Here is a 72089-nt window from a genome sequence, read left to right on the forward strand (position 1 = left end):
CCAACCATCATGCCACAAATTGGAGTTGATCTTGCCATAGCCTCGTTGTTGGGGCACCTGTGGCTGCCATCTTACCACTTTGAGACTGATGGTACATGAAATTCGCATGCTAAATAATTAATTCTCCTTTTTTTAGGGTGATGGGCTGAAAAATAGTGTAAATTTTTTTTGGGGTAACCTGCTTCCCCCCCTACATTTCCTTACATATGGCACATAAACTATACACTGGGCTCATGTGTAGGGCAATATAACAACTCTATTTTATTTTATTAAGGTTTCCCGGACTTGTGTAGTGTAATGTATTTGCTGAAACATATACGTCCATTCAACTTTAACTTTCCGCCGTATGCATATTAGCCAACGCTAGCGCAACTTTGCTTGGCGCAGTAATGCTAGCGCAACTTCGCCAGCGTTCAGCCCCCTGGATGCAACTTCGAATTTTAGTGAATTAGCGTTGTCCTGGCAAATCTACGCCTGGTGAAGTGTTGCGCTGTGAGCGAAGCCGTCACTGGCGAATTTTCCGAGGTTAGTAAATTTGCCCCTATGTGTGTCTGCTTTTTATCTTGGGTTAGTTTCCTTTACATGGTTGAGTCTAACCTATTTATTAGTAGCATGGATTAATGTTATGGGCTGAGACAATGAAGGCCACAGCCAGACTAACTTTGGTCATGTCCAACCATAGAGCTGCCCAGGGAATTCTCATGATCCCACTTAGAACTAAAAACTAAACTAGAACTAAAAATCTGGTCTGCCTTTGACCTTCACTGGTGCAGAAACCATTCAGCCATTATGGATGGGACTGTTGGGATAGTGGCCACCCATTGGTCTCCCCATATGACATTCAACATGATTGGCCCATTATAAAACGAAGGAACGCTCATCTGGATTAACAGGGACACCATAGCGTTGGTGTTATTCTTTTCTCTTTATTATCACACGTCAGTGTAAAACAGCAATCTCGGTGCTAAAATAAGCAGGCAAACATTGGATACATTTCATTCTCGGGCAACGAAAACATAGCATTAAATAAAAAGTAAACCCATTTTAGGGTTTCAATCAAACCGTAAACCAAGCTCCAAAATAAGTAAATTTGAGTGTCATGGGCAGATCTTCAAAAAATCTGGTACATCCCATTGTGGACCTCTGGGGAAGGGGGGTCGAACTCAAGGTCAAGTTCAGAGAAATACACAGAACGACCCCTTTAATTCATGATAAAGGCCAAGGCAGTAGTGGAAATATTAAAGAGTTTTACAAGCCAACACAGGAGACGTACAAATATATACACCACATATTGGGCTTCAGAGAGTAAAGCGGCAGGACAATAGGGACGTCCCTAGTCTGTAGCCCACCAGCTTTTCTTATCCAACTCTAAGAGTTTCAAGTCCATCTAAAGTGGCTGAATCCCCCTGTAGGCACAGCATTACCATCAGGGCAATGAGATCAAGCCTTGTAGTCCTTTTGTTTTCAGGTGTCTGTGATCTAAAACTCCCATGATTCTCAGCCCATCATGGAAGACAGAGGAGCTTACAGTGGAGGGGAGGTGAATCATGTGCTGGATTCCCATTGCTGAATCATACACAAAGGGAGGTGCATAGATTCTGTGCCTCACAGCTCCAGTTCCTTTTTGATCTCAGCTATATAATAATGATCGGGGCCATGGGCTATTTCCATTATAGCCAGGGCCTAAAGGAGGGAAAGCAAATACATATTAAACAGCCTTAAACACAGCAAAACAACATTTATAGGTAAGTCTATGTAGGGACATTTTGGTTTAGCCCATTGGTACTAGAAGAGGACGAGAGACTGAGCCATTGGGGCCCACAAGAAGGAACAAGTCACTGGGTCCCACTCAGGGGTTCCTGGATTTAAACATAGGCGCATTCTAAGGCAATCACCATGTACATCAAGCAACAGACATAGATTGTAAGCTCTACGGGTCAGGAACTGGCTGCAATACAAACTATATATTATTACATTATACAGTTGTTGCAATTCTACTTAATTACCAGTTTGATCCATGAGCTCTGTACATTTTATGTTGGCACAGTTGTAAACATAGGAATGGGGAGGCAAAACTGGGGTAGTAAGGAGTCAATATGATGAGGCTTTTTATTCCCTAAAAACTCTGCTCTTGTTTTTGGTCTAAAAAAAACCTCTGCCTTAATGTAATTGGAGTGTTACAGAGGATTATGTACATCTATCATCATGTGTATGCTACATTAAAGAGGGCCCATGATGCACCACCCTTAAAGCAGAACTAAAGCCTAACTAAAGAAGTAGGTTAGAAATGTTGTACATTATGTTTTGTGCTTCTGTACCAGCCCAAGGCAACCACAGCCCTTTAGCAGTAAAGATCTGTGTCTCCAAAGATGCCCCAGTAGCTCCCCATCTTCTTTTCTGCTGATTCACTGCACATGCTCTGTGCTGCTGTCACTTACTGAGCTTAGGGACCCACTCACAATATACAGTACATATAGAATAGAAATGTCACAATATAAGGCTGATTAGTAATTAATACAGATAATTACTACATGGCAGCACAGAAACCAGTGCAATTAGCATCAGAATTTAATAATCAGCAAACCTGTAGCATCATCTTATATTACAGACCAACCTCATTTTCTGCTGGATAATTAATGACGAGCCCTAAGCTTAGCTTCTCAACAGCTGCTCAGAGCCCACTGAGCATGTGAGTGTCACAGACACTTTCCAAGATGGTGACCCCCTGGGACAAGTTTGAAGTCCTGGATCATTGCTGCTATTGACAAGCTCAAACTTTAGCCTCGTGCAATAAATTCAGTAACTAAAATATGGCATTTTTAGCCATATATATTTTTAGGGTTTAGTTCTCCTTTAAACTCTTTAAAAGAAAGTCTTGGATTAACTGCCCAAGAGAAAGGCTATCATATCCCTCCCTAGTCAGACACCCTGGAACAGCACCAGAGATAGAGCCCATAACCCAATCATCCTAGAAAGAATTTATGACACAAGAAAGAAAGGAAAGAAAGATGAATTCAAGCAGAGGGAGTTTTACCTTCTTCAGAGCCTTTGTCCCAATAGTATTCTTTTCCAGACCCATATACAAGCGGCCTAACTTCAGCCACATGGAGGCCACGTTAAGGGAATATGCAGGATAGTGCTTACTGGAAGGAGAGAAAAAAGAAAGAATTACTATATATCATGAGTAAGGTCCACTATATATCCTGTGCTTGAATGGCTGCCACTATGACTACACAGCAGCTTGTTTATATAAACTATGGTAGTACTTATCTGTTATCTACTGTGTATCCTGTGCTTGAATGGCTGCCCCCATGGCTACACAGCAGCTTGTCTATATAAACTATAGTAGTACTTATCTGTTATCTACTGTGTATCCTGTGCTTGAATGGCTGCCCCTATGGCTACACAGCAGCTTGTTTATATAAACTATAGTAGTACTTATCTGTTATCTACTGTGTATCCTGTGCTTGAATGGCTGCCCCCATGGCTACACAGCAGCTTCTTTATATAAACTATAGTAGTACTTATCTGTTATCTACTGTGTATCCTGTGTTTGAATGGCTGCCCCCATGGCCACACAGCAGCTTCTTTATATAAACTATAGTAGTACTTATCTGTTATCTACTGTGTATCCTGTGCTTGAATGGCTGCCCCCATGGCCACACAGCAGCTTGTTTATATAAACTAGAATAGCGTTTCTGAAGCAAATACACCAGTTTTACAAGTGCAGGACAACACTACATTATTTGTCGTTCCTTTAAAAGACTTATTTGTTGGTGTTACTTTTCAGAATCAGAATCTGGTAGTCTATGGAAGGAGACTGCAGATAAGCAAGACCTAGATGCTGTGTTTACAAACAGTCAAGCGAATACCTCACTTGGCCTCAACCTCAAAGTGTAATGGGTTCCCTACATCCATGTTTCAAGTCGTGCGTTACCTGTATGGTTTGATAATCTTCTCTCCATACTTTAAGGCCCCTTCCCAGTCCTGCATGTAAAGGCACACGCCCATTGCTTGGTACATCATATGCAGCATGTACACATTGCTGTCCACAAACACAGAGCCCATCTTATCCAGACTCAGCTCGCAGATCTCCAGCAGCTCACTGGGAGGTGAAATAGTTAAGGAAATAAATATATTAAAGGGCACACAGCAGCTTCATTCTTTATTTTGCCATTAACTGCCCAAAGGTGAATTAATTTAATTTATCCATAGCTTCTAATGAAAGCATTAATCTGCCTATGCCGCCATTGTGACACAGACATGGTGGTCACATGATTTTGTATCACTTCCCATAGCCCTCCTATTGTTCTACAACATGGATGTGGCTTAGTGTAGAGGATGAGATGGTTTGTACAAGATAAAGCTAGAGAAGTACTGGTCCTTAAACCTAACAAATTTAACCTGGGATAGGAAGGGTGCGCTGAAACTATTCACTGTAGTTTACTTATGATGTCACAAGTGCTCCTCTGATGTCAGGCAGCTCGCTGTTATGTTGCCATGTAGAAATCATTGGGAAAAGGATATTCTTATAGTGCTTTGCTCTCCGGAACTCCTCGACCACGTTGCGTGCATATGTGATCATGTCTCGTACAGTCTGGGGGCTCGGAGGGTCGCTTAGTTTTCGGAGTTCCAATTTTGCCGGATCCTGTAAAGAAAAGAATAAGGGGTTCGTGTAGGCAACAAGGGGAATAAAGAGGAGCTTGCTAACTATGGGTCACACAACACCAAAGTGCATTGACTGCCCCCCCCCCCAGGAGGCCTAGACTGAAGGACAATTAAGGTGAAATTTGGAGAAAATGCCGATGTGCTCAGATTTCCAGAACCTCAGCCTGGAAAAGTGAAAGACTCTTTCCCCCCCCATATGTAATTAATAGAGATGCACTGAAACCACATGATTTGGCCGAATGCCGAACCCTACAGGAAGAGAAAACACATTTTTACTTCCTTTTTTTGTGACCAAAAGTTACGCGATTTCCCTTCCAAATGCAAATTAGGGGTTGGATTCCGTTTGGCCAGGCACAAGGATTTGGCTAAATCCGAACCCTGCTGAAAAAGGCAGAATCCTGGATTCGGTGCATCCCTAGTAATAAATGACAAATGCAATAACCCATAGCAACAAATCAGATGTGACCAGTAAATGCTACCTGCTCATTGGCTGTTATTGGTGATCAGACCAATTGCAAACTTTGCACCTGTTATTAAATTTCCTTCTACTCAAGCCCAGCTCCTTGGGAGGCAATGCCCTTCCCATATATACATACATGCATATTCTATATGTTTTGAGTAGGGATGCACCGAATCCATAATTTTGGATTCGGCCGAACCCCCTGAATCCTTCACGAAAGATTCGGCCGAATACCAGACGAATCTGAATTTGCATATGCAAATTAGGTGTGGGAAGGGGAAAACATTTTTTTACTTCCTTGTTTTGTGACAAAAAGTCACGCTATTTCCCTCCCCTCGGATTCGGTTCGGCAAAAAGCCAGGCCGAATCCTGGATTCGGTGCATCCCTAGTTTTGAGGACCCGCCGTACATGCCATTTACCCTACAGGATAGTTCCTTTTATTCCCCGAACTGCCTGAGGAGTGAATGTGGCAATATCAGGATCTCAGGAGTGACCCCCCATACCTTCTGTTTAGTGGAGCACTCTCTGCAGTCACAGCTAAAGAAATAGGAATCCTTCAGTCTGTCGTTTCTATCCTCCGTGGGGTAGAGCAGATCGATGTAACTGGTGAAAACCTGAAATAAAATTAAAAATGGGGGGTTGTACAGAATATTGTTTAAAGTGAAGCTTTAAAGCAGTTGTTCACCTTCGAGTTAACTTTTAATATGGCAGTGATATTGCAATTGGTTTTCATTATTTGGCTTTTTATTCAGCAGGTCTCTTTGCAATTTCAGCAATCTGGTTGCTAGGCTCTAAATTACCCAAGCAACCATGCACTGATTTGACGAGACTGGAACATGAATAGGAGAGGCCTGAATAGAAAAAAAGAGTCATAAAAAGTAACAACAGCATTAAATGTGTAGCCTTAAAGAGCAGTTGTATTTTAGATGGGTTCAGCTGGAAAGAGTCAGGTGGTGGCAGAAAATAAATTAAAAAACAATATAAAAAAAAAAGAAGATAAATCAAAAAGTTGTTTAGAACTGGCCATTCTATAGCATCACTTAAAGGTGAACCATCCCTTTAATCACTAGCTGTTCACCAAACTTCATGGCTATAAACGGAAATCATGTTTATTTGGTGATGCAGAGGGCCATTTGCACACATTTGCATATTATAAGACATTATATATATATACAAAAAAAGGCGAGCACTCACAGGTCTTAGGATACAAAAATGATGTAATTTATTCAAGTGAAAAAATAGCTGACGTTTCGGCTAGCCCTCTAGCCTTTCTCTAGTGGGCTAGCCGAAATGTCAGCTATTTTTTCACTTGAATAAATTACACCATTACACTTTTTTTGGACATCCTACTGTTTTGCTGTTAGCACCCAGGCACCGAATACTCCTTATACGAGTAGTGCCGGCCCCACACATATATATGATGTTGGGTCTGACTGTGATTGGGAGACAGAGGGTGCAGATCAGTTTTCTGACTGTAATTACTGTACAGAACCAGCAGGTGGAAACACAGGACAGTCTAAAACAAAGGGGCAGCTGCTGAATTGGAGAAGGAATATTGGTTTCAAGAGACAGGGATGTTTCCTCAGAAATGACCCTCATGTGACAAACTATAAAACTGGGGGATATTATTACAGCTACACTGCTGCCGAGGGTCGGAGGTTTGTGCCCTTTGTGTAACAGTTATTCAGAAAACATTGACTGGAGATTGAGAGCATTGCTTTGCCGCATTGTGCCCAGACTCTGGGTTACGTTTATCAAAAGGCAACAAAAACCAAACATTACCTTTATAGAGATGAAAGTTCATTCATCCTTTAATAACTACACCATAAAAAACTCCCATACAAGTGTACAGAGAATTGGGGTGCGCTCTATTTCACCCTTGGATAAGGTGCTACTGGGTGACATGCACTCGACTCACTAAACATATATGCACGTGCTAGCGGCTAAACCCTGCCGGTGCAATTGAGGGTCAGGCGATAATAATCAAGTTTATCTTCACTATTCCTCTCTCAGCATCTGTTTCTCTTCATTCTGACTTCATGCAGCAGTTGGGTGTCAGATGAATGATCCAATATATCTTATAGGAGGCTCCCTTTCCTAGCAGATGAATTAGAGCTCATTCAAATCAAAATCTAACAAAATAACTGCCTTTTGCACAAATTCTGCATGTAGAGAGACATGATGTCTGGTGATTTTTAGGGATGCACCGAATCCACTATTTGGGATTCGGCCGAATCCCCGAATCCTTGGTGAAAGCTTCAGCCGATACCGAACCGAAAAAGTGGAAAAATTCTTCTTTTGTGACGAAAAAGCATGTGATTTCCCTACCCGCCCCTCATTTACATATGCAAATTAGGGTTCGGATCAGCCAGGCACAAGGATTTGGCCGAATCCAAATCCTGCTGAAAAAGGCAGAATCCTGGCCGAATCCCAAACCGAATCCTGGATTTGGTGCATCCCTAGTGATTTTAGATATATTGGATCTAACTGTCAACAAATATCGGACAACTGCTGCATGAAGACAGAATGAGGAGAAGCAGATGCTGAAAGAGGAATAGTGCATGAAAACTTGATTTCAGAAACAGTACAGAATTTTTAATTTATTGTATTTAGAAAGTTTCTTATTTCAGTAGGCTGAAGCTTATATTAAATTGTCATTTTCGCCATAGTTCCCCCACCGCTGTTGCACCAGCAGGGTCTTGCCAAATACCATGAAAGTCTATGGAGGGGCAACTCTCTGCTGAAAATCCACAAGCCATTCATGGGATTTTGTAGGAATGTGGCGGCTACTAGCAAGAGGCTCTCATACGGCAGTTTATTTTTACCTCCTCTCCGGCGTGGATCTCTTGCACGGCTCTGACTTCTGCCACCGTCCCCTTGTACGTGACAATGACGTTGGGGCAGCAGCTGTGATTCATTAGTGCAACACTGCAAGAAAGCAAACACCTGTTACTCAACCCACTGCACGTAGATACCAGAGGATCCAGCCCAGTCACCGCAATACAATGACAGCGTCGGGAATGACGGAAGGATGAGGAGGACTTACTCTGGAAATATAGCGGATCCCAAATGGGAGAGTTCTTCATCTTCAATGGTGAAGCCGTTGCAGTTAACCTAAAGGAAGAAAAGTGTACCCTGTTAGCATTCACACTAGTACATCCCCAAGCAAAGCTCTGACTGAGCCCAGGTACTCCCAGCAACTTGCAGGGAGATGTAGTTCAGCTGCAGAGGGAGTGCTTCCCAACTAGGGAAGAGAAACTGTGGAACAAAGAGTATATATATATAACAATGTAATTATCTGACAGACGCCCTCAGTGCATGAGCAAAATGGCATGCACAGCCACAAGGGAAGGGTTAAAACAATAACCCCCGGGATATTCCAAAAGCATTTGTAAAAAAAATATATAAAGGAGGTGGGGGTACTTAAAAGGATCAGTGACATAAATTTTTTTTTTTAGAACGAAAAAAAAAAACCACAAAGACATATTAAACTTTTAAATCGCTTTACCGAAACTCCGCTTGCGTTCCTCTTCAGAAAAGGCGACCCGGCGATGATCCATCATGCGGCGCTCGATTTCTCATCCCTGGCTATCTCCTTTAAGGAAAGCAGGGAGGAGAAATCGAGCACTGCACGATGAATCGCCGGATCTGAAAAGGAGCGCAAGCGGAGTTTCGGTAAGTTATTTCTTACTAAAGACTTAGAGATTTAAAAGTTTAATATGTCTTTGTGGTTTTTTTTTTGTTCTACACTAACGAATTTTTTAATAAAAAAAATTGATGTTACTGGTCCTTTAACACAGGGGTCCCCAACATTTTTGGCAAGGGGACCCAGGGGACCATGGGAGGAGTTTGGGGGCCGGCGTCCAATTCTGGAGCGCCGGCCTCCAATTCGGATACTAAATCATTCAAAGTGTATTGGGCTTTTGTCTTCAGTTGTTTATATTCTATATTAGGTTTTCCTAGTGACATATATATCCGTTATATATTTGGCCCGGGGACCGGTGGAGGGGGTCGGTGGGGACAGGAGGGGTCAGTGTCCAATTCGGGACCCAATTCGGCGCACCGCGTTAATTGTCCCCTAGGCTCGGTGGCCCAGTTCACGACTGTCCGCGGCCCGGTACTGGGTGGCAGCCTGGCGGTTGGGGACCCCTGCTTTAACATAAAAGGGGTGAGGCCACAGCAGTTCAAAGCAGGGTCTAGTATGTCCCACCTAGGAACACTTATGGAAGTGATAAAACCCTAAAATTAAAGGTGGAATTTCCAATAATGGCTGCCGTTACAAGGTTGCGGTTTGCTCAGCCACCTGTGTGCTTTGCTCATAAAAAAAATTGGTATTTTTGTGCCCTTCCTTCTCTGCTTTTACCCCTACCCTGCCTGCCTCGTCCCCACTAGTGTTTTACTCAGACGGGCATGGTGCATGGGAAGAGCTTGCTCCAGAACTAAGCCGAGCGTTCTTTCCTAATACAGTAAAAACTAAAACATAACAAGGAGAGAGACAAGTTTAAATCTAGCAAAATTGGATCCGTTATCTGGAAACCCGTTATCCAGAAAGCTCCGAATTACTGAAAGGCCTTTTTCCATAGACTTCATTTTATCCAAATAATTGAAATTTTTAAAAACGATTTCCTTTTTCTCTGTAATAATAAAACAGTATCTTGTGCTTGATCCCAACTAAGAAATAATTAATCCTTATTGGAGGCAAAACCAGCCTATTGGGTTTATTTAATGTTTACATTATTTTCTAGTAGACTTAAGGTATAAAGATCCAACTTACAGAAAGATCCATTATCTGGAAAGCCCCAGGTCCCAAGCATTCTGGATAACAGATCGCACGCCTGTATACCATGTACTACTGATCAAGTGCCACAAGACAAGAGTGACTTTAAAGACATTAAATATCCTCTGTCAATGATCCCTCTAGTATTGTGGAGGGGAAAGTCCGGCCGGAGGGCCCCTGTTCTGTTCTCTAGATGGAGCCCATGGTTCTTACCAATAAGCAGGCCTGGCACTTACCTGTGCAAAGAGGAACTCTAATGCTGCATTGTCGCAATTGTGCACATTCTTGGAGTAAAACCGGTGAAGGGCAGAAATGTCGTTCTCAATTAACTCTTTCTTCTCATTGTCAAGCTTGCTGAGGTCTGCCAAGAAGCAGCAACAGAAATAAATGAGGGGCATTTACTTTCCACTCTAATACATTGAGTAGCTCAAGCTGAACCCCCCTTACTATCACTGCAATATCATACTTTAGTGAAGGACATCCCACCATACCAGCTGAGCAATCCTTTAGGGTCGGTCCTGTTCCTGATTAGAATATTATCAGGCCACACCCAGTGACAGCAGATAATACACATTTGGCCACACCCCTTCCTGGTTTCTGCTTTGCAACTAAAGGACAGTGGGCCTAGACATCGCTGTAGCTCCATAGACTCAGTAGGAAAGTTCTCCTGCACATGGTCACCTTAATGGAACAGTAACACCAAAAAATAAGTGTTTTAAAGGAATGACAATATAAGGTACTGTTGCCCTGCACTGGTAAAACTGGTGTGTTTGCTCTAGAAACTTTACTGTAATTTATATAAACAAGCTGCTGTGTAGCCATGGGGGCAGCCATTCAAAGCTGAAAAAAGGAGAAAAGGCTGAGGATACACAGCAGATAACAGATAAGCTCTGTAGTATATAATGGGATTCTCCAGAAAGTATCTGTTATCTACGGTGTATCCTGTGCTTCAATGGCTGCTCCCATGGCTACACATCAGCTTGTTTATATAAACTATAGTAGTACTTATCTATTATCTCCTGTGTATCCTGTGCTTGAATGGCTTCCCCCATGGCTACACAGCAGCTTGTTTATATAAACTATAGTAGTACTTATCTATTATCTCCTGTGTATCCTGTGCTTGAATGGCTGCCCCCATGGCTACACAGCAGCTTGTTTATATAAACTATAGTAGTACTTATCTGTTATCTACTGTGTATCCTGTGCTTGAATGGCTGCCCCCATGGCTACACAGCAGCTTGTTTATATAAACTATAGTAGTACTTATCTGTTATCTACTGTGTATCCTGTGCTTGAATGGCTGCCCCCATGGCTACACATCAGCTTGTTTATATAAACTGTAGTAGTACTTATCTATTATCTCCTGTGTATCCTGTGCTTGAATGGCTGCCCCCATGGCTACACAGCAGCTTGTTTATATAAACTATAGTAGAGTTTCTGAAGCAAACACACCAGTTTTACCAGTGCATGGCAACACAACATTATATTTTCATTAATTTATAAAAAGAAAAAAAAATAATAATTTTTTGGCGTTACTGTTCTTTTAAGTTCTTTTAAGTATCAGTCAATAGAACAAATATGAATTGGAAAATACTTACGGGATTCAAACTCTTTAACGGACATGAACCTTTCCGACGCGGTCCTCTCTGTCTGGGTTTTCTAAGGAAAAAAGAAATGGATGTTACAAATATGGCACTCTACATGAGCCTTTTTAGATTGTAAGCTCTGTTGGGCAGGGTCCTGCTTTACTTCTGGTACTATCCTATACTGTATGGCATATCAGTTCCTAATAACTAACCCTTTATATTACAGCCTTGGCATTGCCTGATTTTTATTTCTAACTAGAACAACGCGCCCAAAGACAACAAAACCCCTTGGCTGAATACGACTCCCAGCACCTTAAACTAAAAAACAAAAAAAAATCAAATTAGAAATGGCGATATCAATGGCACTCGCTGCACTTAACTTCTCCCACAGCGACGACCTTGACTGTAATTTGCGGCTGCCTTTTAATTACAGATCTGCAATAAGCTGGGAGAGAGGCTTAATTAATTGGTGTTAGTGTTTGGCTAATTTTTTGGAAGGTGAACGCTGTTTCCTTGCAGCACGTCCGACTCGCGGAGCAGAATCTCATTTCGAGGCTGCCGGGCTGTCGGCCTGTGATTGTTTAGCAAAAGGGAATCTCATAATTTTTTTTCCCTGTATCCAATTAGTTACAAGGGCAAACGAACTGGGGGTGGGGGGGGGGGATTTGGGCCAGTTGGAAATGCCAGATTGTATGAATGAGGTCTAATAAGCACAGCGGGCATGAAGCTGGCACCCACAGCTGGGAAAATGTTAATATTCAGGGGAAGAAATTGTGGGTGTTTCAGTGAATGGATTTAGACAAGAGGTAGTGGGTGCTTCAGATCTGTAATCATCTGACCTACAAGTGCAGGGTCCAGGCAATTACCAAGTCTCTGCAGGGGGCAATTCCCAACCTATCTGCCTGCTGGGTGGCACCACACCCCAGCCTGAGACTTTCCAGTCTCAATCCTCCTGGTTGAGAAGACCACCTTGCCCCTACAGCTGGTGTAGGAAGAGGTCAGCCTCCAGGGAATATCACCCCACCAACAATGAAGGGATGTTGAGTCCGGCCACAACGTCCCAAGACCAGGTTCTGTGTCCTGTGTGGGTAATGGTTACATCTACACCTGACCCAAAGACACCAATTTCTGTCTTAAACCTACTGGACCCACAGGTCCCAGAATTTGACACCAGCCTGTGCATCATGGAAAAGGACCTTGGAGTCCTTGTAGATGATAAACTTGGCTGTAGCAAACAATGCCAGTCAGCAGCATCAAGGGCAAATAAGGTCTTGAGCTGTATTAAAAGGGGCATAGAGTCACGGGAGGAGGGAGTCATTCTTCCATGTTATAGAGCACTTGTAAGGCCCCATCTAGAATATGCCGTACAGTTTTGGTCTCCATCACTCAAACAGGACATTATTGTATTAGAGAGGGTACAGAGAAGGGCAACTAAGCTGGTAAATGGTATTGAAAATCTTAGCTATGAGGAAAGACTGGCCAAATTGGAGATGTTCACGCTGGAGAAGAGGCGCTTAAGGGGTGATATGATAACTATGTATAAATATATAAGGGGATCATATAATAATCTCTCTAATGCTTTATTTACCAGTAAGTCTTTCCAGCTGACACAAGGTCACCCATTCCGATTAGAAGAAAAGAGGTTCCGTCTAAATATTCGTAAGGGGTTTGTTACAGTGAGAGCTGTGAAGATGTGGAATTGTCTCCCTGAATCAGTGGTACAGGCTGATACACTAGATTTAAGAAGGGGTTGGATGGTGTTTAGCAAGTGAGGGAATACAGGGTTATGGGAGATAGCTCATAGTACAAGTTGATCCAGGGACTAGTCCGATTGCCATCTTGGAGTCAGGCAGAAATTTTCCCCCTCAAATTGGCAAATTGGAGAGGCTTCAGATGTTTTTTTTTTTGCCTTCCTCTGAATCAAATGGCAGAGAGACAGGTTAAAAAAAATAAAAAGGTTGAACTTGATGGACGTGTGTCTTTTTTCAACCTAACTTACTATTTTACTATGTCTCACTAACAGTGGTGGCAAGTCTACCATTACTACCATAAGGACCCACCACCCACTAGATCCTTAAAGGCACTGTTACTAAGGTAGCCGGTCTAGCATTAACAGCACCACCCTCCAAAACCATAAGCCTTTCTGATCTGAACCAGCCAACTGGGTTTTAGAAGCAACCTTGCATTCCTACCATCTACTACTACACTGCGCACCGTTGTGCAAGCAACTAAAATACATTTTATTCCAATGCATCTCAATTCATAGAAAAATGAGCTGAAAAGTCATTTTTAAAAGTCCTTCTAGGCCTCCCATTATTTACAGATAAAGGCTGCCATGTTGCTTGTTCCACCTATAGCATTCAGAAGATCAAGTCAACTGAGGACAACAGTGACTTAGTTCATGGATGTCCTCCTGCTTTGCCTCCATCAAGCCCTACTTATACATGGGGTATAGTCCCCCTTTAAACCGTGAAGAGCAAGCAGATATATATATTTATCTCCACATATGACGCAGCTGCATTATTTGTCCTTGCTTTTCCTTCCAGCCATGCACACGTGCAGGGGGCCCACCTGTTTGGCCAGTATCCTCGCCGTGAGCCTGACGGTTTCCGAGGGACACCAGTTCTGTCCATAAGAACACATTGACGAACATTCCAACTTGTGCATGGGCCAGTCTCCTTTCTGGTTGGGTAGAGAAGAGGAAAAACATGAGCTCAGCCATGGGAAGGAGGATGCACTAGGCTTGCATGGATACAAAGGTCAACTAAAATGTGTTTCCTTTCAAACAAATGAGATAAAAATGGCCCTCGCATAACAAACACAAGCTGCATATTATGCTCACGTCTCCCAGAGAGATTTACTAGATATTGCAGTGAAATTGGAGAATTTTTCTATCAATCAAGAAAATACACATGTGATATATGAGCGACAAACAGGATCCATCATATCCCTTAAAGGAACATTGTATGTGACAGTTATAGGCTAATACATGCTCTGCAGGACCCCTCCAAAACATGTCTGAGAGACACAGAAAGTCCACTAGGGGTCATGGTTTCATTTCATTGGTTGCTGTGCAGGATTTTAAGGCAAACTTTCCATTCACGCACTAAACCCATTGTGTATACCTTAGCATTCACAGGGTTAAAGGAACAGTAACATTAAAGAGTTTTAAAAGGAAAGACAATATAATTTACCGCTTTGCTGCACTGGTGTGTTTGCTGCCATGGATTCAGCCATTCAAGCACAGATAACAGATAAGTACTACTATAGTTTATATAAACAAGCTGCTGTGTAGCCATGGGGGGCAGCAATTCAAGCACAGGATACACAGTAGATAACAGATAAGTACTACTATAGTTTATATAAACAAGCTGCTGTGTAGCCATGGGGGCAGCCATTCAAGCACAGGATACACAGTAGATAACAGATAAGTACTACTATAGTTTATATAAACAAGCTGCTGTGTAGCCATGGGGGTAGCCATTCAAGCACAGGATACAGAGTAGATAACAGATAAGTACTACTATAGTTTATATAAACAAGCTTCTGTGTAGCCATGGGGGCAGCCATTCAAGCACAGGATAAACAGTAGATAACAGATAAGTACTACTATAGTTTATATAAACAAGCTGCTGTGTAGCCATGGGGGCAGCCATTCAAACACAGGATACACAGTAGATAACAGATAAGTACTACTATAGTTTATATAAACAAGCTGCTGGGCAGCCATTCAAGCACAGGATACACAGTAAATAACAGATAAGTGCTACTATAGTTTATATAAACAAGCTGCTGTGTAGCCATGGGGGGCAGCCAATCAAGCACAGGATACACAGTAGATAACAGATAAGTACTACTGTAGTTTATATAAACAAGCTGCTGTGTAGCCATGGGGGCAGCCATTAAAGCACAGGATACACAGTAGATAACAGATAAGTACTACTATAGTTTATATAAACAAGCTGCTGTGTAGCCATGGGGGGCAGCCATTCAAGCACAGGATACACAGTAGATAACAAATAAGTACTACTATAGTTTATATCAACAAGCTGCTATGTAGCCATGGGCGCAGCCATTCAAGCACAGGATACACAGTAGATAACAGATAAGCGCTGTAGTATACAATGGAATTCTACAGAGCAGTTGAGTGCAGGTAGGTTCATAGATTAAGAGCACAATATTCTATCACTGATAATTAAACCTTATTCAAAGAAGTTCTATGCGCCTCCCCTACAGATGCAGTGTGGAGACTCTATTTAAAGGACATGTTGAGTTTTATACGCAGCCGCCCCTTGAAGAACAGAACTTTGGAGAAAGCTTTAATAGTGACGTGGAAGATAAAAACGAACACGATGCAGGATGAACATGATATTCCCCCCGAAGGCACGGCTAATTAATTTCTATCCTGCGGCAGGATCATCCAGAGAGGCGTAATGACCGGCATTTCTAATCAGATATGGATAGAGGCGCATCTGTGTATGAGAAGGTCTGGAGCAATCTAAAATATTGCCCTCCAGCTGCTCAGAACTACAATTCCTTCCCAACACAAATCACTATATTGTCCCCTTAAAGTGACAGGACGCTCGTGCAAGCATTTGTCTCAGGATTTCAAATACACCTTCACTGCACAGTACTTTCCAACTTTACGTTAACTTGAGGTTGAGGCAAGGCATTGATTGGCAGACGTATTTATGTAAACAACACGTGTAGCCTATCACAGCCTTGCACCCCTTCAGCTAGCGGAAAAAAGAAAGGTGCATAAAGCAGCGGCTGACAGGCCTGGGATGGGACGGAGAAGCCAAAAATACCTCATAAATCTGAATAATAAATTAAAGACAACACTGTTTTTTAATTCTTTTTCATACGGTCAGTGTTCCTTTAAGAGATGCAGCCGTACCTGGCAGTCCACGTTGCAGTAAAAGGCTTGCTTGCACTTGCCGCATTTCGACAAACCTTCCTTCCTAAAATGAGAAAGAACAAATGAGCAAAAACACAAGAAATGTGTTTAAACCTTACAGATATGTATCTAAGCAAGAGATGCCAGACCTTTCACATTCCAAATGTAGGCATCCCTTAAAGGAGGTCTAAACCTTAAAAATGAATATGGCTAAAAATGCCATGTTTTATATACTGAACTTATTGCACCAGCCTAAAGTTTCAGCTTGTCAATAGCAGCAATGATCCAGGACTTCAAACTTGTCACAGGGGGTCACCATCTTGGAAAGTGTCTGTGACACTCACATGCTCAGTGGGCTCTGAGCAGCTGTTGAGAAGCTAAGCTTAGGGCTCGTCACTAATTATCCAGCAGAAAATGAGGTTGGTCTGTAATATAAGCTGATGCTACAGGTTTGCTGATTATTAAATTCTGATGCTAATTGCACTGGTTTCTGTGCTGCCATGTAGTAATTATCTGTATTAATTACTAATCAGCCTTATATTGTGACATTTCTATTCTATGTGTACTGTATATTGTGAGTGGGACCCTAAGCTCAGTAAGTGACAGCAGCACATAGAATCAGCAGAAAAGAAGATGGGGAGTTACTGGGGCATCTTTGGAGACACAGTTACCTTGGGCTGGTACAGAAGCCCAAAACATAATGTATAACATTTCTAGTCTATTTATTTAGTTAAGCTTCAGTTCTCCTTTAAAGGCAAAATATGCCTGACCCCTTTCCATATTCAGTTGGACTTACATTAAAAAACAAGTGTATCAACACAAGAAGATAGCAGGCACACTATTCCTCAGGCTGAAAGGAAACCTTAAAGTGGTGGTTCACCTTTAAAAGAATACTGCCATGGGAAACAGGTTTTCAGACTTCTGCACTGACACCTGCTTTTCAAAAGAGCAGATTTTTTTATATTTATTTTTGAAATCTGACATGGGGCTGGACATAAGGTCTGTTTCCCACGTGCCCTCAGTCATGTGACTTGTGCTCTGATAAACTTCAGGCACTCTTTACTGTTGCACTGCAGCAGCCTAACAACAGAACAATGGGTGGTATTAGCAACTATTGTATCAATTCTAAAGCCGCCTTTAATGAAGCTCAGTGATTCAGCTCAGCAGGGACAAAGATAACAAATGTATCAACTAAATGTATCAATTTAGAACAGTTAAAGAATTGGTGAATCCCCCACCTTCCCCAAAGTTGTTTCATGGCAGAGACACACAAGGAGATTCGGGGGGGGGGGGGGTTTGGTCGCCCGGCAGCAAATTGCCTCTTCTTCAGGTGACTAATCTCCCCGAACTGCCTTCCCGCCGGCTATAATCAAAATCACCGGCTGGATGGCACCGAGTGTTTTGTTTTCTGAAGTCGCCCGAAGTTTCCTCGTGAGGGAAGGCAGTTTAAAAAACAACTAAAATGATGTAGACATTGATATTCCAAGATAATTTGCTACTGGTTTTCACGGTTTTTCAGTTTTTGTTTGGCAACTCCTTATTTGGTATTTCAGCAGCTATCTGGTTGCTCGTGTCTTAGTTACCCTAGCAACGAGGGGGTGGTTTGAACGAGAGACAGGAATATGAATAGTTGAGGACCTATGTATAAAGAGAAGTAATTAAAACAATAAAATTGTAGCCTCACAGAGCATTCGTTTTTAGCTGCTGGGGGTCAGCGACCCGCCTATGAAAGCAAAAAAGAAAGATAAGAGAAAGGCAAATAATTCAAAAGCTTTAAAAAAAAAAAAAGAACCAATTGCAAAGAATAGGGCATCCTATAATTTTACTTAAAGATGAACCAGCCGTTTAAAGGGGAAATAAAGTCTAAAACAGAATAAGGCTAGAAATGCTGTATTTTGTATACTAAACATAAACATGAACTTATGCTTTCAAAGTTGGGGGTCACCATCTTGTAACTTTGTTATACATCTTTGCAAGACCAAGACTGTGCACATGCTCAGTGTGGTCTGGGCTGCTTAGGGATCGTCATAAATTTTCAAAACAGCACAAGTCAAATAATATCTGCCAGAAGCCGATACAGCAAGACTGATTAATAATCAGAATATACAGACTGCACTGGGTCCTGTGTTGTCATGTAATCTAATGTGGATTTTATAGTTTTTGTATTGTTCAATACAAACTTTCTCCAATTCTGCAGAACCAGTGGCTGCAGCAAAATAATCCTCCAAATAGAATCCCAGTTTATCAGTTTAAACCTGGCTCCATGATTTTTGTCCCTGCAGCTGGAGTTGGAAACAGTAAAGGGGATGTAGAGGCAAAAATAAAATCCAATACAAATCTCTACACAGTCGCTGACTGCTCTACAGGGAAACAAACAAAGCTGCTTGAGTTCTCCCCCTGCTGTTCAGAAGTAGAATTGTTTCCCTGCAGAGCAGTTAGGGAACGTCTGACAATTCCTATTCACAGCAGAAAATAAAAGAGGGAATTTCACTGCATACAGTCAGGTTTCTTATAAAAACGGTGCACATTTTTTAATCAAAGTATATTGGAGATAGGTTTCTTTTTCATTAAAGAAAGTAAAAATTGGACTTTATATTTTTTGCCTTTACATGCCCTTTTAAATGCGGTGTCACCATCCCTTGAAGTGTCCAAAATCCAGTGTTCCAGTGCCCTGACGCCATTTTAATCTCAACTCATTCCGACTCCCAAACCAAAGATCATTCCAAGCCTTGATTTGAGGCCCTGGCAGCTGTTCAGCCCATTGAGAAGTGTGACTGACATCCAACACCGGCCCATACACAGACATATGTCACGTGTTTATCTTATCCGGCTCAAGCACTCCCACACTGCACATCCCTCGTGGCTCACATGCAACTCAAATTAGTTTCGTTCTGCAGACTGCACCGCGGTATCTGTGCTGCCATGCACAATGCAACTGAATCAATTGCTAAGGTACAAGGTTGTAACGGCGGCTAACAGCAAGACTTGGGGCAGGCCGAGTGTAACATTTTCTTGGTTGATAGTGAAAGCAAAGTCCTGATTGGCTGCTTTAGATCACAAAGTGACCCCCATTTGGTCAGTTCCACCATGGGGCCCATCATATGCAGTGCAATTAACTTTAAATCGCTTAAAATAGCCCAGCGGTGTTTTGTCAGTTGGACACATGGGAGACCAGCAGCACCCAGCTGTATGACATCATAGATCAGATTAGGGATGTAGCACAGTTGTATAGAAAAACTACAACTCCCATCATCCAATCACAACTAAAGCTTGTAACTTCTTGTACGTTACAGATGGACCTTCGTTCTTAGCAACTTTCAGTTGGTCTTGTCTTCCAATTACTAGACTTCCTATTCTGCCCTGCAACTGAAAATGCTATTAGATTATTAGGGGTCACTGACCCCAGCAACCAAAAAAATAAACAGATAAGGAGACCACTATTATCATTATCCTTGTGACTTTAAGGGCTGGGAGACACTGGGCGATTTGGGGAAATTTAGTCGACTGGCGACTAATCGCCGGGACTTTTCTAGCCGAATGCCTCCCCTCGCTCTGCACCTGGATAAAATGAAAAATCGCCTGCGCCCGAAGTTTCCTCGTGAGTTTTCCTCAGTAAGGGGGTTTTGGAAGTTATTGTGAAAATGTTGCAGGGACCAAAGGGCCACAAGTCAAATAGGGCCAAACCCAGAGCAGGGCAAGGACAAGGCCCCAGGCAGTGGGAAAGGCAGTGGCCTTGATCTTTAGGGAACATCTAATCAGACCAAGAAATTCAATGTGAGGCCCTCCAGCTGTTGCTGAACTACAACTCCACAAACCCCCACTGATGTGCGTTGAAAAACAAATCTTATACAATTACCCCCAATCTGCACTGATTGGGGAGTCCAGAGCAAAATCCTCTTAAAAAGAGCCCAGAAGCAAATCTATAGCAGCGAAAGGGCAAGCTATATGCAGGCACTAGGACCCAGCAGCACTGCAGAGCGTACAACCCACGTGTCTATAGAATCAGGCGCTACCGTAACGACTTAAATATCCGCGCCCCAGGCGGGCAAGGGTCAGGCCTTCCTGTATATAACCCGGTAGCGCCGCATTCCCCTGTCCCCTCAGTGTTACCTGGTGAAGCAGAAGTCGCAGTGGTTCCCCCGCTCGTTGTCAGTCAGTACGTAGGTGTAGGCCGGGCAGGAGAACAGCAGCTCCCCCAGCGCGAAGGAACGCGTCGCCTTCAATCCCCGGCCTTTCCCTGGGCTATCGAACCGTTCCAGACCCTCGGGCTGTCCCATGGTGCGGGAGGGGGTTAGCGAGAGAGACTGGGGCGACTGTGCCAGGGACAGACTATTAATGGTTCCCCCCCCTGCCGGGCCGCACTCACTCGCACATACAGGGACAGCTGAGCAACCTGCCGGAGCCGCGCGGTCCTACCGCCCTCACACAGCAACCTCACGCTCAGTGTGCGCAGAGAATACTGTCCCCCTGCAGCTGCAAGGAATTCGAGATTCCCATTAAAGGCACATTGTCATAAATACAGAATGACCTCCTTTTATTAGAATACACATTTACCCTTAGAATACAACTTTAATACAGTTCTGTCCCATTAGAGGGTTGCTATGCACTATATTTATAGAGTTGCCAACTTTTCTGGAAAGAAATACCGTCCTTCCTATATATTTATCTTTTTTCCTTATTAATAACATTGGGATCAACCATCGTTTTTACCGGTCAGGCCGGTAAAATATCTATATACACCTAAAATCAGTAATGGAAGTAGGTGGGGGCGGGCCCTGGTGTGGGTCGTGCAGCCGCCCCACCCTTTTATTTGCGGCTGCAGCGTGCGTGATCTGCCGGAGGGGCCTGCGGTGGTGCGGTCCCTGGCACAGTTGCACCCCCTGCTCCCCTGGTAGTTACGCCACTGCCTAAAATACCTATATATATATATCATACCTCCCAACTGTCCCTTTTTCTTAGGGACAGTCCGTCTTTTGACAGCTCAACCCACAGTCCCTCATTTGTACTGGAAAGTCCCTCTTTTCTCTGCACTGAACAGCCAGAAAAAGAAACAAAGTTTCTCACTTAATTGGCTTTTAGCAGAGAGCCCAGAACAGCTAACAGGTGCAAATAAGATACTTTGTAACAATTTTGAAACACAAAAACACAGTTTAGATAAGGAGAAATATTTTCAAAATTTCATAACCTGCCAAATTTTGTAAAACAAACATGGTAATTAGGGGGTGTGGCCACAGAAAGGGGCGTGGTCAAAAAATTGCTGCACTACATGCGGAAAAAAAATTTTTGTCCCTCTTTTTACTTCCAAAATGTTGGGAGGTATGATATATATATATTGCAAAAGAGTCTGCACTCTGACTTTTCCTCTTTCTGGGTTCACGGTTAAAGTATATTTATATAATGCATAGAAGAACCATCACTTTCAAGGATAAACGACCGAAACGTTGGATGCAGCATGAAGTGAAATAAAAGTCAAAGACACATTGAATCACAAAACTGGAAGTGCTGGTTCTTCTATGCATATATATTGGGCCAACAATAGCGAATTAATGACATGAGGGCCTAGGGTTGCCATCTGGCCAGTATTTTATTATTATTTATGTTAATAGGGAAATAAAATAAATATATAGGAAGGCGGTATTTTTTTCCAAAAAAAGGGTAAAATGCCTGCCAAGGCCGGGCCAGTATTAAGCCGATAAGTTTGTAATACCCCTAACAAAGCCCTTGGCCCGGCCCCAATCTGCTCAAAACGTACCTTTTTCCCCTTCTTCTAGCCATCGCGCATTGTGGCTCCAGCCCCTTTTTACATCATGGCCTGCCCCTTTTACGATACCGTCCAGCCTTTTGTTCCCGCCCCCACCACCGGCTGGTGGAAATTTTATTAAAAGGTTGCAACCCTATGTGGGCCCCTAGGCTACACCCATGCAGGGCCCCTTTCTAGGCTACTGCTGGGTCTGGATACATGCAGATCCAGAAACACATGCACCCAAGCTGTCTACGAGGGGTCGGGTTCAGCGCAGTGGCGTGACTATAGAGGAAGCAGACCCTGCAGTCCGTCGTCTGCTTCCTCTATAGCCAACAAGAACCCTCCCCCGGCCGCTCTCTTACCTGCGGTGGGGAAGCAGAATGTGTTGTTATGAAGCAGATAGTGGGAGGAGTCGGGGTGGGAAGTGGGCGGGAGGATGGGGATCAGAGTGCGCTGGACCACTCTGAAGTTTTTTTTGTGCACTCTGGTAATGCCACTGCCTTCTCCCCACAAGTTATCCTGCTCTATAGTGCAACGTATCCATTTACTTTGCTTTTGCTAATCCCACTTATTTCGCTTTTATTTTAAATTGGCCACAGGCATCTCCAAGCTGCAGTGTAGTAAGGCTCATGGCACGCTGGGCAATTCAACACCGGGGTTTTCCCTTCATTCTGTGGCCAAACACGTGCCAATAAAATGGCATTTTTGGAACAACCTTTATCTTTGTACCATCTTTTGAACTTTTTTGGGGCAAAATGAGAGAAATATCATATATATTTATATATTATCAATCTATATCTTGCTGTTCATCAGTCATTTTGTAGTGAAAAAGCTATGGAAATAATTTTCCTCCCGACTGCTGTATGATTCCATACCACTATAAATTTTTGAAACATTGTGAATTTCCAAATTTTTGCAGAACTGAAAACATACAGCAGAGCCAAGCAATATTCTGTCATGGGAATAATACTTGTGCCCCGTCTTTCTGGCACTTACACATTCCCTGCCACAGCCGGGGTGTTGGTTATTCCAGCTCCACCCAAGGCACTTTCCTATCCTGCTTTAAGCCAGGCTCTGGCCCTGCCAATATCTGCAGTACATGGATATCAGCCTGGATATAAGAAATCAGAAGCATTTCTAGCAGTTCAATCTTTAAAGGAACAGATCAGTGTAAAAATAAAAACTGGGTAAATAGATAGTTTGTGCAAAATAAAAAATGTTTCTAATATAGTTAGTTAGCCAAAAATGTAATGTATAAAGGCTGGAGTGACTGGATGTGTAACATAATAGCCAGAACACTACTTCCTGCTTTTCAGCTCTCTAACTCTGAGTTAGTCAGTGACATTAAGGAGGGCCACATGGGACATAATTGTTCAGTGAGTTTGCAATTGATCCTCAGCATTCAGCTCAGATTTAAAAGCAACAGTTATGACCCATGTGCCCCCCCCCCCTCAAGTTACTGATTGGTTAGTGCCTGGTAAACAATCAGCAAAAACCAAGTTCTGGTTATTTTGTTAGACATCCAGTCACTCCAGCCTTTATACATTACATTTTTGGCTAACTAACTATATTAGAAACCTTTTTTATTTTACACATACTATCTATTTACCCAGTTTTTATTTTTACACTGAACTGTTCCTTCTCTCATTTTCAGGAAGGTTTGTAGGACAATCTGAAGAGCGTAAACAAAACATGGATGAACAAATGGATTCATCAGAATGGGTTCAGCTGCTTTGAGGACAATCAAACACATTTTTTCATTGGGTGTCAGGACTCCGCTTAGGACAGAGTACTAATACCCATCTGAATCCCTATTCCCAGATGCAAACAATTAGGACAACAAAATTCTTAGATAGGAAAAAGATCAGTACATATCAATACCACTGTAAAATAATCCAGATTAATGATAAACCAACCCCTGAAAGTTAGTAGAATATTCATGAAAACAACTAAGCAATGCACAAGGGCATTTATCCTGTGCTTTACCTGTTTATATTCCTACTAGACTCCTGCAAACGTGAGTTTAAAAAGAGTTTTCTGGACCTGAACTGATTAATACTTTGATACTGCAACACGCAACTGTCAGGCCAAAAGGCCAGCGAACATGATAAAACCAGCAGGTAACACCAGGGCCGAGTGGCATCTAAAGATCTGGGGATTAGCCGGAAAGCATTAGAGAAATTGAATCCTCCTTCCTGTACTGGAGGAAGGGAGTTACGGTGCTTGAGAAAGTGAAAAAAAGCAATTAACAGCCGTCATGAATAAAGATCAGGTGAGAAGGGAAGTCACCTTCTGGCCCCCGAGAACCATATTTCTGCTGCCTCCTCATTATGCTTTCCTGAAACCCAGGGAACAATGTTACAGAAAACAAGGGGCCGTATTTTAGGAAAATGAGACGCACTTTCAAGCGGATAAAGAAGACAAAATGATAACTTTTTTTTTTAAAAAAAAAAACCAGCTGAAAAACAGAGACAAAAGGTTAAATCGTTTTGGGCCAGCAAGGGGAATGAGCAATGGGAAGGAAGGAGGGAAAGGTGATTCACTGTACCCCACAAAAGACATTATATGGAATGTTTGTAAAAACTCATAACAGATCTGTTTGGCAGCTGCACGCCGAGGGACTTCGGTGAGGGAGAGGCTTCCCACCCTTGGAAGAGACAAACAGGAAGACATCTTGAAAGAAATGCATTACTGGCGGGGGACATGAATGTGCTTCAGGAAAGCCAAAGGGCACTCAGCAAGGCTGAATAATAACTTTTCACTTTGAAGGGCTGATTCACCTTAATATTAATTTAGTAAGATGTAGACACACCAAGGTTCTTTGGAGTGGAGGTTGAAACAGGGAGTTGTTTCAACCCTGGAGCTACAGACTGGTCAGGAGGTGATGGTAGCTCCAGGGTTCCCAAACCTGATCCAGAATGGAAGGCGGAAAGGATTGGGTATAACTGAGCGCAACTATACAGATATAGAACAGAGCATTTTGACGAAAGTGCTTATAATGAAAGTAGTTTTATGCACAACCCACTCCTGGGAAAAGTACAAGTTGCCCAACGCATTGCAGCCGTAGATGAGCCCTTGTGCTTTTCTTGGTTGCCAGGGTCAGTGACCACAACAACTTTTTTTTTAGCGCAAATCCTATTATTATTTCACACGTTTATTGGTCAGCGTTGACGGCGAAGTGAGAAAAAGGTCGACGTAGAAGTCACAATGAAGTTATATCGGACTGTCAGAGTTTTATTAACTGTAACTATAAGATGGAACAATAGAAACTTTTATCATTTCCCCAAGCCTGAAAATCTCATCATATCTTTTAAAAAAAGTAACTTGGTTACTACCAATGTAACAGTCTGCCTGTTGATGAAGTCCCTGCCATACTATGCATATTCTGTTTACTTTAGTTGGACCGGTTCCAGCGAAGAACATTGGAAGGAAGCGCAATTCATCCGTAAATACAATTATAATAGTAGGCAAATCTGGCAAGGGTTCCGCCAAGCCTGCCCATTGATAATTATGTTCTACTCGCTTGTGCATTTCTCTCTTGGGCTCCACGAGCCAATCGATCAGGGGAAGGGTTAATAAACCTAAAAAAATAAGCATGTGTGGGGTTCTAGGAGGGAGGGCAACACACCAGATTGTGGCTGTTATCTTCAGCTGCTGAGAATTATTTCTGCGAGAGCTGAAGATTTAATTGCCCATGACTACCATCGAGGCAGCTCGGAACTCAACTCGCAGGCTCAGGGCTCCTGTTGGGTTGGCACCGGGATAAAGTTATCACTCTTGAGAAATCAACAGCTTATTTTTAATTAGTGCATTATGTTTCTATGTTGTTACTCCTATACGTGAATCTAGAAAGGTGCACCGATGTCATTATTGTTCCACTTTATCTGTGAAAGTTCCACTTTGTATGGATGATTTTAGTTTAATTTTCTTCAAGATCTTTACAATCTTTAAGATAGATTGAATTTTTAGGTAGCAGTGGATCAGCCATGTGTTTTAAACAAGACCTCACCTTTAGTGATGTGCGGGTTGAAGTCGACCCGCACCCAAGCCTAGCCCATCCCTTAATGATCCAAAACCAACCCTAATCCAGCCTGTCCGTTCTGATGTTACAAAAGTGCCAGCATACATCTATCTATATAAAGTGCAGAATGGAGGCATAGTAATGCTCAGCCTGAACCCACCCCATGACCAGCGAAGATTGTGTGGAAGTCGGCTCCAACCTGCTCGGCCCTTAAGCTCATCCGATCATTTGATCCCAAGTAGATGACTGACTCCTAATGCTGACCCGCGCAGACCTGTTGGCAGAGACTGATCTGGTCCTCATCCCATGGGACTTTCTAACCTTTCCAATTGATATCTCACTAAATCCCAAATGATAACAGATGGACAGACCCCTAAAACAGGTCATTAAGCAATTCTCTCTGGAGTTGCCAAGTTGGCTGTGTATGGCCATCTTTAGATAATACTTATGTTTAATTTAAAGTATACAGATACCCTGTTTTTTTTTAGAAAGAATATGGAACATTTGACCCTGCAGAGATAATATTATGGAACACACACACACACACACACACACACACACACATATATATATATATATATATATATATATATATATATATATATATATATATATATATATATATATATATATATATATACCTACATGTATAATGTATTGTTTAGGTTCCCAGGGTGACCACAACAGCTGTGTTTTCCTATTACCTTAGCCTTTTTGGTCCACAAAGCGGGGGATGAGCACAAAGCAGCTGACAAGTTTGGACAACTGCATTGATGACTTTAACACCTTTGTGGTAGCCATGTCCCATGACTGGGGGGGGGGGGCTTATCTAAGTTGTTTGGGTCTACCCATTGTACTTCCAAATCATAGATAAAGCTATGTATCCATAAATCTGTCCCCTACTTATGAGGTTGTCAGGGCTCAGCAGAACAGCTCCGGGTTGAGCTGACGTCACCACGCGAATCGGCCAGTGTGTCTGCGCCAGCGCCTGTTGTTGGCGTGGGCGCGTGTTCTGGTGCGCGCACACGTTTTAACGCCTGTGCGCGTTCTGGCGTGCGCGCGTATACTAGCGCACGTGCGCGTTCTGCTGCAGGCGCGCGTCCTGACGCAAGCATGTGTCCTGAGGTTAAAAGGACGCTCAGGCCTAGGCTCAATGCGAGGTGATCGTCTCTACTGACACTGAGCGTTTTGACTTTGATGATTCTTCTGATTACGACTACGGCTTGTTCCTGACTATTCTTCTGATTACCCCTGGATCTTTGTGATTGATACTTCTGATTTCGACCTTGGCTTCTCCTGACTACTCTGCTCGTTTATTCCCAAATCGGCTCCAGCTTCCTGATTGTCTTCTGTGTATGACCCGGCTTGTTCCTGACTTCGTCTCTTCATTTGCAGATAAGTGCTGAGTCCTTATTCACAAACTGTTATTTCTGCGGGCTCAATCGGCACTCCTGCTATTCCTTATCTGGGACCGTCCTGTACCAACCCTCAGGGCGCAGCTCAGTGGGAAGCGTGGGGGGGGCTTATACCTTCAGACTCGCCCTGATACCTGACACAGGTATAGTAAGTATGGTGAGGTATGATGGTAAGATACGGGATCGGGCCTGACCAAAGAGGGGGTTTGGCATCAGAAAGTCCAAAGGCTACTGTTATAGAGGTTCGAGAGAGACAATGCTTTCAAAATTTGCTGCTGGATCTATGCGGGTTATGCCTCTTGGTTCCATTTGCTTTCATACCTTTGGCTTGACTTATACATGGGGTCGGACACTTCCCCTCATTTAAGCATAACTGCCAGGAGCAACCAGCACCTCTGAAGACAGAGATCTATAATCCAATTTATATCCAATTTGTTATTCCAATATTGGATAGTGGACCCGTTTGGCGGATAAAGCTTTAGCAAGTTGGATTGGGTCAGGTCTGAGCAGGTAAAATAAGTTATTTTTTAGAAAATGACCAAAAAGGCTTCCAAACTAAAAGGAAAGAAAAACACCACCACCCACAAGATGTGAATGATGTATAATCTCTTTAAAGCACAAAGGAATATGTTCACCCGCTATATAAAGCATGATAATTATACTAATAGAAGAAGGAAATGCTTCAAAGCAAATTATATAGCAGGCAACATCGGTCACAAAACTGGGATCTTATCCGATCTCTTATTATCATCTAGTGTCACCTAGTGGTGTGATAGGAACAGTGAGGGCAACAAACACGGGAATGCACATGAGATATGAGAAGCACGTCTGTTAACGTATTATATTTATTTTGTAGTGCATAGACTTCAGCTAAACACAGTTATGTACCAGTAAGTACTTTCCTATGTGCTAGCAGTGGTTGGGGGACACATAAATCTTATTATTATTATTATAAATCTTAGGGTTGTGGATACCCTTTATCAACAGCATACCAATGTTTTTATGTATTGAGCATATACTCTTATTATGAGCTAAAGTGGTTCCTGAGAGAATTATTGTCTGAAAAAAGGCGGACTTGAACCCCAAAAGTCCTTTGCACTCGAATATTGATCTTCAATATTTGGCTTCACAGGTGCTGAAGTACAGACCTCAACATTCAAGGACAGATACTGGGAGTTTTCGAAACCATAAGTGAATATCACTGCCCTAGACCAAGATAATCATAATAACAGCCATATTAATGGCAAATACAGCTGCTGACAATGATGGACAAAGAGATGATGCTCAATGGCTGATGACTTCCCAACGTGGCCAAGGCACTGAGGTGGTACAGAAAGTGTTAAAAGTCTTCCCCCCTCCTCCGATCTGCAATGGGGGCTTCTGCAATGCAGTATTTTACTCAACTGATCTGTAATCACTGAATGTTTGATCTGGCTCATCTACTTCTTGGCTTGGCAATGACTTGGCAGTGCCTCGGAGTTGTATTTCTTGCCCATCTCTAGCCCACATATCACTGCCAGTAGTTGCTTTCAAATTGCATTTCTGAAAACTCCAACTGAACGCATACATCGGCCAGAGAGGAATGACAGAGTGTGCAGCAAAGATGGGATTAGGGAACATATTTCCCACATCCAAGAAAAGGAAAAAACAGCATCAAATATTAAAAAAAAAAACAAGCCTTTATAGATGTATAACAATTTGTATTTTTGCTGTGATGGTGAATGGTGGTTGAATGCCAGCATCGAATTGCAAACCTCCGTGCCATTTCTCATCATTTCTGCATTTGATGTGACTGATGTGGTACAGATCTAGAGATTTTTGCCCACTGCTTATTGGCTCAACCGCAGCCATCATTCAGATATAGTGACATGGATTGACTGATCATTGACAGCTGTAACAGTCAATTTGGAAATGAATGTCATTACACAGTGATACTACCACCTAATCAGCCTCCTAATACCTCTGGTTAATGTTGTGGGTGGTGCACAGATACCCTGGAAAGGCGAGGGCCCTAGAATCCATCACTTTATAATGGTACAATGTGATAGAGGGGTTGCAATACACTGTGAGCCTAATGAGTATGGAAAGCTGGTTCCAGTGAGCACAAAGATGGACTTTAATCTTTGGAGCAAGGTATAATTTCGGGAAGTACATAAAGTGTTTATGCATATTTTCTCCATAAGCCCAACTAAATAAGCTCATGTCCCTTTAAGTGTCCGAATCAGTTTATAATAAGTGAATACAAGTGCAAAAATGTTCCCACAAGGCCCGTTGAAGAAGAATGAGCAGAAATGATTTGGTTGTGAATCAGATCCCAAAAACTGCACTCACATGTTCCGTCCACCCACGCCGAGTACTATCCAATATGTGAACTCTCAGTGAATCACAAGCACAGGACAGAAAATAAATTCTAAAATGAAAATCTGATTAAATGAAATGATTCGCACTCAGCTGACAGGTCATAGAGCTGCTCGCTTCCTAATCATGAAATCATTTCCTACGTGTCTTGTCGACATACACAACATCTCCAATGGAGAAGGGAAGAAAGAATACTGGCCCCTTTACGCATTTTCTGATAATAAACCAAAGTTCTGCTGCAAGAATGGGGATATTGATAATGGTATCAAGGAGCTAATATTTTCTTGTCAATCACAGTATTTTAACCCTGTGCTGTGCTGATGAACTCCATCAAGCTTGAAACTGGTTTGTAGCTGGGCGCTGCCTTGCCTGTGCTTTTAAACTCAATGAGTAAACCTTAAGCTATAGGGTAGTGGTTCCCAAACTGTTTGGAAGGCCCCCTGGGGGAGAAAGCTTGGAGCAGTGGCAGGGGAGCTCAACCTCAATGATAGGTAGAATCAGATTTAGGATGAGTTTCCCTTCCTCTTCTACATACACCCAATAGCCCAACTTGAGGGCCTGTAAGAGTTCACGGGGGTCTTGTGGTACTTAATCTTCCTTAACCTCTAATAATAATTGTCCCTTTTTTTTTTTTATTTGTACATCAGGATTTTCTGAAGGTACGATTTGCACTTGCAGCATCATATAACCCCACTTCACCTGCCCTGATCCAACTTGCAGTGACCTCCCAACATTGGTTGGAATATTGAGAACTCTAGTTTGCCAGTAGTTGATGGTTTAATGGTTGCACCCTCTTCATTCTCCTATAACATTTCAGTTTTGAAATAACAGAGCAAGAGAAGTGTTTGGCCGGATGAGTCAATGTTTTTACTTTTCTTCTGGGAACATTCTCAGGGTGACCCATTTTCCGCCAACAAAGGTGCATCTGCAGAAGGAAGATCTTCACAATCAGCAATGACAGATTAGTGAGCAGCCAGGGATTGGAACGCATTTCACAACCCTTACGGTCATTGGGAAAACATTAAAAAAAAAAACAAAAGTTGGACTTTGTGTTTTGTGAGAAAGGATATATTTATGACCCTGACGACCCAAGCCAGGAGAGTGATAACAGAGATGATTCCTCCAAAGAACAAAAGGCAGTTATGAATAGCCAGGTATTTACACTCCAAAGGAAGCACCTTTCACAGCACAGATGAAGCGACTCCTTAAAAATATAATGACTGGCAGAGGTAGCCTGGACGGGAAGCAGTCATTGACAAAATCCAAATAGGTTATTTCCCTCGACTCTGCTGCTCAGTTCCGATGTAGAGAGGAAGCAACAAGACAGTCAAGCAGATGATTCCAAAATCTGCACTTCATGGAGAAATTCCATTATTGAAAACAGAAGGGCTTGTGACAGTCTCTATGTGCATCTAATCAGCCCAATTTTCCTAGACTTCCCTATCCATAAGTGATTTTTATTGACTCATTAATGGACTAAAGGCTGAATATTATTAAATTGCTCTTCCTTTTCCTGTAGCCCTTACCATTATTTATTTTAATACCAAAGGGACAGAGAGAGTAACTGACTGAAGCTGGCTATACACAGAAAGGTCAGATGTTTGTTGTGGTGTCCAAAAAACTGGATCTTTCCAATCAAAACACAGGAGGTAATGAGTTCAGACCCTTCATCCTAGGACTGCAGTCCAATGTAGTTCTCTGCTATTCAGCTTTTCTACCTGGCTTTATCAATATATAAGTGAACCCCAATGAGATATTGTTCAGGAACTGTGTCATTTTTAGGTCCATACGTGAGCCAGTGGTATGTACTTGGTCAATACTGGATGGGTTGGCATTTACAACTATCCAAGGACATATTGAGTTGAAGGACTAAGCAAACCCTTGACTGAGAAAACAATTACAAATAAATGGAGTCATTCATCTACTGTGATATTAGATCAATAAAATTACAATGTAGGGTTTGGTGACGTGAAATTAGAACCAGTCATTTTTTCTTATTTTGAGTCCTGTGGGTTAGATTTAAAGGGGTTGTTCACCTTTGAGATAACTTTTAATATGATGTAGAGAGTGATATTCTGAGACAATTTGCAATCGGTTTTCATTTTTTATTATTTAAGGATTTTAAAGATTTTTTTCCGCAGCTCTTGCATTTTAAGCAATCTGGTAGCTAGGGTCACAATTATCCTAGCAACCATGCATTGACTTGAATAGGAGACTGGAATATGAATAAGAAAGGGCCAGAATAGAGAGATGAGTAATAAAAAGTAGCAATAATGATACATTTGTAGCCTTACAGAGCATTTGCTTTTTAGAAGGGGTCAGCGACGCCCATTTGAAAGCTGCAAAGAGTCAGAAGAAAAAGGCAAATAATTATAAAACTATAAAAAATAAATAATGAAAACCAATTGAAAAGTTGCTTAGAATTAGCCATTCTATAACATAATAAAAGTTACCTTAAAGGTGAACCACCCTTAAGCTACCCTGGTGATCTAGAAATCCAAGGATGTGGTCTGTTGTTTAAAGGCCATTTAGGAGTTCTGCAACAATTAAAAGACACAAGGCTGCAGGCTGAGTTATACAGGGAACTCTGAGTATCACTCATGTATTATAAGGGATAATGTACCCCCTACCGTAAGTGATAAGGATATCAGAAGTCACTGAGGGGTTCTGTGACCATATAAAGGCACAAGGCTGCAGGCTGAGTTATACAGGGAACTCTGAGTATCACTCATGTATTATAAGGGATAATGCTCCCCCTACTGTAAATTATAAAGATATTAGAAGTCACTGAGGAGTTCTGTGACCATATAAAGGCACAAGGCTGCAGGCTGAGTTATACAGGGAACTCTGAGTATCACTCATGTATTATAAGGGATAATGCTCCCCCTACTGTAAATGATAAGGATATTAGAAGTCACTGAGGGGTTCTGTGACCATATAAAGACTCAAGGCTGCAGGCTGAGTTATACAGGGAATTCTGAGTATCACTTGTGTATTATAAAGTATAATGTACCCCCTACTGTATATAATAAGGATATTAGAAGTCACTGAGGAGCTCCAAGTTATACAGGCCAGGTACTGTAACTCTTGGTGTATCACTCATGTTTTATAGGGGATAATATACCCCCTTTTGTAAATTATTAGGACAATAGAGTGCAGAATGCATTATAGGTCAATGAACTCTGCATATCACAGTTTGGTCCAGAACCATGGGGGGCACAGTGTAGTCTTGATTAATGTGCAATATCATTATGATATCATATCAATATTATATTACTGTGGAGCCCACTAACTTCTGAACTCACTTTGTTTTTTTGTACACCATGGACTTTTGTGTGAAGCTGCTCATTGCTGTTTTTATTCTTAAACCAAATTATTAGGGTTTGAGATTTGACAGCCGTATGTGTCATAAATTCACCCCAGTTATTTTAACATACAGCAGAAGCAAGTTTCGGTTTGTAGAAGGAGCTTGTTGTGGCAGGACCATATAATTTCACTGGTTGCATTCAGGGTGTTTGTATGGCATTGGTTAAATATTTATTACTTTGGCAGCTCACTTTTGTGACATGGAAATTCGCCTGGAGAAAGAAGTCCTGAGCACAAGGTCAGGCTTTGAAGTTTGAGAGCAGGGGAATTAAGACAATAGGATGAGTTTCCCAATAGGAAGGAAGGTGGAATCAGGTATAGAAATAGCCAGTGTGAGTGAATAAGAATCCAACATCTGACGTATATTCCCAAATACAATAAGACTGGTGCAGACAGACAAAAGATTCCACGAGACACTGGTTCATTTCCTTTCCCTATGAAACTGGACTAGTTACTTTTATCTGTCTGAGCCACTAAAATTCATCTGTAAACTCTGCCTTTCAAGGATTTTTGTGCCTGCTTTTTGCAAACAGCCAAATTAGGTAGTTATGGGACTCATATAGGGGCTCATTCACTGATGGCAATACAAGGTGCAAAGTGCAAGAATTAGGGGCGACTAATCTCCCCGAACTGCCTCCCGCGGCTAGAATCGAAATCACCAGCTGGATGGCACGCAGAACGATTGGTTTTCCGAAGTCGCCCAAAGTTTCCTCATGAGGGCAGAGACACACTCGCAGATTTGGGGAGATTAGTCGTCCAGCGACAAATGTCATGGCAATCGTGTGCTTGGCTTTCCGAAGTCGCCTCACGAGGAAACTTTGGCCAACTTTGGAAAGCGAAGGGCTCCGAGTGCTATTCCACCGGCGATTTAGATTCCAGCTGGCGGGAGGCAGTTCGGGGAATTAGTTGCCCCAAAGAAGAGGTGATTTATCTCCTCTTTTTCGGGGTGACTAATCTAGTCACAGGGCGACTAATCTCCCCGAGTGTGTGTCTCTGCCCTTACTCCCTTTGGTGCAAAATAAACAGTATTGTCCATATCAACATGCTGCTAGAATTATGCTAAATTGAGATGTTTTTGTTTACGCCTTGGAAACAATGAAAGGTAATTAACATGATAGCTTATTTTTCCGGCTCCGGCAGTCACTACTAAATCAAATTAATCATTTTATATGCTCCATTACTAGGGGAGAAGTTACCATTAAGCTTTGGCTCTTGAAGTGTTTTCTTGAGACCTTATTTATACTGATATGAGAGAACCAATTTTCTTGTGTTATAAAATAATGTGAAGTTTAATGGCATATCAAATTACTGGCACGTATACAGTCAAAATTATCTTACGATAAAGGGCCAGGCAGGTTTGGAAGCAGGGTTTCCAGCGAAATTTGGAAATATTAAAGTATACTTATGGGCATGATGGCATCTTTGTAAAAGTTATCTTCTAAAAAAACAACGGCAGCCAATGAAACAGAGTCATTCCATGCCCTTAGCGGCTATTAATTAATAACCCGATAATGGAGGAACCGGAGCATTTAAAGTCAGCAACGTTAATACGATAAATACTCTTATGAGAATTGTTTTTGGAAGGTTTTAAAACCAATTTAGCCTTCATGAGTTTCGAATTGTGCAGAGCTCGTGTGCCAAATCTGAATAATTCTGTGGAGCTTGAAGATTTGCCGGGAGAATGGTACTGTGTCCAAACGCTCATGCCAGCTTGGAACCCAAGAAGGAGTGAAGAGTGTAGAAGTCCTACACAGCAAATGTTGTTATGAAGATTGTGACTAGCGCAGAGCGTTGCGAGGGGAGGGGGGCGCGATTCATGTTATGACAAGTGCCATGCAGAGAAAAGCTCTATGTATACACTGTTAAGATGTTCCTCAAATCCTGGCAAATGTTCCTATGACTGAGATGAGAATCTTAACCTTCAACGTTCATTGCTGGACTCAGAATTTCTCTGGTGTCACTAGGTTTCAAATGTAATATATTTGTTTATGGTGATGCCTAAGTTTTATTCCTATTTATTGTAGATGACACTGAACAATTGTGTCCCTAAGGGGACCAGTAGAAAACACAGGGAAAACACTTTTCTCCTACGGGACACAATAAAAAAATCAAGGTAGCCATGAAAGGCCCACTAAGGGGGTTATATATCAAAATCTGAATTGTTCTGATTTTTTTAACGACCAAACTAGAATCTACGCTTATTTATCAATAAAACTTGAAAAATTTTGCTTATTTTGTACATGTACGTGATGTAAAAAAGGGGGCTTTTCCACTGCTCTTACATTACGGCAATACTTGGAAGACTCATTTTGTGCATGCATGTCACCCAACATAGCCATGTTCCTGGAAGCTCCCTTCCAATGTGGATGGCTTATGGCTTGGTTGGGTGTGGCATTTTTTACATTTAAAAAAAATTGTCGCTGGCGTCCAAAAAAACAGACGCCGGCGTAAAAACGGGCGTCGGCGTCAAAAAACGGGCGTCGGCGTAAAAAAACTGACTCCGGCATCAAAAACGAGACGCCAGGGCCGTTTCGCCCATCACTAAAAATAACCTGTAGTAAAAGATACTGTTAACCTACAGGTATTCCCCTGTACTAAGCCTACAGTTATGAGCTGGAATATTTGAGTGTATGGTGACCTTAGAAGTCAGTTATGATGCCCTGGGTACAAAGTGCATAAAACAATAGCAATGATTTAGGTTTTTGAACTATGAGCCCTGCTCTTGTCTGCTTAGAATAAGCAGATGTACATTTGAGCCCTTTTGTGTTCTCCCACTTGCAAATAGCCAATCGCATCCCTTATTTGGCACCCCCTGGAACTTTTTTGCATTCTTCTGTTGCTACCCAACTCTTTTTACATTTGAAAGTGTCTCATGAGTAAAAAAAAGGTTTGGGACCTCTGCCCTAAATGGAACTCTCCATTGCAGGTACAGTGCCCTAGTAATTTGAAAATAACCTGTAATAAAAGATACTCTTAACCTATGCCAACACAGGTATTCCCCTGTACCAAGCCTACAATAATGAGCTGGAATATTTGAGTTTATGGTGACCGCAGAAGTCATTTATTGTGCCCTGGGTGCAAAGTGCATAAAACAGGAGCAATGATTCAGGTTTTTGCACTATGAGCCCTGCTCTTGTCTGCATAGACTAAGCACCAAGAGACGTATATTTGAGCCCTCTAGGGCTCTTCCACTTACATCCAGGGTCACTTTTAGTATCCCCTCTGACTGTTTCTAGACAGGGACTGGTTTATTAGCCCTGATACAAAGTGCTTCAGCCGATTGCATTTGACCTGAGGATATATTTGATTGGAAGAAAGAATTTCCCTGTTTTATAAGGAGATAGTCTCCCCCAGTCTGCACAGCTCATTGGCTTATGGTGAAATGAGGCACAAAATGAATTACATTTGTTTTAATTGTTCAAAAAGTTAAAGTGAATTAAAGCAGCGCAGCCCTCGCCTTGTTATAATCAGCCATAATGGTGCCGCACCTCGCAGGTCTGTAAAATGGAAATCTATTTAGCACCCTCCATTCTCTGTAGCACCTGCTGTGCCACTCTCGCTCCCTGCCAAGTTTGTGTCAAACCACAAAGCACTTTGGAAATTATTATTTATTTTTTAAGAGCCGCGGGAACATTTTCATCTGTAAAGTGAGGATTTTTGGCAACTTTGTTATTCTGACAAAAGGAGGAACCCTTCATGATAAGAGAGTTCCAGGGAAATTATAGTGTAGGAAGTCCAGTTGATGTATAAAGATTTTCACAAGTGTCCTTTGTGTTTAGTGTGACATCCAATAATAATAATATTTATTGTGCTGCAGAATCTGAATGTGCTTCCACCCTAGCAAAGGAGGGAGTGTGACTGAGATCAAAATCCCTCATATTTTAGTATACAGTATATTTAATACATTTATTTCAGAAACAGCCTGTTACGTATGGTATCCCAAACCCAGAACAAACCCCTAGATCCCGGCGTTGGCTCATGCTTCTGCCTATAACAGCTGTCTTTCACTTCAAAAGGAACCCTCCACTTCACGGATGCTGCCAGGTTTTATAGTAGGACCAAGGAGAGAGTTCTGGGCAAACAAGGGAACCAAACTTGTGCAGGAAGAACGTAGAACAAGGAACATGGTCGAGCAGTACTAATAAATTGGAAGACAGGAACGTAGTCGAGGTCACAGGCCGGGATCAAAACCAACAGTAGCGCAGTACAGAAACTGGATCCGAGAGAATGGTCAATAAACAGGCAGAGGTCAGGACAGGCAGCAAACTAGGGAAGGTCAGGAACAGGCTAAGTCAGAAACAGACAGGAGACACCAGAAAATGCACCCAGAAACTATTAGAAATAGACCTATGTTGGGCAAGGAACAATTGGCTGTAGATTTTTGCTCCAATCGTGATCAGGGTCAGACTGGGGGGCTTGGGGCCCACCGGGGCTACTGCCCCAGGGCCCCGTTCCGGCCCCCGCTGCTGCTCCGGCGTGCTTCATTGGTCTAGTGCACATGCGCGTTTGTGTGCACGCGCGCAGTGCTACCTTTGTGCGCAGATCAACAAAGTGGGGTTGCGCCGCCCATCTAAGTAGCGGATCTGGGCCGGCGGGGCCCACAAGAGCCCGGGGCCCACCGGGTTTTTTTTCGGTGTCCCGCCGGCCCAGTCCTACACTGATCACGATGACGTCAGACCCGACTTGCCAAATAAAACAGATGCAAAATCAATTCCTGATTCAGACATTTATTGGATACTTCTCAAGTAGTGATGTACGGGTCAGTCCAATACCCATCGGAACCGCGGGTCTGGCAGGTTCGGCCGACCTCGATGCACCATTTGGTCATGAGTTTGATGGTTGCAGAGGCATTGCACAGGAAAGCCCTGTCCTCTTGCGATAGGGAATCTAAATGGTGCACAATTGTAGGGGACAGGTAGAGACAGGTGCCTCCTGCCCTTATTGAAGGGCAGGAGTCATGCCAGTGACTACTTATTGTTGACATAAATCCACCCCACCTACAACATCCAACCAAGCTATCTGACCAATATCATTGATGCACTCCATAGGGTACAACCAAATCCAACAAAATACAGTACATACTTGGGGGTTTTCATAGGTGCCATTCACATACTGCAGAATTAAAGGCCTGACCATTGACCCAATATGATCTTGCCATTCCATTACTCTGGAAAACTACTCAGCAGAACATTTTGGCAATGTAAATACTGTACCTATATAAATATGAACCAAGGGGTTTTCAAAGACCATGAGCTCCAGTTTGCTCAGAAACACAGGCAGGCCCGGATTTGTAGAAAGGCCACCTAGGCCCGGGGCTAGGGCGGCACAACCACACCCACATTGGTTCAAAAACACTGTGGATGCACCGGAGATACAATCATTTTTTAAATTTCCCGTGCACCAATCCCCATTGCTCCAGTCCAGATGATGAAAATTTGCACTGATAAAGGGGAGGGGACAGGGGCGACAAACAGCAGCGGGCCTAGGGGCGCCCACTATGTAAATCCGGCCCTGAACACAGACCTGCCTATCTAAGCAATGAGCCTGCAAGGAGAAAACGTGCAACCAGGGAGCTGAGCTTGATTATTTGCCTTCAAACCTGTTTGAATTCCAATGTTTCTTATCTAACCAATGACATTGCTGCATTCCATAATTTAACTACTCAACAGTCCAAAGAAAGGACAGTTGCACGGAGTGAAGAACTCTTATTTCAGATTAATATTATTAATGCTGCTGTGACTGTTGCAGTTGGCTTTTGTGCTGGTTGGTTGCGCCTGTATACTATCAGCTGCTCTGATTGGCTACAGTCTGGTTTCAGTTTAGGCCACTTCTAGCTATATAAACAGAAAAATAGAAGCTATTCTGATAGGTATGGCCAGACCCCAATGAACCTGCCATCAACTAATCTCTTCCACCTTTTGGATAGATTGATTTTTTTAGCATTCCGTATTAATAGACACCTTAATTAGGCAGCACGCCAAAAAAATCCTGTATATCTCGAAAGTGACGGCCAACCTTCCTTTGAATTCTTTGAAGTGGAATAAATCAAAGGTGGCATTAACTTGTAACTTTGCTATGAAAACCTCCTATCGAAAATCAGGAACCCTTTTTTATTTTACCGTATCCAAGACTATAATTCCCTGCTTGAATATCCATAACAGCTAGAAATTCTTATGAATGGAGGAAGAATCACCCTGCCCATCAAGTTCAGAAAAGAAAGTTACATGATACACGAGGCTCTTTTCAGCAAAAGTCAGTGAGGGGGGCGGGCGCAGAAAACCTCATAGCAAATAAAAGGGGAGTTGTAATTACTTGGCAGGTGAAATTTCACATCGCAGTCACTATTAAGAATGCAGAGAAAGTCAATGATGTGAGGTTAATTACAACTTTTACAGCATTAATACTCATCGTCTAATAACGTAGCGATTTGTATGAGACACCATTGCGGTTTATTCACTTTCTTGTCTTTGACTCAAGTTGGGTTTATAAAGGTGAAGTTTCGTAATGGAATAGGGATGGTGGTGTTGTTCTTTCAATGATATCTAAAATACTGTGACAGGGGTCTAATGACGCATTTATGCCATGGAGGGATTTCATTCTTCACGTAATTGATTGGCAGGCGAGACTCCTGCATTCAAAGACATATTCAAAGACATTGAGGCAAGTTTATCAACATTCTCATTTTTTCTCGTTTTAGAACCATGAATGCAATGTTATTAATTAAAAGATCTGAATGTAAAAAGTACAAACGAAAAAAAAACACCCACTAAACGATGTTGCTCTCCAACCCCTTGGATGTTGCTCCCAGTGGCCACAAAGCAGGTGCTTATTTTTCAATTCTAGGCTTGGAGGCAAGTTTTGGTTGCATAAAAAACAGTTTTATGGCCAGATAGAGCCTCCTGTAGGCTGCGAGTCCACCTTGAGCTACGTAGGGGCTACCAATAGCCAATGACTGCACTTATAGGGGCAAATTCACTAAGGCGCGAAGCGCCGAACTATAGCGTTTTTTCGCTAGCGTTTGGCATTTTTGCCACTGTGCAAATTCACTAACGAACGCTGGCGTAGTTTCGCTAGTGTTACTTCGCAACCTTACGCCAGGCGAATTTTCGCTTGCGACGAAACTACGCAAATTCACTAACTTGCGCAGTGTACTGAACGCTACCTTTTACGCTAGACTTCCTTCGCCACCTCAGACCTGGCGAAGCGCAATAGAGTAGATAGGGATTGTTTAAAAAAAAGTAAAAATTTTTTCTAAGTCCCAAAAAATGCTGGCGTGTTTTCTACATGATGGCTGATAGGCTGAAAAAGATCGAAATTTTTTTGGGGCTCCCCTTCCTCCCCCTACTTTTCCTGACTCATGGCAACTTACCTAGACAGTGGGCACATGTGTAGGGCAAAATAAAATTTTTATTTGCAGATTTGAAGGTTTTCTAGGCATTTGTAGTGCAGATACGTGTTCCTCCATTGAAATTTGAATTTCGCGCCGTATGCAAATTAGCCTTCGCTAGCGCAACTTCGCTTTATATAGCGAATCAACGCTAGCGCAACTTTGCAAACTTATGCTACCCCTGTGCGCAACTTCGCATTTTAGTGAATTTGCGGAGCGCTGGCGAAAATTCGCCTGGCGAAGTGCGATTCTTAGTGAATTTGCCCCATAAAGTTTTCCATGCCTGCATTGCTGCCAAACTATTTTCACATCTGAATGTGGCTCACGGGTTGGGGACCCCTGCTCTAAGTGTTTTTCAATTACTAGGCAAAAAAAGGATCTCAAAACCTCTACAAGTCTAAAATGCTTTTAATCTTAGCGCTTCCGTGGCTTTTACACCTAATAAATATGGAATTTTTTATGTTTTAGAGAAATGAAAAATATGAATTTTTAGAGAAAAAATACAATTTGGGGAAAAACAAACAGAAATTCGAATGCTAGTAAAACATCCCCCAAGTTCATGAGTGAATCAGCTTGTGAGTTGTTGTTATCTACGGGCAATGATATCATGGTGCTAAGTGCCAAAAACATATTACATAAGCCCTGTAGTCCTACACAGAGGCCAATTTATCTAAGGTCAAATAGGATTACTCCCACAGAACAAGATATTTTTTGGGATATTTGTCAGCTTTTATTGCATCTTCTCGCTGCCATTTGCCAAAAAAGACTTCTGGGAGTACAAGGCTGCCGAGATCTTTCCGGATAACAGGCAGATCTGCGTTTGTTTGAATTCAGACCTTTGTATTACTTCTCACCCCACCTGGCAAGGCAATGTCATGAACTGGTTCACAAGTTTTTTTTTCTTTTTTGGGGGGGAGATTTAACATTTGTTCCATGGAATTTCTTAAACTGCTTGACCACTGAAGTCTGTAGGGACCTTTGGCAATGTGAGAATAATCAGCTTGTATGTTGTCATGCTTGAGGAAATTCAAGTGATGAATGATACATTTCCAAGAATGGAAGAATACGAGAAACATTGCAATTTTCCTAAGTGCAATATCAGGTGCCTCTAATCACTGCCTGGTTGCTATGGTCAGCAGAATCCTAAAGACAGACTGTAATTCTAATCACTGCCTGGTTGCTATGGTCAGCGGAATCCTAAAGACTGTCTGTAACTCTAATCACTGCCTGGTTGCTATGGTCAGCAGGATCCTAAAGACAGACTGTAACTCTAATCACTGTCTGGTTGCTATGGTCAGCAGAATCCTAAAGACTGTCTGTAACTCTAATCATTGCCTGGTTGCTAGGGTCAGCGGAATCCTATAGACTGTCTGTAACTCTAATCACTGCCTGGTTGCTATGGTCAGCAGAATCCTAAAGACTGTCTGTAACTCTAATCATTGCCTGGTTGCTAGGGTCAGAGGAATCCTAAAGACTGTCTGTAACTCTAATCACTGCCTGGTTTCTATGGTCAGCGGAATCCTAAAGACAGACTGTAACTCTAATCACTGCCTGGCTGCTAGGGTCAGTTGAATCCTAAAGACAGTGTTTAACTCTAATCATTGCCTGGTTGCTAGGGTCCGCGGAATCCTAAAGACATTCTGTAACTCTAATCACTGCCTGGTTGCTAGGGTAACATGCATTTTAAATACAGAATAAAACTACCATTCTGTACCAGTCATACTAATGTAATCCTTTTCTCTGTTGGTGACATAGAATCTCTATCACTGGCAAGGACTACAATGTAGATTCTTAATTTTTGGCTTCCAATGTTAATGAAAAGTTAAAACCCCCTTAATAAAGTAAAATTAGGAGAATGTTCTTTTACACTAGTGATGATAATTAAATAAGGCGCATGATTTATCCTAAATCAATTCTTATTGGTTGCAAAGCTAAGTCTCAGTAGCATAACTATCCCCCGCTAGCTATGCCACTGCTGAATCCCAAACCTAATTTGGGCCCTGAGAAAAATAGTACAAGACCCTCCTGTATCCACAATATAAGCAGGACTGGTTCATAGGAGCTGACAATCTAGTTGCGGTACTAAGACTAAGTTTCTCTGCAAAACGTCAAACCAAGGCCAGTGATTTCCTTCCCCATATCACCTGTCTGTCTGCCTACTGAGCAGATGTTTCGTTGTCAATAATAAGAGCCACATAAAGATTCACAGATTCACCTGCCAGACGTGCGCCTTCATTAACATCTTCTCTCACATAACGCAATTAGCCAGAATTAATACTAACGCTCAACAGCCCCTGTCCTCCGCTCTGCAAGTCTCCAATCTGCTTAAACATTTGGGAACCAAAAAAAAAAGGAAAAAAAATTAAAATTGCAGAAGTTGTAAAGAAAAAAAACTTGCGCTCTCAGAAATACCTCGAGGGGGTCTAATAAATTCTCAAAACCCCCTCTTTTTTTTTTTTTTTTTTGTAAAATAGCAGGCAATCATTTTTAATTAACGGGATCACCTACAGCAACACATGTCCTTCAGAAATGTACATTATTTTTTCTTTTTAGATTTTCAAAGTTTCTCCCGGTTACGAGTTGAATCGCTGAGTCGCTGAACCTCAAAAGGATTTTGTCGCCTTTTATGACAGTCATAAACCACCGTGGTGCCTTCTTCTTCATAGGCAGAGCGGAATCTTCACGCAGCAGAGGAAGGCGGATTTTCTTGTATTTAAAACATAGCTGGGAGCAAGTGTCTCCTCCAAAGGTCGGGAAACTTTATTTAGCAGGGGAAAAAAAAGGGGGAGATCTTTTGTTGAGTTCTTGGCACCAGAACGTCTTGCATTAAACATCCAGTTGACTTTTAATCAATAATAGATTTTATTGTTCCCCCTGAGTCGCTGATCTGTCTTGATGTTGCACAGGCAGCACAGAAAGCCCAGCAAATTTGTTCTTATTTCTCCCCAAAAATGGAAGGATTATGTCTACCTTGATTCCTGACACCAGCGTGCAGTGATTATTTATTAATGAACCATTATGAAAAGGAAGTTCATATTCATGTAGTAAAGCACAGCTACAAAGATGCTGCAATTAATGGATAACCTAAAATCTTAGGAAGGGGGGTGCCTATTGGTTACCCCCCAAGTAAGCAACAGTGTTATAATAATGCTAGTGAGTAGTGATGGGCGAACCTCTCCCGTTCTGCTTCGCCAAAAAAATCACGAATTTCCCACAAGGTTCGCGAAATGGTGAAAAATTTGCGAAAATTCGTGAAATCGGAAAGTTCGCAGAAAAATAGTGAAATTCTAACCTTTTCACAAAAAATTAAGCAATTCGAACATGTTCACAAAAAAATCGAGCAATTCAAACCTTTTCACGAAAAAATCGAGCAATTCGAACATTTTCACGAAAACCGGAAATTGACACAGGCGAATTTTCACCTGGCGAATTTTCACGGGAGATTCCTGAATTTATTCACCGGCAGTGAAACGTGGGAATTTGCCGCAAATTCATGCCAGGCAAATTTATTCGCCCATCACTACTGGTGAGCATCTTCCATAAAAGAAATGGAATGACCTAGGGTGCTGGCTGTGGAACACATTTCCAACTTTTTTCTTGAGCTTGGGTATAAAGGTTTGGGTAAAAAATGTTTTCCCCTTCCCACCCCTAATTTGCATATGAAAATCAGGATTCGGATTAGCCGAATCCAAAATAGTGGATTTGTTGCATCCCTAATATTGTGCAAGTGTCCAACTGAAAAATGGCGGCACTGTGTTCTCCAGCCAAGTACCCTAGGTCATTCCATTTTTTTTATGGAAGATGCTCACCAGCTTTATAACACTGATGTCTACTGGGGGTAAGAAATTGGCACCCCCTTCCACAGTATCCCGTGCTGGTTGGGTTTTTATGAAGCAGGCTCACTGACCCAATGCAGAAGTTATATGTTTTTGCTCATGGGATTTACCTAATTAATTGCCCTACCACTGATTTCCTTATGCTTTTTTTTCTTTTGTATTACAATAGGGTGGAGATTTATAAGGTTATTGATTAGATTGCTATGAGATGCCATCACGTTGGCCTATTTTGACTGTTGAGTGGGTCCAGGCTGTCAAGTTCAAGTGCTTTTGCAAAGTATTGGACCACCATGTGGTCATGCCCCACCTAACAGTACTTGCGTGGTTACAATGTTTTGATATGGTTAACCCAAAGAAGATGGCAGCAGTCAAAATAGGCCAACGTGATGACAACTCATAGCAACTTGAGCAATAAACTTTGCGTCTCCACCCTACTTTAATACAGCGATAGGTGAACCGTCAATCCAAACATTGTACCTATGCAAGCTCTGTAAGGTGGGGCATGGGCTTATTGGAATTCTCCTATGCTGGGGGCCACTGGGAGATCCTCTTGTACTCCGGTATCCCAGACTGACCCTGGATAACTACAGGACCTTCATGATTCCACTTCCACCTTCCAATTGTTGCAATCCCAACTTCTCCACTTGTAGAATCCTCCTTTTTATGACTTGATTGTAAGACGATTCTTGGTGCTTCTCTGCTTCTAACTGGCAATAATGTTTTTAGTGTCTGCTGTCGGTTTGAAGTAGCTACAAAGAAGCAGAATTCCTTAAAATACCCATGCAACTTTAAGTGGGGCAACATGGCTTATTTCAATTTATTTCTGCAAATGTTGAAGCTGCTACAACTTATTGAAGTAGGGCACTAGGGCTGTGGTTTTGCTATCTTGTTTTTGGTTGTTAATGACCTATAAACCAGGTGGCAGTTTGGAAGCCAGAATATCAATAAGAAAGGCAGAAAAGAAAAAGAAGCAATAAAAGAAAATTAAAAAATAAAAAAATGAAAAAAAAGGGTTAAAGGTGCAGGATTTGTGATGGGTGCTGTGGGTATGAGGCGACTATGACTACAGCACCATGTGGAACGTGTCACACTTACTCATCTCCATAAGGTTCTGTTTTTCCCTTTGCCAAGCTGGAAAAGAACTGCTCGGGAGCGAGAGTGAGAAGCAGATGCAATTTACTGCACAACAACCTGTCGGAATTTTAATGCTGCCATAAACCTCCTGCGTCTGTTTCTCAGCACCTTCAGGGAGAAATCCTACAGGTCGGGTGTAGAATATGATACATGGTATTGGTTAACCCTTTGGAAGCCTAAAGGGGCCCCCAATCATTTGCTGTCACCAGGGCTGGACTGAGAGTCAAAACAGGCCCTGGCATTTCAGGTACACAGAGGCCCGATCAGCCCACACAGAGGCCCAAACAGACCCCACCAGCCCATACTGATTTTCTATGGCATCTTATAGCAGCCCCTCTGGCATTTGCCAGAACCCACAGATTGCCAGTCCGGGCCTGGCTGTCACTAAACATGTTTAGCTGCTCATGGTACAAAGTCTCCAGTCTATGGCACCCAATGGTCAGACAGGTATTCTTTAATGTTCTTTCCCATCTGCTGCAGGTATTCCACTGCAGGGGTCTTTATAGCATATATCCACCTCTGTGCAGTGAGCAGTGGCATGGGTGCAGAATTTGCCCTGCTTCTGAACTGGCCCCCTGCATCCAATGGACCACCACAATCAGGAAGAACACCTGCACTCATACCTTCAATTACCATTATTATGCTGCTGTGTCTTTGATTGGCCCAGAGATGTCAACATAGATTTCCCATGAGCTACTCAATTTTGGATCAAGCGTCAGACTGGCTGGTCTGGTGCCCACCGGGGCTGCCACTTCAGTCCCCCACCGGCCACCTCCCCAGCTGCAAGCTCCGAATCCCCGGCCCAACCACAACCCCCCTCTGACCCCTTTGCCCCCACACCGGCACATACTTTACCTCCTCTTCTTAGGTCAGGAGGCAGTGCACAAAATTTCAGGAGGGGATTAAGCAGTGGCCGAACTGAGTGGGGGTGTGACTGCACCAGGGTCTACACCCCCTCGGTGGTCCATGCACATGCAAATCCGCTGCAATTTCTGCTTGTAGAGGGGGGTGGGCGCCCGGGCGCCCAAGCTATATGGCATGCACTGGGCCCCACGTCGGGTAGTTACATTACTGGGTGGGTTGACGGGGCGGGTGTCCTGCTGCCTAGTCCGACCCGGTTTGGAACCCTCTCCCTGAACTCTGCTCAACTTTTTCTATGTACAGGATTAGGATCCATTATCCAGAAAGCTCTGAATTATGGGAAGGCCATCTCCCATTAATTTAATGATTCAAATTTTTTTTACGACTTTCTTTTTTTTCTGTAAAAATAAAACAGTATCTTGTACTCATTCCCAATGTATATATAATCCTTGGCAATTAAAAGCACTGGGACAGGCTTTTATCAACACCGCGCCACTTCACTAAAGTGTATCTGTATCTCCGCAGCTTTCTTAATTCCAGCTCACACACAAAGTTGGTCAGTGCTGCAAAATATCTAAAAGAGAAGGAAGCGCAACATAGGGCAATACTGTTAATTTATGTTGTCTGATGAGGGCAATCCAGCCACAATAGGGTTAAAAGGTGTTCAGAAAAAAATTGTATCCACCCAAGGTGCACATGAATCAGGCTTCCCTTTTGGGCATGTACTTATAAACAGTCAATGTTCAGCTTGCGGGTCATATTTGTTTTATGTTCTGCAGTTAATTCATTACTCCATACATGAAGTGGAGATAAAAGAGAAAATAATAATATTATACTATTATATTGAATACTCATTAGAAGCAAAACAATCTTATTTGTTTTATTTCATATTTAAATGATTTTTTATGATTTATGGCAATCCAAATTACAGAAAGATCCCTTATCTGGAAAACCCCAGGTCCTGAGCATTCTTTATAACAGGTCCCATGCCTGTATCTATTGCGCCTCATGTTCATAGGGTGGATTATAATAAAGTGATGATGTCATTACAGGGATGATGTCTACTATTTTGGCCTGTATCGATATGGAAATTTGATGATTCCGCCACACTCCCAACACAGGTACGTGATCCGTTATCCAGAAACCCGTTATCCAGAAAGCTCCGAATTAAAGACAAGCTGTCACTTATACACTCTATTTTATCCAAAAAAAATCCAAATTTTAAAAAATTATTTCCTTTTTCTCTGTAATAATAAAACAGTAGCTTGTACTTGATCCCAACTAAGATATAATTAATCCTTATTGGAGGCAACACCAGCTGATTGGGTTTATTTAATGTTTACATGATTTTCTAGTAGACTTACAGAAAGATCCGTTATCCGGAAAACCCCTGGATAACAGATCCCATACCTGCATTTCCTCTGGGTAAGCCCCAAACAAAGCCTCATTGGCACATTTTTCCTTCTGAATTCCCTCGTGGGCATCGCAATCCTTTAAACGCCAGGCTGTTATATTTAAATACCCAGTCATAAATAGGTGGAAAACTAGATCTTAACCTAGAAACTGTGATCTGAATAATATGCAAAATGCAGCCATTTGCTGCCCAAACTTACCGTCGTATTAGAGTAAGTGCCGGGTAAGTCCACTAATGGGAACACATCTGCTCCCCTATCCGTAACGCAAACCCCTCCAGCATTAATTATACTGATGCATAAATCTGAAAAGTGACTTCAACATTATTTATGGGGATCTTCGCTCAGTAAATCATTTTAAAAATGGCTTTCTAAACGTAACGTCTCCCATTGTAAGAAGCCCGGCAGAATTAAAGAGGCTTTTCGGCGGAACATGAAACATATTGCATTAGGAGCCAGAAGCTGCCTTGATTAATGCGCACGATTATCAGCCATGCAAATCACTTTCCCTTATTAAGTCTTGTTTAATATCCTAATGAAGGCTTCCCGAGCAGATCTGGTAATTCCACAGAAAGTGACTGTGAACTAATGCTCTTTCAGCATGTTCCCAATGAGCTTTCTACAAAGAAATTCTCATTTAGCAGCAGAAACAATCCACATCAAATGGATCTTTCTCCTTCCTCAGCCCTGTCCTCCCAGCGGGTCGGCAATTAACCTCTTCCCTTCCACCAGTCACCTCCCAGGGTTTCCAGCTGCGGTGGTCAATGGTCCATGTGCAAATAAAGATTCTTCTAAACAGGCATTAGGCTCACTTTTAATCCATAATGAACAGTGCAGATTGTAATGCAGCTATTGCACCGCTTATCCTTTTTAAAACATAACTTTTATTCATTATGTGCTTATTTTACCCCGTTTAAACTAAATTGCGCCCGACAATGAAAATCTTCTGTGTATTGGAACAGTTCAGCCCTTGGTCTTTTATTTTGTATCTCTTTGGCTTTAAGGCAGTGTTGTGTGTCGATTTTATTATCCGGAAACCCATTATCCAGACAGCTCTGAATTATGGAATGGCCATCACCCGCAAACTCGATTTTATCCATACACAGGCAGTCCTCGAGTTACGTACAAGATAGGGTCTGTAGCTTTGTTCTTGAATTTGTATGTGAGTCGAAACATATCCATTCACTTATTAAATTGCAACTTAGACAGATGTTTGTCTTAACATAGTATTTATTTTTACATTTCTGTGCATATTTAATTTTACCTTTCTGGGCTCTGCAGTAGACAACACCCAGCAGAGAGGTTTGGGTAGGTGATTTATTAAAGCTAAATGCTAATAAAAGTCAAGCAAACCACAGTACATTACAAAAATAGCCTCTGTTTGTAAGTGTTGTATGTAAGTCAGGTGAATGTAACTCGAGGACTCCCTGTAAACCAAATTTTTAAAAATGATTTATTTTTTCTTTGTAATAATAAAAACGTATCTTCTACTTGATCCCAACTAAAGGCCCCCATACACGGGCCGATAAAAGCTGCAGACAGACCAAACAGCTTATCGGCCCGTGTTTAGGGCCCTCCAATGGGCTTACCCGATAGATCCTGTTGGATCGTGGCCGCATCTGTTCGTTGATGTGGTCACGAGTTCCGACCGCCGGTATCGCCTCCATTCTGATATGGTTGTTGGGCCCTAGGGCCCGTGATTGGATCAGTCTGATATCACCCACCTCAATGTGGGCATATTAGGTAGAGATCCGCTCATTTGGCGACATCGCCATACGAGCAGATCTCCCTGTGTATGGCCACCTTAAGACATAACAAATCCTTATTGGGAGCAAAATAACCCTATTGAATTGAATTAATGTTTAAATAATTTTTAGATATAATTATTGGAGGCAAAACAATCCTATTGGGTTTAATTCATATTTTAATGTTTCTTTAAGTAGACTGAAGGGATGGAGATCCAAATTATGGAAATATTCCTTATTGGCTAAACTCCAGGTCCCGAGCATTCTGGATAACAGGCACCATACCTGTACTTGAAATTAACTGCTAATCACTGCAGGCACAACAGGGCTCAGTTATTACATGTATATTGCACCCCAGAGCATGCCAACCATATGGATCCTTTCCTGTTTGCATACAGTAGCACTTTATTAATGCGGGGTTAGGCCTCCTCTCTGGCTTTGGAACTATTCAGGTGCCCTCAGGGGACAGTACCCATATGTATTTAATGGTCTATGTGCATTAATTATACTCATTCAGTACTTTATAGATCCTCTTTAGCAACACCATTGAGATACAGTAGTGAGCCACCCTCACCTGCTGATCATTTACTCCCCAGGATAGGGGTAGATTTTTTCCCATTCTTGTCGAATGGCTTTTACCTTTTGTTAGTCAATATTGTAGCTTCATTGGTTTACACTTGTGTCATTGTCTTTATTGCAGTTATGCTTAGTTAAATACATACTGATAATAATTCTATAATGCTGTTACGCCATCTGGGCAAATTATAAGCCTATAAAACTGAAAAAGTCTCATTCTGTGGTACCCATTACACCATTATTTCAGATAAATAAGTAAATGCTCATAGTAAAATGCCTATGTGGAATTGTATCAATATTAGATTTGGCCCCTGTTATTGTTTGAGCCCCATACACTCTTTTTATTTGCATGGGGAATTTATAATCTGGTATTCACATGCCCTCTTTCCAATGTCAGACTGGGACACCAGGGGCCCATCAAAAAATCTTAGACCAGGGGCCCACTCTCAGTACTATTATTTTTCCTCTCCTCACTCAACCTCTATTCTCCTAGTCTTTTTTACATACTATATAATCCATTATTCCATCTATTTAGACTCTTTGTTTTCATAGAAATAGGGAATGGCCATGAAATAGGCCAACACTGCCCACTGACACCTGGGCCCACCGGGACTTTTCCTGGTATCCCTGTGGGCCAGTCCGACACTGCCACTTTCTCTCCTTTCTATGAAACGAATAGCATTCCTGTTTGGCTTTATGGCAAGAATTATTATAGCAATACATTCAGGATCAGAGAGGACATTTGTCTGACAAGATGCACATCAGGGTCAATTTCCTCTTACATGAAGGGCTTATAGGATTTATATTTATGTTGCCTGAGACTTAAGGTGGCCATAGACGTAACAATTAAATCTTTCTTGGAAAAGATGTTTCCAAGAAAGATCGTTCGTTTCAATACACACGTGTAGAGCTAAATTGTCGGATATACAGGTAGAAACAACAGAATTTTACCTGTATCTGACGATTCAGCACTAACAATGGATGCCTTCAAAGGAACCCGATCGAAATTTTCCGTCCAGCCTGATCGACGAGCCGACCGATATCCAAGTCTCCTGCCGATATCGGTCGGCTCTTTTCCCACCATACTTGCACTGAATATCGTATGAAAATTGGTTTTGTACGATATTATGTGTGCATCTATGGCCACCAAGTCTTTGTCTAATTCGGGAATGAGAATAAAAGAGGTAAGAAGTTTGGTTTAAGGCCAATGTCCTTTCCATTGGAACACAACTGCTTACTTTGTCTCCCACTGACTTGAGTCACTAGAGCAGGGATCCCAACCTTTTTTTTTACCTGTAATCCCCATTCAAATGTTAAAAAAGTAGGGGAGCAACACAAGCATGAACAAATGTTCCTTGGACAACAAAATAAGAGCTATGATTGGCTATATGGTATCTCCTAATGTGAGCTGACAGCCTATAGGAGACTAGTTTGGTTTCTATACAACTAAAACTTGCCTCTAAGCCAGAAATTCAAAAATAAGCAGCTGCTTTGAGGCCACTAGGAGCAACATCCATACGGTTGGTGAGCAACATGAGTCACTGGTTGGGGATCACTGCACTATATATATACTTCTGGACCCAAAATTGCCCAAATCGTATGTGTTTTCCATTCAGTGGAAGCAACTGACACTTTTTTGGAAAAATACTATCTGCTGAGTGCAACATTGGCCAACCCCATAACGTGACACAAAATAACAAAGCACCATTGAAATATCCACAGAATAAAGCCATATCCCTTTAAGAAGGAGTTGGAGTTGTCAAACAAACCATTGGAAATACAGGGCAAGTGAGAATTAATTGCTGCTCCCCGGGCATTCCGGTCTATTTGGACTTAAGGAGGGAGTTGTGCTTAAGAACAAGTGACAATCCGTCTGATGAAAAATGCTCCTTATCTCGCTTAGGCTGAGATTGTTTATGTAAAACAAGATTGACTGGCGGATTAGATTTAATGCAAGTAATTCCGACAAAAAACCATACCTGACAAGGAGGAGGCATTATTTCATAAGACACGGGCATCTTGCATTTATTTTATTATTTTCTACTTTATTTCAGCTGAAAATGTACATAGGCCTCTTCAAATGCAAATTATATTGAGATGTAGTCAGTTTTCCTAACAAGGGAATGTATTTGATTCTAGAACCTTGAAGTATTGGGTTCTGGCTCACTGCCTTGGAATCTAATACCGAAGAAGACTTTCCCCTAGAAGTCTAAGCACATGAATTGCCCTTGCCATTTACATCAAGCCGTGGGAGGGGGGGCCAAGTGGAGGGGGGCAATGGAGACTGTTGGTGGCAGCATGTAGACCGAACAGGAGCAGGTGTTCTAGGTGGCGTACAAACTTAGCAGAAGGGGAGGTTGGGGGGGGGTGAATTGTGTAATGGGGGTTTCAGGGCGTCAGACCAAATAGTACTGCCTTGGCTTTTGCTATGGGTAGAGTATTTCCTATCTGTAACAGTAACGGGTGGGGGAGTTGTTTTGCACCCACTCTTGAAAAGGGCTTAAGGGGGACATACAATGTCTTTAAAACCCCCTCTCATCATGTAAGCAATATTTAATTCTATACGGTGGCTTATATCAAGCTGAACTATAAAGTATCATTACCTTTAAAAATGACATCTTTATTGGAGTTCCCATGGATCCATTCTGGTTCATGTATGTGTTATAAATGAATAGTGGGTGTGTCCTAATGGTAGTTTCTCGGAAGCAAAGTAGGATGTGTGGTAGCCAATCCCAGCTCTGCATTCACACAAGGAAAGATTAACTGTAGATCCCTGTCAGGTTTGCTTAGCTGTTGATTTGCTGGCTTCCTACAGTTGAAAGTTTTGAGAGCTGCAGGATCTCCTGCACAGCCTGGGAAAGCAGGCAGAAGAAAGTGGAATGGCTGCCTGGTAGTCGCAAGGTTTTCTAGGAATTTGAATTAGAATAGTGCAGAAAATAACTTTTAAAGGCACATTCCTTCTTTTTATTAAGGTGTATAGTGCAATTGCAAATTCTTCTTCTATATGTTGCCTTTAAGGGCTCATTCTTTGCTTTTGGGTTCTAAATGCCATCCCTAGGATTATTTTAATGCAAAGCTATTCAGTTCCGATATATATCTTACCTGGCTTTTTCATAGGCAGTAATATTGCTCACCTGTTTCGTTGCCCGCCAATGGGATGCCACTGGACTGTGCCACCATCAGTGTATATGAACCACCTTTGGTGCTGTCATTGACTTTAGTTGGTGCACAGGGTCAGTCAAAGTCCATATGAAACCCATTGGTCCTAAGCAGACCCTGTACCTTTGAGAACTCCACACAGTTGCATACAGATGAAGCCATTGGGATTTCACATTTTGTTGCACTATGTCCAGACACCATTTTAGTGCTAAATACTGCCTCTAGATGGTGCTAGAGTGCAATGGCCTGAGCCCATCAGAAGCAATGCACTGAAAAAAATACACTCTAGCACCATCTAGAGACAGGACTTAGCACTACAAAAAATGGTGTCTGGACATGGTGCAACAAAATGTAAAATCCCAATGGTTTCGTCTGTACCTCCCAAACCCCACTAGAGTGCTTGTCACTATATTGTACAAAACATAAACAACACTTGCCTGAGAGGCCTGGGGATCGTCGATATTAAAGACTATGAAGGGCTTGGGGCAGGGGACTCTGTCTGTCATGAAATGCTTGGGGGTGATGGTGGTTTGACATCATGGGGGACACAGTGAAATTCTTGGGTTCAGTCGAACAAAGGAGACAAAGGTGAACAAGCAGCATTACTACACGAGATATAGAAAGGTGCCATTCAGGTCTGGACTGAGAACTAAAATAGGCCCTGGCACTTCAGGTACCCAAAGGCTCCAACAGGCCACACAGAGGCCCAAACAGTCCCACCAGCCCTCTAAATAGTGAGTGTCTATGGCATCTTACAACAGCCCCTCTGGCATTTGCCAGAACCCACAGATTGCCAGTCCGGGCCTGGTACCATTTTCCTGCCCAGCATTGGAGTTCCCATGGCTTGCCAGCAAATCCCAGTCTATGTGGTGCCTCCAAAATGGTGGATAATTAAGTTCTCTGTTAAAGGCACCCTTGGAATATGTGGGCACTGTGTATATAAATATTACAGCAAACAAAAATATTAATAATAATACTCATTATATTTCCAATTTTTTTTGTAAAGAGCCCTACAGTGCTGCCTTTCTCGATAAAGGTATACTTTCCCTTTAACTGCTGATCATTGTTTGGGTAAATATTTTGGTATTAAAACAAAGGTCAGGAGAGGATTCTAATTTGATTTCCAGCCTTTGCTGTGGGAGGGGTACCTGCAAGGAGCAATATAAGAACAATGTGTAAAAGGATAAGAATGCTATTTACACATTGGGGGAGATTGGGTATCAAACAAGCGGCAATTGTGAAAGTTTAGATGCAATCGGGGCCCTTCTTCCAGTGGCGTTTGTTGTTGCCGTGCCTTATCCATTAGGAAACCCTATATCCAGTGTATATATCCTAATTTCTCTGAAATAATGACAATAAGAACCAAAAAATCCATTAGAGGGCCATAACATCATAAACAATTTCCCCCAATCAAGTCATTTCGGTGATTGAATTTCAGCTTCAGAAAAGCTTTCAGGATAGAAGGTGAAAGATAGATTAAAAAAAACAATTGTATAAAAGCAACAATGAACTCTGGGGAGCATATTATTGCCCTCAAATTGAACATTGATTTCTTGCTTCCCATCACATCTGAGAAATATAATTGTGTGACTTCTGTGCCCTGTTGTGCTTCTGTATTTTTATGACATTACACAATGGGGACTATTATCAATCAGGAGAACACGCCGTGCTTTACAAATAGAGTCCCACCTCCATAAGGTCACATTCTTAGAGCTGCGAGGGGGCTTTAAGATGTGGTGGCATTCTTAAACAGTGCGTCTCCGGAGTGCCTTATTACTTTTATCTAACGGGTTTCTGAAACAAACGTAAAAAAAAGAAAAAAAATATATATGTATAAGATGAAGAGATCATGTTTTTACATGTTCGGGGGAAAAAAGGGGTCTTTCATGTAAAACAGTGGGTCAGTTTTCACCGTTGGGAGTTTATCGCAATGAACTGTGACTTTGTGTTCAGTCGTTCTTTGAATCCTTACACGCATCCCAAGGAGCCCGTCCATTCTATTATGGCCCATCAAAGCTTTTCCTTTAATTGGTGAACCTGATGAAGCATACGGAAGGGCTTATAGAATCGGTCATTTATCTCCTAGAGCAGTTTTAAATGAGCCCACTCCACATGACTTAAGTCCTGAGCATCTTTAATAGAATGTGCCCTTTAAGCCAAGTCAAGCATAAAGAACACTACGGGCACAGATAGTCTGATAAAACTTAATTGTCCGACTTCTGACCAACCTGGTGTTTTGATCAGTGTAGATAAGAACTGTCTTGTCAACCTGAATGAGAACTAAAGTATATTGAGCAAGCCAAGTTTTTTTCTTTCTCCTCTCTGTATTGTACCGTTCTCTTGCCCACGAAAGATGCCATTTCCCATAATTACCCTCGGCGTTGGAGAAGATCTTTGACTGGCCCGCTGGAAAGTCACTGTACAATGGAGATGGTGTGCTTGGCAGGAGGTCCTTTTCTTTCTGTCACCTGGATATAGGGCTCTGATCCCAATTATCAAGACTACAAGGTGTTTGGCTTTTCTATCTACTTTCCTTTTGTATTTGTGTTATTTTAAACAGAAAGGAGTATTGGGGAAATGTATACCTGACACATGCTGGAATACGTGCAATATCTGTGAAACAAACCCCTTTGCTCTGCGGGAAGCCATGTTGTATTGTATGTGTGACCCGTGCTGCAATTGCAAGATGTCTAGGCCATGTAATTAGTATTTGTCAAGAGCTAGACATGCACAGACCCCTTCCTATGCACAGTGTGCTTCACTTAAAGGGCTTTTTTTGTGTTTTGGTAGGTCATTTGGGATGGCAGTTTGGCATTCAATATCTCATTATAACCAAGCTCACTGGAATATCAGTATCTTTGATATTTAACCTGTGACCCTGCAGTTTATTAGCTGTTATTACCACCAGCTGTCCTTAGCAGTTGCACAGGGGTGAGAATTGTGGTATAGGAGGAGCTGTTGGATATTCATTGTTGGATATTGGTTGAAGCCAAATATACACCATGAGTCCTGGTTCTGTTAATATCTGTTCTGCTAATACTGTTCTGTTTAAACCTTAAACTGGACATACAAGGACTGCCATTGGCTTCTGGATTGGCCACTAGTAGGGTTGCCACCTTTTCTGGAAAAAAATACCGGCCTTCCTATATTTTTATGGTTTTTCCCTATAAATAACATTGGCATCAAGCACCATTTTTACCGGCCAAGTGGCAACCCTAGCCACTAGTTAAAGAGCCGTCAGTTTATTTTTAATCATTGTCTAAAACAGGGGTGTCCAAACTGCGGCCCGAGGGCCACATGCGGCCCAGGATGCATATGAATGCGGCCCAGCTTGTAACTCTTGGTTCCTGAGGAAATAGGAGGAGGGGGGTATCTGCCCATTGCCCAGTTAGTAATAATAATATAATAATACGTCTATTTATTATCCAGGTGTCCCATATTCCAGTGTATAGCTCTATCTGGTTATTCAACTGGCATTGTAGTTCTTTTCTTTGTATTTCCTTTCCTTTTACAATTAAAAGTGTATTTTATGTGTGGCCCCAGACAATTTTTCTTTTTCCAATGTGGCCCGGCAAGCCAAAAGTTTGGACACCCCTGGTCTAAAAGATTGGAGTACATAAGCTTGGGCCACCAGGCGGCTAAATCAGGTAATGATTAACTTGCTTGGATCAGTTAGATCAATTTGTAAAATCAGTTCTTTTAGTGTCTTTTGATGAAGGCCACCAAATTGTTGGGCTAAGTTAGGATGATCTGAGCTCTGCCCCAGACCATTGAAACCAGTGCATGCCTATGCAGGCCCTGCCAAGTTCTGACTAGAAGACCTAGAACCCTAGACCGACCTAGAACCCTTTGTGTACAGTGGAAGCCACTCAGCTATGAAACATACCATATAGTTACTTCTGTACCATGAGTATTCCAGTCTTGTTAAGGCACCAGGAAACCCAAGTGAGTGCAAAACAACTGTAAAATGTATGGATAAATTGTCCTTCATGGTAGAGATCTTTGAAGGAACAAGTCTTGCATTTGTTCCTGATTTGGGGAAGCAGTATTACTAGGGTCTTGTTTAAGGAGAAGGAAAGGCTAACATTAAGTAAGCTTTATCAGAAAGGTCTTTATAAATACATCATTAAATCCTCATAGTAATGCTGTTCTGGCAAACAAAACATTTCTTTTCTTCTATTGTGCACACATGGGCTTCTGTATCAGACTTCCTGGTTTCAGCATAAACCTCCAGGGCTAGGGCTTGAGCATGCTCAGTTTGCTCCTCTCTCCCTCTCCTCCTCCCCTTTCCCCCTCCCTCCTGCCCTCCCTGTTGTAACCTGAGCCCAGACTTAGGAGTGAGCAGGTAGAGACTCAGGCAAGAAGTGATGTCACACCAAGCTAATATGGCAGCTGCTATCCTAAACAAAAAGCATTCTACAGAATAAATATAGTGTTATAGCTTGCACTATTGTGGCTAATCTATTGACAATAAACTGCCTTGGTAGCGTTCCTTCTCCTTTAAAAGAGTTGTTGGGTGAAAAACAGAACTACATGTATGTCCCTATGTTTAAACTCCCACAGGGGCAGAAAAGGCTGCTGAACGTATAATCAGGAGTCAAAGGAACAACAGTTGCAGGGAGCAGAGTAACTAGGACCAAGCACACTTGACCTAATGGTTAATATTGAGCACCTGTGGCCAGATTAAAGACAGATGAGCTTACCATTCCTACCAAAGAACACAAAGATACCTAAACAGTGAACCAGGACCCTAGCTGTCTGCTCACAGAGATCAGACTAATGCAAACAGCAAGAAAACATCAGGTCACTGGTTCAATTCCCGGCAGGATGTTACATTAACAGTAACAGGGAAAAAAACCCACATAACTGTTACAGGCCCAGAGGGCTAGGGATGTAGCGAACTGTTCGCCGGCGAACTTCGACCGTTCATGTTCGCGAACGTCGCGCGACGTTCGCATTTTGAGTTCGCGTTCGATTCGAATACAAATCGTTCCACCATTCGACCATTCGAATTCCTTCGACCGCTAAAAATCGAACGATTTCCATTCGTTCGAACGATTGTAAGCATTCGATCGAATGAAAAGCATTCGATCGAATGAAAAGCATTCGATCGAATGCTTCGATCGTTCGATTCGAATGAAAATCGTTCGATCGAACGATAAAAATCCTTCGATCGTTCGAATCGAACGATTTTAGCGGGTGTTCGAAGTTCGCGAACGTTCGCATTTTTTGCCGGTGTTCGCGAACGGCGTTCGCGAACACAAAATCGGCAGTTCGCTACATCCCTACAGAGGGCTACTGAATAGTGTTTATTATCCCAATGTTTTGAGGGTCCTTTCATGGGGCCCACTAACTTCTCATTTTGCCACATTTATAATGACATAAACATTAGATTAATGCAATGAAACACAGGATATTTCAGAGGGGCCATTTTAGTGAATGCTTGTAATGATACGTTCCTTTCTTTTCCACCCTTCACAAATAACAAGATTATTTTCCTTTGTATGATGGAGATAATGTGCTGTTGGACCTCATGATTCAGAGTCACTAAACCACAATTGCCCATATCTTTGTTTTTCTCTTTTGTGTCTGGCGGGGTTATCTAAAAAGCATTCCTTATTCATTTCCTCTGTCGTCTTTATGCAGTAAATGGTGAAATGACACAAACTGTACAAATGGGCTCAGTCTGATTTCACTGAGCTAAAAATCAGGACGCGGTTTGGCTTCTGGGTTAATGTTTCTCCATCGTTCTCTCTCTCTCATTCTCCTTCTCACACCAAATCAGTTGGAGCAAATAAAACGCCCAGTAATTTATTTTATAATGAGAGAGGCCAGTCTAATAAGTGTAAGATGCATTCCTCATCTTGCCCAGCAGGTGCAGCCCGTGGATGGCATTGCGTTCGCGGTCCATATGTCAGACCACAACATAGCTCTCAGGGTAAACATCTATGAGTATTTTAGTTTGCTTTGTTTCAGCACTTTGTCTGCCCATGATCAGTCCATAAATTGTATTGGCATGACTAGTGACCAGATTTGCAGACGACATATGCCTAGAAGGCACAGGTGATGAAACAGCTAGCAGTTGCAGGTCTTTGGTATAATATATGCAGGGCAGCCATGGGGGGGGGGACAGGGGGGAGAGTTGTAGGGGGCCCTGAGGGTAGGGGGGGCCCGGCCCCGGCCACGCCACACTTACTTGATTAGCCGGGCCCCCCATCTTTCTGAGAGCTGCTGACTTTGAGAAGGCATGGACGTTTAAGGGGCCCTGGCCACCAATTTTCTTATAATGTGGGGGCCCTGGCCACCAATTTTGGCCACCAATTTTTTTTTCTCATGTGGGGCCCTAGCCACCAATATTTTTTAATGGGGGGGCCCTGGCCACAAATGTTTTTTTTTTTTATGGGGGGCCCTGACCACCAATATCTTTTTATTTTTTATTAACATGTGGGAACCCTAGCCACCAATATTTGTTTTGTTTTTTTACTATGTGGTGGGATGGGCGGTGGGCCTTGCCCAGGGGGCCCAGGAAATTTTGTTGTACGGGGCCCTGCGATTTCTGATGGCGGTCCTGAATATATGGCATTGATCCCCAACCAATGGCTTGCAAGCAACATCTTGCTTACCAACCCCTTGGACGTTGCTCCCGGTGGCCTTAAAGCAGGTGCTTATTTTTGAATTCTTGACTTAAAAGCAAGCTTTAGTTGAATAAAAACAAGGTACACTGCCAAACAGAGCCTCCTGTATGCTACTAGTTCTCATAGGGGCTACCAATAACCAATCACAGTCCATATTTGGAACTTTTTACATTTATGTTGCTCTCCAATGTCTTTTACATTTGAATGTGGCTCATGAGTAAAAAGGGTTGGGGACCCCTGGTATAGAGCATGCTGGATGGACAAGCTATCTGTTTCAAGCCAGTGTTATACTTTAGGACAAAATAATGGCATGTATGATGAGCTCACTAGCGGCTGCAGGTTATTGGCATACCATGGGACATAATAAAGGTGCTCACAATGAACCAACTAGCAGCAGTTCCTTTCAAAGGAACAGAGAAGCACTATTCAACGCTCACCATACAATGAACCAATTAGCTGACATACTACATGTTCATGGGACTTATCAAAATGATAAAGTAATAATCATCAGTCTGTGGATCCCATTAGCAGGCAGAGGGCCACTTTGACACCCCTGGAATAGTGGAACATATGATATCCAACTATCTTGCATGGTATTGACATACCATAGGAAATAATAAAATTGCCCAGGATAAACCAGCCAGCTGTTGCAGAGCATTAGAATACCACAGAATATGACCAAGACACACCTGATGAACCAAATAGTACTTGCAGGCCATTGTTGTACAACAGGACATATGAACAAATGATGAAGCAACTAGCTGTTGCAATGCTTTGATATATCATAGAGCATAATAAAGACAGCCAGCTTTAACAGGGCATTGACATATCATAAAGCATAATTATGGCATACATTATGACCTTACTAGTTTTTCCTTTACCATGGCTAATTATTTACCATAATAAAGGTATGGAATATTATCAATAATTGAGAAAGGCAAGACTTTCATAGACATATTGAATGTTGCAATACAAGTTGGACTTTAGAGAGACAGTTTTTTTAGTTTGTGTTGTCCCTTTCACCAGTAGCCTTTTAAATATTTATGTTTTATTTTTATCTCTGCGGTGCTGGGGCTGTATTTGTGTGCAGGCTGTTAAAACAGTTCTAAGACAAACATACTTCCAGCTGCTTTCCTCCTGTTTTCCATCTGCTCCCTTTCTGCTTCTTTGCACTCTGATTGTTATTTACCATTGTAACGTACGTCCTCGTGCAAAGTTTATTTGCACGGAGCTGCCATTATCTTTTGGGGGTCACGTGAACATTTCATCTTATTTCACTTTACACGTAATGAAATAGAATTATTACTAATGTATGTGCATGCATAATATGCAGATGCATTCATGATTGTACATTGTATGTACAGTAAACTACCAAAACTAGCATTCATACAGGTAAAGGAGATGATGTAACAAAAGTTGCACCAGGTCTAGTGAGCCATAGCAAACAATCATTTATTGGTCATAAATTTAGAATCACATCTGCTTGGTCACTATGGATTACTAGACCTGTTGCACCTGTAAACTTTCCAGCTGTTATTACATCCCTTCTAAAACGAATTATAGAGATGGCACCTGGAGGGAAAAGGGTTACACAACAGTGGCTGAAGAAAGCAGCCTAAATGCCACTTATGGTCACTTAGAATGCCTATTTGGCTCTTCTAGATTCTCCTGGTAGCTGAGCTTGGTAGTCAGTTAGGGTGGGATTTGAGTATAATGCCGGTTGGCTCTTCTAGATACTCCTGAAAGCCTAACTGATGATGGAAGCCCAGCTTGTTGCTCAGTTAGGGTGGGATTATGTAGAATGCCTGTTGCCTCTTCTAGATGATCATGGTAGTTTAGCTTAATGGTTGTTTGGTGTGGGATTTGAGTAGAATGCCGGTTGGCTCTTTAAGATACTCGTGAAAGCCTAGCTTGATGCTCAGTTAGGGTAGGATTTGAGTAGAATGCCTATTGGCTCTTCTTGATACTCATGGAAGCCCAGCTTGTTGCTCAGTTAGGGTGGGATTTGAGCAGAATGGCTGTTGACTCTTCAAGATACTTATGGAAGCCCAGCTTGTTTGCAGTTAGGGTGGGATTTGAGTAGAATGCCTGTTGGCTCTTCTAGATGATGATGGAAGCCCAGCTTGATGGTTGTTTAGTGTGGGATTTGAGTAGAATGCCTGTTGGCTCTTCTAGATACTCATGGAAGCCCAGGTTGATGGTCAGTTAAGGTGGAATTTGAGCAGGATACCTGTTTGCTCTTCTAGATGCTCATAGTAGCTCAGCTTGATGGTCAGTTAGGGTTGGATATGAGTAGAATGCCTGGTGGCTTTTCTAGATAATCATGGAAACCCAACTTGATGGTCAGTCCGGATGCCATTTGAGAAGAATGCCTATTGGCCCTTCTAAATATTTATGGAAGCCCAGCTCGTTGGTTAATTAAGGTGAGCTTTTTGTGAACACTATTTTAAGCCCTTAATATTTCTGGGAGCCATTCATAAATATTGTATTTTGCAATGTTTTTTTTATACATCTGTAATCTTAAAATCAGGCATCTCTCAAATGCACTGAGCCCTTTCTCTAACCATGGCGGACCTTCATGGCCCCAGGGCCAAGCAAAAAAAAAGTTCCTTAACTCTATTGACCCTGTGTGTCCTCTCCAGAGTCATGATGGCCCTTGATACTACCCTATTTATCTATGCCTTTTATCCTCACCAGGGGGTGTGGGTCTGCCCCTTCCTATCTGTATGCCACTGATGACATTTTATTTCCCCCATTTAACCTGCTTTCAGTATTCATTATATCGCTCTTATGCTTAAACATTTGAGCCTCAAGCATTTGACTCAAGCCTATTTTTGGATGTCTTAACCACAATGAGTGTAACTCATGTAACTGTTACATATTGACAAGAGCATGATGGGAACAGTAACCTTGAATCATTATTTTGCACATAGCACACTGGGATTTGTAGTTCAATAACAGATAGAAGGCTTGGAGGCTTGTACGTCTTGATAGATGAATTTACCTAAGACACCAAGAATCCTGTCCTTAAAAGAAATTAAAATGATACAGCATATTGAATTCCTCTTAAAATATTGCTTTGGTGTGTTTATGCTTTAATATATTTTGATGTTTAATCATAAATATGTAAATCCCCATTTATCTGGAATTACTCAGCGAAAGGCTGGTGTGTGAGTGTGTAAGATTATCATATTCCATCACCACCTCTGATCCTCTTTACCTCTTATTTTCTTTCTTGTCGATATATATGTATGATAAAAAAAATGACAGCATGTGTGCTGGAAGAATATATTATTTTAAGAGACTTCGACTTAAAAATTGATTTCCTTGATGAGAAAAGAAGTCTTCTGCTAGCCTAAGCGGTCACTCTGTAATCCCGTCACTCTACATCAGAAGCTTTTACCCTTTAGTAGAACAAGGGAATATTTCTGAGAAAGAATTAATTTTTCAGATGCTGAATAGAGATGACTTAAGGTCTTAGCAGCAGACGTGACTGTGTCCTAGCCAGAATACATCTCCCGTGATTAGAACAAGCTTGCAATAGTTTTAAGGCCTGGTGAGTTCTAGATGAAGTTTGGGATTTGTACTTGCGGATGAAACTGATCTTATAATTTTATGGAGGTACTTAAGCTGTAATCTCCTAAAAATTTCCTAAATCAAATGGAATTTGCAGGTTGTAATAACAGGAATTGATTCAGGAAGTCAATAATTTATAAGAAGTTGGATTTTATTAAAGAGGATATTTGATATAATGAAATCATTTCACTACCAGCAATTAGAGTTAACCCAGTAGAGCATAGCTTATTGTATAAGATAACTCAAGATTTAGTTATTGTGGCCTGGTGCTGGGGGTGACTGAATTGCTGCCTGCTCCTGGCACGCATTAAATATCGGTCACCATACGGCAGATGGTAAATACTAGGCTCCATGCAATCTGGCACAAGAAGCAGAGAACAAATTCAATGGACCAATGTCAAGGACTCTATGGAGTAAGATTTGGTTCCACTTTGTGCTCCAGCACTTTCCCTTTATATGGAGATGGCACTTATCTTCTTGGAAAAGGTAACTGTATGTTTAGGATCTGGAATAAACCAAAAGCATACCCTGTGATGGTTGTGGGGCCCGAACTATGGGTAGGCAGTAAGGCAGAAGAGACACCTGCCTAGGGCGCAAAGAAGGGGGGGGCACTGGGCACGGACCTGTCTTCTGCCTACCCCATGTCCATTTTTTCTGCTCACCCCTGCATCTTTCTCCCTGTCTCCCTCCCCTCCACAGTCCCGGTCGGGGCGTGTATGTGCATGGGGGAGCTCAGTGGCCGACCGGGTCGTCTAGGGTGCCCAGTCGGCTTGGCCTGGGAGGGCAGGGGCCCTGGTAAGGACAGACAATAGGATCACTTGTGATAGAGTCCTGCACAGGTCTTTTTTCTTAAACATTGTACCCGACCTATACCCACTATCCATGACCTGCTACCCAGACCCGCAATCCTCATTATCCCCCCCAACTTATCTGCTACCCGAGCGGACTCATAATAGACCTTCCAAGTGGGAAAACATGAAACTGGAGGTGATATCACTTTGGACTGGAAGTGACATCACTGTGGCACCAAATCTTAACAAAAATAGAAAAAACACCCAGAACCACTGGGGAGCGTGGACTGCCTGCATGCCCAGGGATTTGGGGACTTTTTGCCCAAAACTGGACCACTTTGTGGGTATTCCATGGGTACTTGACCTGATGCAGGACTCTAGAACTCCCTCGAATGCTCATGGGCTGGATAGGGCAAGGGTAAGAAGAATTTCACCGGCACACAGGAATTGTAGTAGCAGGGCAAGCCCTTGCAATTTTATTATGCAGTAGTGCAACGTTTCGGGGTCACGCCCCTTTGTCAACCTTTGCTTGACAAAGGGGCGTGACCCCGAAACGTTGCACTACTGCATAATAAAATTGCAAGGGCTTGCCCTGCTACTACAATTCCTGTGTGCCGGTGAAATTCTTCTTACCCTTGTTGTGAGGCTGCCGATTCCTCTATCACTGGGCACCAGGATAAGAACCTTTGGGAGTGTGTGGTGTGCGGCTTCTCCATATTCTACTGGATAGGGCAAGAACATTTTCTTCCCAGGGGACAGTGTCCATTGGGTTACAATCTACACATATACATTTAAAACATCTGGATGCCAATAGATGGGCATCACTAATATTTATGAACATCTAACATGCTTATAGAACATATGTCTTTTGTTCAAATTGTTCTACCAAATGGTATTCCTATGATGGTGGGAGCACCGGCAACATGCAGTCATATGATTTGGGGCAGAACTGTTGGCCTAAAGTTTGGAATCCTTTTTATATATTAAACGTCTAGTTAAGAGTCTACACAGGTTTTTATGAAATTGACATGCTGCAGATGATGTATGAAGCATGATACAGTACATGTATATCAACAATAAGATAAGAAGAAAAAATGTTTGTGAGTTTGATTCCTACTGATAACCCTTGTGTAAACTCCTTGTAGCCTTGGGCATCTTATTTAATCTCCTTGCACCCCAGGCACTACAATAATTGTAAGCTCTATTGGAAGGGATTTGTCTTAACCTAAAAAACTCTGTGTATTGTGCTGGTATAATTAGTGGTCATGGATAGGTATTCATTATAATTAGCAGTGTTCCAGAACAATGGATTTAATAATATTAAATCTTGACCTCTCTAGTCATTCCCCCTTTAAAAAAGCACCTTCGTTGTTATCTCTGTGATCTTGGCTACAGTTTTAGGCCAGAGACAGACGAGAAAATTTGGGGAGATTTAGTCACTCTGCGACAAATTGCCTCTTCTTCAGGCGACTAATCTCCCCAAACTGCCTCCCCGCAAAGCAGGGGAGGATTAAGCCTGTAGGACCAATGCTGTGGTCTAGGCAATCTCTCTCTTTTAAAAGCTAATGGCGGGGGAGGACTAAGCACTCTGAATGAAACCAATGCCCAGGACAGGAGACACTTATCCCAAGAAATACTACCATGCAGGGAGGTGCTACCCTTTGAAAATACTTAGGGACCACCATATGGGGTTTACCTGGTATGGTGGCTTACCAATTTTATGATCATTACTATGTAACTGAAAACCCCTGTTTTTGTAAATACATGCACTTGCATATATACTGGGTAACTTATGAGACAGGGAACCAGGCAATGTGTATTGATCAATCCTCCTTCTTTTTCTTTAAGGCTGTGTTATAGACCCCACTACATATATGTTGGGGGGAGATACAATACCAAACACATTTTCTGTTGGAAGTGCTAGGACTCTTTGGGCAGACAGTGTTACCCATGTCCTGGCCTCTTCAGCAGCTAGTGCTTCTCATCATGCTGCACTATAGAACTTGATGGCATTGATTAAAGAGTGAAGAGAAATGGAGTAAAAATAATATGAAAATCATCTAGATTGGACTGGGCCCAACCCCGCTTTCTACCTCCCTCCGTGGCCCTATGCGTGCCTGCAAGAAAGAGAAAGAAGGTATGGGGGTGCTGGAGGGGTTGTGGTTATGGAAGGGGGCCCAGTGAGGCTTTGTGGCTGGGACCCAGGACCCCAGTCCAACGCTGATAGGAACGGTCAATGGGACAGATGTAACCATTCCACATAAAGGATCAACAACCAGCTTGCTAGTGAAGGAAGGCAACTATTCGTGTGACGACCAGTCAGTTAGCCCCATATAAGTGGCAATGGGCTCATCTTAAGCAACCAGCTCATGAATTCCCATTTATTTGGAAAGCAACTAAATTGTCCAACCTAACTTTCCGATAAGTGGCCAGTTGAAGTTAAAGGAATTCTGTCATTATTTTTATGGTTTATTTTTTATTTGTATATTACATTGCAAATAATTCACTCTACCCTTTAAAACATAATTCCTGAACAAACAAATGAATTTATTTAGCTGTAATATTGGTGCGGAGGCAGCCATCTTAACGCATAGTGCCTGATTCTGAGCTTTGAGGAGGAGCCAACACCTCAAGACGGAAATGCTTTGAGACAGCTATTGTTTCTCCCCGTCTCATTGCATTTAACCACGACCCAAGTCATACCTAGTGGTAGATATGAGAATAGCACCGAAGTAGGAAAAAGTGTAGCAGTACAGGGTGACTGTAGTTTATCAGAGCACCAGTCACATGGTTGGGGGTACCTGTGAAATGGACATCATTTCTAGTCCCATGTCAGATTTCAAAATTAAATATAAAAAAATCTGTTTGCCCCTTTAAAAAACAGATTTCAGTGCAGAATTTTGCTGCAGCAACACTATTAACTGATGTGTTTTGACAATAAACATGTTTTCCCGTGACAATATCCCTTTAACATATCATTAATTCATGAGCTAGCAATAGCTCATGTCAACCTCATGTCCAACCTCAATCAACTAGAGTTGAGTAGTCATGCCTCAAGGTTTTATCTGCAAGCCATCTCTGCATCAAGCCATTCCTCATGGTGGGAATGTTAGGACTTTCTATTAATTGAAGCTGCAGGTTCTACACCATTCTGGTAGCAAGATCTTCTGGGCCTCTGGAGGAGTTTTGATGTATTTCATAGACGTAGGGGGCTATTTACTAGGGTTCGAATTTATCTCATATTTTATTAAACAAACCATGACCAACTACTATGCTCAATTTTAGCTTATTTATTAATAAAAAAACTCAATTGTATAAAAACCGTGTGAAAACCTGAACTGCTCTAATTTATCGGGGGTTTTCCTGAATTGCTCTAATTTTTTTATGTTTTTTCTCCAATCACTCGATTTTTTTAAGTTTTTACCCAGTAAAAATCAGATTTTCTGGCGAAAACCCCCAAAGACCCTAATAATTTGAATTTGAGGTAGGTGCCTCTTATATTGACTATTATACAGGACCTCATCAGGTCTGACATGGCGGGTTTTCAGATTCTGACTTTTTGCAGCATCGGAGTATAATCAATCTTTAAAAATTCTTTCCATGAAAATTTCGAGTTTTCTAGTAAGAAAACTCAAGTTTTTTTTTTAATTTTTACCATTCGAACTTTAATAAATAACCCCCTTAATCCTTTCTTTTAGCTTTTATTCCCACTTTCCCCCATTATGCACTGGGTAGACTTTGACCTTGCCTCTGAAACCTAAGGATATTAACTGCAATGATATTTCTAAATAAACCTGGACGAGCAGTATAGCCACATCTTAATACCCAAGGCTTTTCCAGATGCTGTGGTGGCTCAGAATCCACACATAAATCTGGCACCGTTTCCACCCTGCATAAATGTTAATTCAGCTTTTATCTCAGAACTTCTCTGATTAATGTTGCATTAGTTGATTAATGAAACTGCTTATGATATTTTCTACTAATGCAGAACGGGTTCTTCTGCAAGCGCTTGGTTTATGTCTCCATTCATTACTTTCTGAAAGGGAACAGTTCATATTCTGTTTTTTTTTATATTATAGGACAGAATAAATAGGCCTTGCTCACAAAGGCACCTTATTTTTGCTCCTACCAGTCGTTACTTTGCACTGCATTTTTATTTGGCTTTAATGGCCGGTAATTACAGGGTAATCTCAGGGAAGCAAAGATACAGAAAAGATGTGCATACAATTCTTTTATGAGACTTTGGCTTGTGCTATGCCTGCATTACTGGTCTGTTTGCCATTATTAAGGTCACTCTGTACCCAACATTAATGCTTATTAAGTGTAACGTAATGGTGTGGGGGAGGCATGGGGCCTATGATATTGTTTCTTTTGTACCTGACAATACCACTTATTTATCAGTTTTTGTTATAATTCCTTATTTCGCACAAAGACTGTAAAACAACTAAATTAAGGGGAAATGTATTAAAGCGATACTGTCATGGGAAAAAACATTTTTTTCAAAATAAATCAGTTAATAGTGCTGCTCCAGCAGAATTCTGCACTGAAATCCATTTCTCAAAAGAGCAAACATATTTTTTTATATTCAATTTTGAAATCTGACATGGGGCTAGACATTTTGTCAATTTCCCAGCTGCCCCAAGTCATGTGACTTGTGCTCTGATCAACTTCAATCACTCTTTACTGCTGTACTGCACATTGGAGTGATATCACCCCCTCCCTTTTCCCCCCACAGCAGCCAAACAAAAGAACAATGGGAAGGTAACCAGATAGCAGCTCCCTAACACAAGATAACAGCTGCCTGGTAGATCTAAGAACAACACTCAATAGTAAAAACCCATGTCCCACTGAGACACATTCAGTTACATTGAGAAGGAAAAACAGCAGCCTGCCAGAAAGCATTTCTCTCCTAAAGTGCAGGCACAAGTCACATGACCAGGGGCAGCTGGGAAATTGACAAAATGTCTAGCCCCATGTCAGATTTCAAAATTGAATATAAAAAAATCTGTTTGCTCTTTTGAGAAATGGATTTCAGTGCAGAATTCTGCTGGAGTAGCACTATTAACTGATGCGTTTTGAAGAAAACATGTTTTCCGATGACAGGATCCCTTTAAGCTTACAAAGTGCGTTTGTTCTAATACATGAAAAAGATGTTTCTGACAATATTTAGTTATTGTTGTAGTTAGTCTTTTACCCTAAGTGGTTTTCAATCTGTGTGGTTGACTTGGATCAGTGGTTGGGGGGCTCCAAATGTGGCCTAGTTATGGTGGGATTTGGGGTGAATGCCAGTTTGCTTTTCAGTGTACCCCTGAAAGCACAGATTGAAGGTCACTTATGGTGAGATTTGGGGTGAACTGTGGTGTCCAAGATTGTGAATGGCTGATACACAAGTTTATTCTGTAGCTGTAACCTTGTTATGAGTTTTGAATTCCATTTGGGGACTGATGCTAGCAAATATTTATTTCAAGGGAAAAGACACCCTATTTATAAGAATAATGTTGTCTCCAATTACTATTCTCTCTGCCACCCTTTTCCACCAATTTCAAGCCATAAATACAGCAAGCAAAGTGGTTCAAGGATACTTATATTCTTGGATAACAACGATATATGAGTGGATGTCACTATATTGTCTCAGTATTGTCTCAGTAAAACAGCCCATTGTCCAAAAGAGATAACACTGGTTGGGTACAGTCAATGGAGAGAACAATGTGACTCTCACTTGTATATAAATGTGGGGGTCACATTAGTTCCAGGGGTACCCAGGGCACAAAGAAGCACTTATCCAAAATCTCACGCTAACTGGCCTTCAGGCTGGTCCCCCATAGCTCATAACAAAGTTACAGATATATAGAAACATTGGGGTAACAGTCACCCTGCTATAGATCCAGGAGTACCCAGGGCACAAATAAGCACTCAAATTTCCAAATCTCCCTCTAACTGACCTTCAGGCTGAGCCCCCTTAGCTCATAACAAGGTTACAGATATATAGAAACATTGGGGTAACAATCACCCTGCTATAGTTCCAGCATTAACCCAAAGTCTTACCTAACTGTCCTTCTGGTGGAACTTCCACTGTTCTTGTCCACTTTAGTGAAGCTAGTCACACAGTTTCACAGTTTAGGAGCCACTTTTTAGCAGTACTTGAAAATATACCTTAAGTAGTTTGTTAAATTATTGCATCAACTAGTATTTCCACTGCTATTTCCACTGCTAGCTACTTATACTGCATTATTAACAATAGAGTATATTTTTGTTACTCTGAGCATTAAAGACCCAACATCCTTTTTTTAAGCATCATCTTCCAGTAGGTGGGTTAAGGTTGTTCTAAACTTTAACTAGTTATTGTGTACAAGGCAGGGAAATTAATAGAGAAGAATATGAACCCACTGTGCTCTCCTGTGTTTTCAGTATCTCTCCCCTGTGGCGCTTTAATGGAGAAAGCTTCAGTAACTCAAGGAATCCTGAGTTAATTGGATTCCTCACTTTCTTCTTCACCAAAAAAGAAAAAGTAAAAACTCAGAAATCATCTGTATGTTATGAACTCGTCCATCAAACAGTTTAGCACGCTTTGTTATATACAATGACATAACACAGGAGAGATGTTTTTATTGTATTGGAAAAACCATGGATGAATGGTCCTATAGAGCTCACAGGACTCTAATAATATATATAATTATAGCTTTCAGTGTTCCTGATCAGGGTAATCCAACCTCCACCAAGGCACTAAAGAGCCACCATGTTTGCCTTGGCTATGTCACATGTAAGGTAAGTACTATTAAGGTGTTCAAATAAATATATATACAGTGGAACATAGGAAAACGAAGTGCAGTCTGAATTTTTGCAGGGGCACTGATAATATATGAGCAGAAAAGACTATACAAAAATATTTTTTGAAGAGGAATACGTCAGTTTTAAAGAGATCTTCATAAGAAAAATTATTATATATTCACAAATACAGGAAAATTAACATTCAACAAGAAACAGAGTTGGGCAGCCTGTAGACCCTCACAACGATTATTTTGCTCGCTGCCTGCCTGAAATAGATATGGCAACAGTGAAAATTCCACCACTTCATAATTATCAGAGATGTCTCCATACATTTACAGCAGATCACTTTCTTTTGAATCTGCCAGAGATCTGCAAAAAAAAGGATATCTGCCTTCAAAAGGGGCCAGTAACATGTAATTATATCACAAGCCCATCTAATGGAAGTATCTCCTGTATTGAGGAAGCTGCTGAAGATGACACTTATATCCAAATCTTAACATTCAATTCGGCCCCCTCAACCAATGTTCTCTTAACACAGCAGTTTATTGTCCAACTATAGTTTCAAGAATATCTAGGACTCCGATGCGTTCTCACCCCAAAAATCACCTAAACTGTTCTTTATGCTGGGCTAGAAGAACAAATTGACATTCTCCCCATAGACGTAGGGGCGCCATTTGTGCCCCTAATAGAAGTGCTTTACCGGCACCACCTTGTATATATCCTCCTGGTCAAGTCTGTTATTGGTTATGTAAATGTTTGTTGCCCTGTTGCAACGTGATGGCTCAAATGGCTAAAGCTTATCTATATAACTTGTCTTTATGACTCTATAGTAAACATTCCGTTTGTACCACGTGCAGACCAGGGCAGGCTCAGAGTGGTGTCCCAGGGTACCAGAAAATGTCTCAATGGGCCCAGAT

The 72089-nt window shown here is 42.0% G+C and overlaps 1 protein-coding gene across 1 annotated transcript; it reads right to left on the reverse strand.

Moving 5' to 3' along the window:
* Positions 1 to 906: 906 nt before the first annotated feature.
* Positions 907 to 20709, reverse strand: smyd2.S (SET and MYND domain containing 2 S homeolog). The gene is given in 12 exon segments (NM_001092517.1): positions 907 to 1683; positions 3035 to 3143; positions 3938 to 4112; positions 4528 to 4648; positions 5633 to 5743; positions 7955 to 8057; positions 8176 to 8243; positions 10143 to 10267; positions 11505 to 11565; positions 14064 to 14174; positions 16390 to 16453; positions 20500 to 20709. Coding segments are annotated over 12 exon segments (1293 nt in total). The 5' UTR covers positions 20667 to 20709; the 3' UTR covers positions 907 to 1605.
* Between the last annotated feature and the right edge of the window lie 51380 nt (positions 20710 to 72089).

The sequence above is a fragment of the Xenopus laevis genome, chromosome 5S (assembly GCF_017654675.1).
Source record: "Xenopus laevis strain J_2021 chromosome 5S, Xenopus_laevis_v10.1, whole genome shotgun sequence".
Lineage (NCBI taxonomy): Eukaryota > Metazoa > Chordata > Amphibia > Anura > Pipidae > Xenopus > Xenopus laevis.